The 70,856-nt window shown below is 47.1% G+C and overlaps 2 protein-coding genes across 3 annotated transcripts in view; both read left to right on the forward strand.

Moving 5' to 3' along the window:
• Nucleotides 1–23,954: 23,954 nt before the first annotated feature.
• NACC2 (NACC family member 2) lies at nt 23,955–49,050 on the forward strand. Of its 2 annotated transcripts, none has more exons than XM_063316223.1 (7): nt 23,955–24,054; nt 31,504–31,812; nt 33,202–34,116; nt 41,382–41,549; nt 45,068–45,173; nt 46,818–46,915; nt 48,439–49,050. In XM_063316223.1, the coding sequence occupies exons 3-7, from the start codon at nt 33,255–33,257 to the stop codon at nt 48,936–48,938; spliced, it is 1,734 nt and encodes a 577-aa protein (XP_063172293.1). In that variant the 5' UTR covers nt 23,955–24,054; nt 31,504–31,812; nt 33,202–33,254; the 3' UTR covers nt 48,939–49,050. The 2 variants fall into 2 exon arrangements, with proteins under 2 accessions (XP_063172293.1, XP_063172294.1); XM_063316224.1 differs by lacking the exon at nt 23,955–24,054 and adding an exon at nt 24,173–24,306 and having other exon boundaries at nt 31,564–31,812.
• A 17,159-nt stretch (nt 49,051–66,209) lies between these two features.
• UBAC1 (UBA domain containing 1) overlaps nt 66,210–70,856 on the forward strand; it is a 20,444-nt gene continuing 15,797 nt past the window's right edge. Inside the window, exons 1-2 of the mRNA XM_063316232.1 lie at nt 66,210–66,402; nt 70,536–70,656. Of these exons, the coding sequence (XP_063172302.1) occupies nt 66,265–66,402; nt 70,536–70,656 (259 nt within the window). The 5' untranslated portion in view covers nt 66,210–66,264. The remainder of the gene's footprint in view (nt 66,403–70,535; nt 70,657–70,856) is intronic.

A 70,856-nucleotide genomic window follows, 5' to 3' on the forward strand; every position in this document is an offset into this window, starting at 1 on the left:
ACCTTTTGGTAATGGCAGCTTCAGCCTAGAGTCACCGAACTCAGATTTTAGAATGGACTTTTATGACATTTACGCCTCCCCTGGGAAACCCCCACTCCATTTTCTCCCAATCATGGCCTCTGTAAATATCAACTGTATTTACCCGTCTTTATGAGAGGACTTCGGCTTAATTCATTTCTTTAATATAAAAGCACAGGCTCATAGAACTATGGAGTTGAAAAGAACCACAGTGATCCTCTAGTCCAACCCTCTGGAATGTGCATAAAAAACCATTAAATCATCCTGGATAAGTACAATACCAGTCCAACCTCCTTTTAAAACCTCCAGAGACGGAGGACCCACAGGTAGACGGTTCCACTATTATATAGATTTGCCCTTGGGAAGTTTCTCCTTACGTTTAAACAAAATCTAAGTGGCTTGCAACTTATACCTGTTATAGCTTCCTAGCTGATAAACTTATTATAGTTCCTTAGTGCCTGTGGCCATGGAAGACCAGCCATGTTCTCAGCCATGTCCCCTGTAACTAGAGTCCCTCTAGTGAGAGGAGATGGGTGGTGACAGATTTGATAAATGAATAAACTTGCCTTTATGAACCGCAGCACGGCTATGATGTCTCACCTCTACCTTCTTTTCTCCAGACTGAACATCCCCAGTTCCTTCCGTGTGTCCTCACAGGACATGTTCTCAAGTCTTCTTTCATCTGAACCATCTCTAACGTGTCAAACTCTTCCTCTTAATGGGTGCCCAGAATCATTTCTGGGATAATTCCTTCAGTGGACTGTTCTTGGCCTGAAACGGGAGTGGGCAGATCTTTGGATGAACTGAGTTGACCTGTGAGATGATTCCTTTCAATTTACCCAATTGGCCTGCCAGTCATCCCTCTGACTTGAAGGTGGTATTATCAGGACTGCAAGTGTTGGGCAGCAAACTGGATCTTGATAGATTTATCTTTATTCTGATGGTGCCTCTGCAGTGTTCAGTGGTAGAGATTGTCCTGTGGATGCAATCCTAGCCATTTCCAGGTAGGACATCTAAAATCCTGTAGAACTATATGCCTGTCTTTTCCAGCTTTCAAGATGGGTTGGCCCTTAAGTCCCAGAATTCTCTTTGGCTGCGTAGGGTGGGTGTGTTGGAAGTTAGAAGCCCAACGCTTGTGAGAAAGGTCGGTGTCAGTGGAGGCACAAACACTAATGGTGGAAGGACTTTCCAGTCTTCAGACTGACCAAACTCTCAGGAGCTGCAATATTCTTCCCAGCATTCTGAATAGTGGGGCAGAGGTTGCATGATCCTTCCATGATCTTCAGCTGAGCTCTGCACCTTTATTTTCAAACTTGTGTACTTGAGATCATGAAGAAGAGCTCTAATCAGCATAATCCTAGGAAATATGTGTTTGAGTTAAGAAGACACTGCAGGGTACAAGATGCTTTGTGAGTGCACTATCAACACCTCCTTACCTCAAATGCAGATCTATCTGGGATCACATGGCTACCATGATAGCCCAGGAAAAGAGCAGATCTTTAAGTGAGATTAAGGAACCAAAGCATCTTTTCTGCTCCAGACATGAAGCACTACACATTCTACTTTTGCATGTAATCCCCAACTGCCTTCCTAGGACAGTAGGTCTGGCCACCAAGATTGCTAAATAAAGTTGCAACACACAGCCATGTGATGAGCCACAGCTGGTCTGGGCACCAAGGTGGCATGAGAAAGTAGTTCTACACAGCCTGCAGGTCTTAAAATATTGATCAAAGCTCTTCTCCATGACCTGAGGAACACATGTGGTTTAAAAATAAAGGTACAAAGCTGAGCTGACGCCGCCTATTTCTGCAACATCTGGAGAACCATGGCTTAGCCCATCTCTGCAAGGTTCTTGTGACAGGGGCAGGTCTCCCCCAATCTAATCTGCTCTTCAGCAGAACAAGAGATTCTCAGTTTAGGGAGGATGGTTTCCTGCTTTTTTTTTTTAATCTGATATTATTTTTGGTGTAACAGCTGTTTATATAACATAGCTGATGGTGAGATGCTTTGTTAGGAGTGTCTCAGTTAAAAAGTCTATTTCTGGAGGCAATACGGTGCTTCTCGCAAACTCAGAGGAGAAGTTAGAACATTAATGGGTGCCATAAATTCTAAAGTTAAGGGAGAAACCTGTTAAATTGCTCCATTTACCCTCTTTAGCCAATTCCATAATGTTTGTGAGGAGCTTTCAATCAACTGCAGGTATTTGGGCAGGTAGGTAGAAAAGTTGGAAGCCATTCCGTGGCCATGGCAAAAAAATATCTCTCCTCCCCAGATGTTGCTTGAACATACCATGGTGGGGCACTGCTGGGAAAACAGCATGTCCTCTCCTACAGGGAGGATTCTGACCCTCTTTTTCACCCCAAATTATCTCTCCCCAAATTGTCCATGCCTGTTATGTTAGTCAGGAATGCTCCCAACACCACAAATGTATACAGTTATCTCATGCCAGACCAGATTGGTAGATTTTCATATTGTTCCTCCTGTTTCTGGATGATTATTCCTTCTCCAAATATGATACTGAAGATGACTGCAGAATAAACATGCTTTTCTGAGTTTGAATCTTCTTCCATAAACCTTCCACCTATTGGTTCTTATTCTACCCTTGGAGAATCATAGAATCATAAGTTGGAAGGGACTTTGGAGGTCTTCAACCCCCTACCCAGGGCAAGAATCCTCAGACCATCCCAGAGAAATGGCTGCCCAACCTTTGCTTGAAAACGTCTAGTGATGGGGCCCCCATGACTCCAGGAGGCAGGCTGCTCAATAGCTCTCACAGTTCCTTCTTATTTTGAGTTTGGATCTCCCTCTGGAGAGCTTCTACCCATTAGTTCTTGCCCTACTCTCAGGCATCTTGCAGAATAAATCCACACACTCTTCCCTGGAACAGCCCTTCAAGTGTTGGAAGACTGCTCTCATGTCTCCCTTTAGCCTTTTCTTCCTTACACTAAATATACCCAGTTCTTTTAACTGTTCTTCAGAGGATTTAGCCTCCAGGTCCCTCTCCATATTTGTCACTCCTTTCTGCACTCTTTCCAGTTATACAGCATCCTTCTTGAATTGTGATTGACCAGAACTAGACGCAGTATTCTGGCTGTAGTCTGGCCAGTTCAGCATAGAGCAGATATCACTTCTCAAGATCTCAACATGATGCATGCTTTGAAAAACTGAGATGTCTTCCCCCCTTCCCTTGTTTCACAAGATTAGAACTCAGTCATCTAAGACCCTCTGTCAAAGTACATGGATCCTATCATTGTCAAAACAAAAGTCTCATTTTCCAGAGCTATTTCTGCATTTAGAGTGTCTGATGATGTTTCAGTGATTTGTCCCACCTAGACTACTTCTGAGTCTCATCTCTGATACGAATTACCACCACTTGAGAACCACTGTGCTCTACTGTACTAAAAACAGAGAAATTCAGAAGTGATGAAAAGGAAAGACTTGGAACACAGTACAGGTTAAACTCCGGAACTTGCTGCCAACAGATGTGGGCATGGCCACCAATTCAGATGGTTTTAAAGGAGGACTGGTCAAATTCCTGGCGCATGAGACAATCAGAGGCTGCTAACCTCGATGACTGTTTTCTGCCTCTGGACTTCCAGGTGGCAGGCCCAGAAGAGAGCAATTCTGCTGTGCTGCAAAGCTCCCAAGAAACATCTGCTCAGCCATACTGGACACCGAATACTAGACCAGATGGGCCCTCTGGCTTCTTTTTAATTCCAAATTAATTCTGAATTAGTTGATTCCTAGATTCTGAATTAATTCTAAGAATTATATTCCTATAACTCTGGATTAATTCATTCTGGATTAATTTCTGTATTCTGATGGGCTGATAGTAGGCAAAGTCTTGAAGGACCTGCTGTTATGCTCGTGTCCATAAGGAATCAAAAGAAGCTTTTTCTTCTAGCCTGCATCTAAAATTCAGCATATCCCCTTTCTCTATCTAATATCATTGGAAGGTTTGGATTTCTTTCTTTTCTTTAAAATGTAGCTCCGTGACTCTTAACTTCTAATAATAGGTTATTAGTAGCAGGGGAGTTATAATATGCATCTCGTTATTGCCTGTTCATGAAGATTAAATCTAGGCAGCCTTATAGAACCATGAACTCTATTTGCTGAATTTGCAGTTTGTAGAGTGGCATGAACACTTTTAAGACTTGGTAACCCAAACAAATACCACGTGACTTTTTTCTCCCTCTTCGAGCCACGACTGAAGTCAAATTAACACGCTCACTTTCAGTGATTCCCAGAAGCAGCGTGTAACATAAATAGATATCTCAGAATGGTCTCTGTTTCATTAGGCCAAACCTTCCCTATTTTTTAACTTAACCCAGTGAGGTTCTTCCTCAGGTGTCTTCAAGCATGAGAACATAAGAACAGCCCTGCAGGATCAGTCCAAGGTCCATCCCAGTCCAGCATTTTGTTTCTCCCAGTGGCCAGCTGAATACCTCTGGGAAGCTCACAAGCAGGAGGTGGAGATGTTCCCCTCTCCCAGTTTTGTTTCTCTGCAACTACGACTTGCAAGCATGTTCTCCCCACCCTGGAGGTAACATGGACTTGTCAAGAGATAACCTTCAAAAAATAACCAGCTCCCATCCTAGAGGGAACATGGAGTCACAAAGAGATCATCTTCAAGAGTAACCTGTCCCCAACCTGGAGAGAACATGGAGTCACAAAGAGATCATCTTCAAGAGTAACCTGTCCCCAGCCTGAAGGGAACATGGAGTCACAAAGAGATCATCTTCAAGAGTAACCTGTCCCTGACCTGGAGGGAACATGGAATCAGAAGGAGATCATCTTCAAGAGTAACCTGTCCCCGACCTGGAGAGAACATGGAGTCACGAAGAGATCATCTTCAAGAGTAGCCTGTCCCCAATCTGAATGGAACATGGAGTCACGAAGACATCATCTTCAAGAGTAACCTGTCCCCAACCTGGAGAGAACGTGGAGTCATGAGGAGATCATCTTCAAGAGTAGCCTGTCCCCAACCTGGAGAGAACATGGAGTCACGAAGAGATCATCTTCAAGAGTAACCTGTCCCTGACCTGGAGGGAACATGGAATCACAGGGAGATCATCTTCAAGAGTAACCTGTCCCCAACCTGGAGAGAACGTGGAGTCATGAAGAGATCATCTTCAAGAGTAGCCTGTCCCCAATCTGAATGGAACATGGAGTCACGAAGAGATCATCTTCAAGAGTAGCCTGTCCCCAATCTGAATGGAACGTGGAGTCACGAAGAGATCATCTTCAAGAGTAACCTGTCCCTGACCTGGAGGGAACATGGAATCACAGGGAGATCATCTTCAAGAGTAACCTGTCCCCAACCTGGAGAGAACATGGAGTCACAAAGAGATCATCTTCAAGAGTAACCTGTCCCCAGCCTGAAGGGAACATGGAGTCACAAAGAGATCATCTTCAAGAGTAACCTGTCCCTGACCTGGAGGGAACATGGAATCAGAAGGAGATCATCTTCAAGAGTAACCTGTCCCCAACCTGGAGAGAACATGGAGTCACAAAGAGATCATCTTCAAGAGTAACCTGTCCCCAGCCTGAAGGGAACATGGAGTCACAAAGAGATCATCTTCAAGAGTAACCTGTCCCTGACCTGGAGGGAACATGGAATCAGAAGGAGATCATCTTCAAGAGTAACCTGTCCCCAACCTGGAGAGAACATGGAGTCACAAAGAGATCATCTTCAAGAGTAACCTGTCCCCAGCCTGAAGGGAACATGGAGTCACAAAGAGATCATCTTCAAGAGTAACCTGTCCCTGACCTGGAGGGAACATGGAATCAGAAGGAGATCATCTTCAAGAGTAACCTGTCCCCAACCTGGAGAGAACGTGGAGTCATGAAGAGATCATCTTCAAGAGTAGCCTGTCCCCAATCTGAATGGAACATGGAGTCACGAAGAGATCATCTTCAAGAGTAGCCTGTCCCCAATCTGAATGGAACGTGGAGTCACGAAGAGATCATCTTCAAGAGTAACCTGTCCCTGACCTGGAGGGAACATGGAATCACAAGGAGATCATCTTCAAGAGTAACTTGTCCCTGACTTGGAGTGAACGTGGAATCACAAGGAGATCATCTTCAAGAGTAACCTGTCCCCAACCTGGAGAGAACGTGGAGTCATGAAGAGATCATCTTCAAGAGTAGCCTGTCCCCAATCTGAATGGAACATGGAGTCATGAAGAGGTGACCTTCCAAAGGTAACCTATCCCTAACTTGGTCTCTTCAAGCCCTTGATAGACCTACTGCATGAGTGTATCCATTCTCCTTTTAAAGCCATCCACACGTTTTGCAGTAAAGAATTCCATGGGTTAATTAAGTGCTGTCCGAAGAAGTCTTACCGTTTGTGAAAATGGTGAAAGAAGTGGGACAGGAAACTGAAGATCCCAAAGTAGTTTTATTCTTGCTTAAAGAGCTAGAGAGCTTTGCAGCCCAAAGCGGTTGCTCTGTTCAGCTTGATGGATTGCAAAAGTTACATGTGTGTGTGCGCGCGCACACATGTGCACACAATATTCTATAAGCAGAGAGCCACACTTGGCCTTTCAGTGGCACATGGGGCAGGGTGCACTCCAAAAAATGACTGAGAGCAGCCGAAAACCATGTGGAATTCATTTAAGTTTAATTGGATTAAAATGGGATTATTTCTTACAGCAATTGCTCCTTGTGTTTTTAATCATTTTCTCCTTCTGTCACATTAAAATGTACAATTCGGTAGCACCTCTTAGAGTTAGTTTTGGGGCCTTGTAGGATTTGGGCTCCAGGTTTTGCACTTGTAGGTTACAAGGAAGTGGGGCAGAGCTGCCCCAAGATGCCTTGCTGCCTGGTAGAGAAAAATTCTCGCTCTCTCGTGCACACACACACTCTCCCTCTCTCTTCCAGATGTAAAGGAGCCGATTCCTTCTGCAGCACAGATCTCTTCTCGGCTCTTCTGTCCCCGTTTGCCCCTCTGCCTGCCCTTTGCACACAGCGCACTCCAATTTTGCAATGCAGCAGCAGTGCTGGCTGGTGTGACAGAAGCAGTGCGAAGACATGCCTGCAGAGGGTGGGCAGAAGGGCACAGTTTGTGCTTGGCTTGCAACGCTTGGCTGGGGGCTCGTGTTCCCCGACAGCCCCGGGCTTCCGAGAGGCCTCTGCGAGTCTCACGAAAGCATCACGCTTCCACTGGGGGACAGGAGGGGGTGGGAGCCCACCCTCCGAAGGAGCCACCACCCTCCGAAGGAGCCACCACCCTCAGCTTCCAAGTCCGTAATGGACGGGCCCTCTTGGCCGATGCCGCGAATGGCTCTTCTCGGCAGGAAGCATTAGCTGCAAAGCTATTTCCACCGATGTTCACTTTTTTCAGAAGGGGACGGGCACCAAGAGGAGAACTAGGTGGTTAAAAAAGCAGAAGGGGAAGGGGGGGTAGTGTCATGAGTAAGGATGGCGAGCAGGGGGCTCCCATCCAGACTGTCAAGCGCATGCGTAGCACTGATGAATTGTTCAGCCATTCAAAGAGACACAGATCGGGACCGCCTTAACCCTTGGGGGTTATATGTCTGGGTTTTTCCCACGCTTCTTCAGTTTGTTAGGATTCCTGTTAAGTACTAGCAATAAATATTAGAGACCAGTTCATTGTCTCAGTGTGTTTCCTGGTTGTTAGGACAGGTAGGACCATCAGAGCTTGCCAGACACCTCCTAAATAACGCTGCAAGATGTCCTGTGTTCTCCGTTCGAGTGGCTCGGGCCTCCCTTGGTCAAGCATGTCATTCGAGCCCAGTTGCAGCTTTTCTCCTGGCAGGGATTCTCAAGCTGCGGCATTGGCAAACCACTTCTGGGACTTTGCACACGGAGGTGCACAGGGCTGCCAGCCCTGCTTTCTGTGCCGAGCAGAAAGCTGCCGCTCCCTTCCAAACCATCCATCCTCACCCTGATGCAGTGTTTCTCAAGCCGGGTGGACTTCAACTCCCAGAATTCCCCAGCCAGCGTGATAGAGAAAAAATCTGGAGTTGAAGTCCACCCAGCTTGACTTTGCCAAGGTTGAGAAACACTGCCCTAATGGCTCCACAGGGGCCGGGCAGGACTGAATCTAGTTTTGCAGGCAAATGAATAAACTGGAGTACCAAGCAGTGCAGATCACGTTCTATCGGTACCAACTTTGGAATGATGGTTGGCATGCTCAATCTCAGCTCGGGTTGATGGACAAGGTGAGTCGGATATTCTTGCTGCTGCTTTGGTGCCATTTGACTTTCTCTTCATTTCGTGCAGCAGAGCCTCCGCAGAGACCTTGGCCGAAGGCTTCTCGTCATCTCTGGAGACCTAACAGAGTCCCTAGTTAGAGTCAGGCCTGGTCCAAGGACCAGAGCTATTTAAAAGGCGTGGCTGTTTGGGGAGAAACGGCCCAGTGTCCCTTATTTTTATCTGTTTGTTCAATCTATACCTCAGAGCATCTATACCTCTTCATCCTCTCGTTTCCCCCCAGAACAACAACCCTCTGAGGCAGACAGGGCTGATGGTGGGAGAGGGTGGCTGGTACTGCAAAGCTGGACCTGAACGGGGGTCTTTTCATTCCTAGTCCAGCCCCTTAACTGCTACGCCCCGTGCCTTGCTACGTGGGCATTGCTTGGCTCCAAGGTGGGGGCAGCTTTCACCAACTCTTTTTGCACAGCCTCTGAAGAATGCCTCTTGCCTACCCTCCCTCTAATATTAACCCATCAGCCTTTCAGATGGATTGCGGGATTGTTGCTCATGTCATAGCCGTGGTTTTCTGCTTCTCTTTCTTGGGGAAGGTAACCTCCTTTCATCCTCAAGCTACCTCTCCGTTACTCCATTTCAGGAACCCTGTTTTGCTTCTGAGACTTTCTGTTGGGCAAACGCTTGGCTCCTGTTAATTGTAATAGAGTATTTCTGATGTGGTTTAGTTGTGTGGTTCAGGAATGTACATGGGCCCACAGAGGAGTATGATTATCCTTTGAAGTGTTTTATAAATTTTACAATTTTATGGGGCGGGGGATACTAGATGTCAGAGGATCCAAGGCAGGTGTCCTGGAGAAAGAGAAATGTAAAAACAGCCAGCAATTGAATACCCATTTCATAGCTTTGGTTCAAGGTTTATTTCATCATGATCTATTTAATAAACTCTAATTGGCTCTGTTCACACAACATGCTAAGCCTGTCAGCCTTGCAGGGTAAACCAGATAGGAATCACAACCAGATGAGCTAATTCTACTTTATTGTAAAGCTGCAATACATTTCTTCCCCATCCACCCACCCCCGTCTCCTTTACAGCCCGAGAAATTAGGGAGGGTCCCTTCTGAGCCTCTTTCTCCACCCATTATGCAGCTGCAGGCTCAGCTGCCTCTTAGCTGACTGTTCCCTGGGCAGCACCTCTTGGCCCCGTCTTCCAGGGTCTTTCCCACATGCCATTACAAAGCCAAAAAAACTGGTTTGGAAAGTGCAATAGCAGGGCTTCGCGAAGCATGTTGCAAATCGCTTGGCATGTTGTGTGAACAAGCCCCGTGTGAAGATGCCATATTGAGGCTGATCCCTGACCAATCTTTGTTGGTTTGTATTTAGCCATTGAGTTTGCAACATAAGTTCTCGGGAAGTGGCACAAAGAAGAGCAGATAACTTGGCATAACAGATGTAGCATTTAAATGTTTTCACAGACAAGCGGAGGAAAAACATATTGATCCTGGGAAAGCTCCCAGGATTCTAGATTCATTAGCAAATCTTGGATCCCCCTTCCTTTTCTACATGTCTTTTTTCTTTTTGTAAAAGAAGTGTCCATGCAGATAACAACAATAGTTTGGTCTTAATCATTCTTGGGCACACCAAAAGTCATCCAGAACTGACCATGTCAACATCTGACACCAGTCAGACTGGAAAGTTAGCAGCACTACAAATATTTAGCTAGAATTTTATAGCGCACGTTTCTTGATCGGAGGCTGAGTTTTCTGCAATGATTTCCTTACCGTTTACATTCCCATCACCCTTTTATTCCTCAAATCTGTCGAGGTGAATGCAGGTGACTTCAGAGGCCGAATGAAATGGGAGTTGGGATTCCTCAACATGCTTAGCCAAACAGGATTGTTCAAACACGGGCTGCTTCAAGGCTATAAATGTTTTGCCCGTCCCTGGATTGTTGGTTTGGGGGTGGCATATTATGTGAACCCAGCAGTTCTGTTTTTCTTTTCTTTTCCACGGTTCACTGGGTTTCGAGTTTGCACAACACGACCGAGCAGGAAAACGGGTGGCAGTTTGACTCAGCTGCTTAAGGCTGCCCCTCCCCTCCCTGCTATTGATCAGGTGAGTGAATTCACACAACCAGCTGGGCTCTGAACTGATCTAGTTAAACGTCTTATGTGAATGCAGGCAGGGGAAGCCCAGCTGGGAAGAGAGTGTAGTTGTGCTGAAGACAGAAAAAAGACGTGGACGGAGGAGGCACACTTAGAGAGAGGCTGGATTTGGCATGGAGTGCCTCTGTTCTTCACAAGGATCGTTCGAACTGTTGGGGCTAAGAAATAACTTGGAAGAGGAAATCAAACACAGCAAGGAGTGTTGTGCTTGGAGACAACAAGGCAAGGATAAGTTACATGCGAATTTGGGGGCGGGGGGGGCAGAAGGAACCATTTTGTTTGTGATCACGTTATTTCTCTCGGTTTTCAAGGCTGCAGGGTTCCCACGAATGCTTATGACAGGAAGCAGACAGCTCAATATCAAGGCGGCAAGTTCATAAAAATAAAACATGGGTTTTCAGCCAAAGCACCGAGTGTGATAAAAAGTAGATCTTTCCACTGAAAGCCAAAAGGGGGAAACTCGGGGTTTTTTAGATCACTGTTTGAAGGAACAAGTCCTATACCTCTCAGGAGGGTTTTCCAGAAGTAGGAAAACATTGATTCTGGTGCCCACAGTGAGTATAGGCAAAAAAGAGAGATAAGAGTCAGGATATAAATTAATATTTAATACGTTAAATCCATGAATAAATAAAAGTTCTGCCTTGGCAGTGGCCTGCCCAATGCCTCCAAGATGTCTGGAGCCTTAGTAGGCCTTCCCACCCTTCCCTGGTGTTTTTTTCTCCTTAAAATTGAAGGGAAACTGCTCTGTCAAAGGCAAAAAGGACCCATTTTAACAGGAGAAAAAGGTGCCATTTCAAGCCAATCTATGCCCAAATAGTTCTTGAAGGTTAACTTTCTCTAAAGCTTGTCCATCTGTCTTGGATGATTGACCAACGATTTTCACTGATCAATTTGTTTTTCCCTAACCCTGGCTCTTTCGGACAACCGAAGGGCGCTGTTCGGGTGACAAATGACCAATGGGGTTCAGGGAATAGGACAGCCTCCATCCCACCCAGTGCCCCTCAAGCCATGCTCAGTGCTGCACCTGATCATCTATCTGGTGGAGACGTTTGGGAGAGGCTCACAGCCATGGACACCACCTTCTCTTCATCTAACCAGGCTTCAGCCATGGACACCACCTTCTCTTCATCTAACCAGGCTTCAGCCATGGACACCACCTTCTCTTCATCTAACCAGGCTTCAGCCATGGACACCACCTTCTCTTCATCTAACCAGGCTTCAGCCATGGACACCACCTTCTCTTCATCTAACCAGGCTTCAGCCATGGACACCACCTTCTCTTCATCTAACCAGGCTTCAGCCATGGACACCACCTTCTCTTCATCTAACCAGGCTTCAGCCATGGACACCACCTTCTCTTCATCTAACCAGGCTTCAGCCATGGACACCACCTTCTCTTCATCTAACCAGGCTTCAGCCATGGACACCACCTTCTCTTCATCTAACCAGGCTTCAGCCATGGACACCACCTTCTCTTCATCTAACCAGGCTTCAGTCATAAAAACAAGACTGGCACGTCATTCCAGAATGAGGACGTGGACTGAGCCAGTGTTCACTAGTCGCACCCACAACTTTGTGGGGATGCAGTTAAGCCTCCAAAGTCATGGAAACTATGAAGAAGGCGCTCACTTTCACCCTTCGTATTGCTGTTCTACTTCTGCTCTTGCAGCTGGATAATATGGATAATAAAGCAGCATTCTAATCAAACCTCCCCTAGATATTTACAGGAAGTTACATCGAGGAAGCAGCAATAGTCTTCTCGTTCCACTCAACGATGCAGGTGGCAGACGGCCCATTTCATCGAGCACAAGACTAGAGCAGGAGAAGCAGTGGCTGAAGGAGTCAGGTTGGTGGGAAGAAAGGGAAGAAGAAGGGAGCTGCAGCTGTGTAACAAAGGAAAGGGGGATTTGAGGACAGAGGGTGAATAAGTAATTCCAGTGCTGCTTTAGCAGGGAACAGGGGGACAGAAACACAAGCTCTGGGTCAGCAGAGTCAGACCAGGTCTCAATCTTGCCCAGAGGTGCTTCAGAACCTGTGAGCAGAGATAAATCAGTGGGGAACTTAATTCAGAGCTTTCTTGGGTGGGATAGAGAAGAGTTGAAAGGTAGGGAAGAACTAAAGAAGGAAGCTGTAACAGTGAGAGCAGCTTTCCCCATTGTGGGACCCCCTAAGTGAATCCATCTGCAGCTCCCATCATCCCACAGCCAGCATGGAGGTGCCAGGAGTGTTGGAAGCTGTAGTCCATAACATCTAGAACAGGGTTTCTCAACCATGGCAACTTGAGGATGTGTGGACTTCAACTCCCAGAATTCTGGGAGTTGAAGTCCACACATCTTCAAGTTGCCATGGTTGAGAAACACTGACCTAGAAGATGCCTGCTTCCACCCACGATCACCTCCTTTCCAGACTCCCATTTCTTTGCAGCTCCCAGCATTGCACCTGATAGCCGACCCACTTTGTCTAGTCTGGCATCTGTGGGACTTCTTAAATGCCTTCGTCCAGTCTTATCTCAGCAAACCTAACCTTTCAACGTGTTTTTGGATGGTGGACCCAGGAGCAGGCCTCTGTTGTCTTTAAAAAAATCAAATGATTTCTGCTAGAAATATAGAGGAGCTTCGTAACAGTTGTAAATGGTGATGAATCCCCCAAAACACACACTTACTCAGGGTAACACATATTCTGGGGGAATGTGGTTGTGTGTGGGGCAGACAAAAGAGATCTACCAAAAGTCCTTTTTCTTGAGCTACTAACTAGGTTTGGATTCGTACGATCTGGGTTGGGAGGGTGTCTTCCCTCCCTGCTCTGCAGAAAAGAGGAGCTGGTCTTTTTGCAAGATCCAGATGATTTGGCCCATGCAGTTCCTCCATTTTTGATTGCTAGATCCTTCACCTAGAGCTGGTGGTAGGCTTCCAACAGGGGAGACTCGGAAGGAATCTAGGGGGGCAAAGGGTGTGCCGTTGAAACTTTGAGCAATTCTTGAAAAACTTTATGTAAATGAGAAATAACAGAGTGCCTGTAAACAAAGTTGTGTTCTTTTGGGGGGAAGAAATCAAGCTGTTTGTATCTGTTGTGGTGGGACCCAGGTTCTTTGATGAAGGGGTGGATGCCACTTGCTGCCAAAAAGATCCCCGGGTGTTCAGCTCAACTCGAGGAAGACTTCATCCTTTCAGTAGGACTTAAGAACAAAAGGCTGAGCCCCTTTGTCCCCAAGCATCTTTCTTCATGGTTCCCATTGCTGGAGAATGTCCCTGTTCTTTCCAATCCAGGAACTCTAGGGCTTGGAGCTGTCTGTCTGTCTGTCTGTCCATCAGCACAGTAGCCCTCTGAAAACTATATAGAACAGGACCAAATTTGGCGTGGAGGGAGATGCCAGGAAAATAAAGATTGAGGTTTCAAACGGGTCCGGTCGGGCCAGGGCTGCGGAAAAGGGGGAAAAAAACATGAAAATCCCCACGGGAGGGGCAGAAGGCAGGGGCTCGGCATGCTGCCAGCTGCTCCATTCGTAGCCCCCTCCTGGTCACGTGACCCAGAATGGAGCCCCTATTAAGGGTTTGGAAAGAAATTCAGCAACTCTCTGCAGGTTTTTGCTCATTTTTAAAAAAGCATTGTGTGTTGGGGCTCTGCAGACCCCAGCTTCAGGGGCTCCAGGCAGTTTGCTCTCGGGGCTGCCAGTTGCCAATCCTTCTCTGCTTGGGTATCCCTTCCTTTGAAAGGGAAAGAGCAAGTGGGGATTCCCAGCTCTTCCCTTTGAACTTTCCTCATCTCTCTTCATTGTCCGAGCTGGTTTGGTTTCTCTGCCTCTTGCCCTGATTGCCTCTTTGATTTCTCTGCCTCTTGCCCTTCAGCCCCCCATAACTGTTCCTGTCTGCCCCTTTTCCTTGTAATCTTGTCATGAATCGAAGCAGCCTTTAACCAAACGAGATCCCCCTTGCTGTTGCAAAAGAGCTTTGGGGAAATCTGCCTTTTGCAGTTCGAGGCTTTGACTCAGGAGCACCAGGAAGATGATGCTGAGCTTCCACTTGGCCCAAAGGATTCTTACAACATTATCTGCATTTCCTTTAATTTGCAGGATTTCTAGTAAATGGGTTTAAAATTAGGTCTGGGCACCAAGCCAAAGTGCAACTGAATGGCGCAAAATCTAGATCAACGGGGGACCCAGAACAGTTTCTTTCCTTTGTCTCTGGATGCTGGTGAAATTCATTGGAGCAGTTAGATTCCTGTAAGCTGCTTGGGGGTAACGTCATCCTGAAATGGCCGGTAGGTAGGACGCTGGCTGTAGCTAAATCCTTCTCTTTAGGATTCCTAAACCCGTACGTTTATTGATGTTTTGCTGCATGCTTATTAATGCATCTGTTACAGGGAATCAGATAAGTTGCGTTGGGCAGAGACAGTTATAGTGTCGGGCAAAATGAAGCCACTTGCGTCAGACAGCAGCATCCCAAAGAGCTTGGTAAATAAAAGCCCTTGACCAGATAATCTTGCTAGATTTTTAGGTTAACAGTTGCTGTCAATTCATGGCTCAAACTAGGGCTAACCAAACATGCTACAAGGACCAGTGTATCATGGATTCCATGCTGACCTTTGCTGTTGGCCTGGTGCCAACTCCTGTGGTGTCCCACCATCCAAAAAGTTGTTCTTCTTGCATATATGTGTGTTTTCCATACCTCTCAGGCCCATTCAATTCAATATTGTTCACATCACCTTTTCCAAGCCTAACTGTGTCGGTTGGTATGGCTGGAAATTCTAGGAGTTGACACCCGACACATTTCCACCAATTTGGGGAAAGCTGTTGTACATGACAAGCAGGCGTCAATCTTCTTCCCAGCAAATTAGTCCAGAACAGATAAACAGGCGAACAAGGATGAAAGAACTTCCAATAGATTGTAGAAAAGCTAAGAAGAATCCCAGCAACTGCTGGGTATCAAATGCAAGCTCTATTTATATTGATATCAGTGTTCACATTCTTGCACCTCTTGCTCCCTCCCTCCTGCACTGTGTAATGGGGTTTGGGGCGAGAGACAGTTCCTTGTTTTGGTAACAATTACCTCTGGTATCAGGTTGTTTTGCCCCTGGAAAAAGTGGCTCCCACAGCAGAGGTTTTTCATGTTTTGGAGGAGGATTTTTCTGGGAACTCTTTCATACAGGAAGTGAGACCATCTGCACCGTTTATTCAAACGATGGACCTTGAGGAGTAAATGCTATCAAAAGGCCTTTAAAAGAATGAAATGCTTTATAGATGGTCTCATGCCAAGCTTCAAATGGTATAGTGGGGCTTGGCAGATATTAAAGAACCTCTCGGGTCATCCTCATTTAAGCCAGTATGTTTTCATCGTCCTCTGCAAAATGCCCTCCGTTCAAAACCAGAAGTTTGTACCCAGGCAGAAGGAGAGGGGGCCGGGCCCCTTAGGGATCCTCTGCTCACCACCAACACTGTGGTTTAATACTTAACTACCCGTAAATGTGAAAGGCGACAATTAATTAATCCCAGAGAAAGTCTTAACCAGCTTAAGAAGAAAAATAATGATGGTTGGGGGTGGGGAGGGAAAAGAAATGCATTCTTAGAGATGTTTCAGCATCACTAAGATGCAAATCTTTGGCTGTTACTTAATTCAAAAAAAGAAAAGGAAAGCTCATTTTTACCTAGAGAAACAATTGATCCATTAAATACTGTTGGCCCAAAACAACCTTCTGTGGCTTGGTATTTCCCAAACGTATTAGATTACAAGTCTACCATGAAATTTTTTCCCAAGGAAGATTTTTCTAGATCCCACAACTGGTAATGCAGATTTTCCTAAAGGGTCAGCCTCGTTTTCATGGGGTCATTTGCCACAGAAATTTTTTCCAGCACGAGCTGAACGTGTTCCTATGCAAAAGATTTCCTATTGACTTTATATGCATAGGATTCCCCCCCCCAAAAAAATCCACTTCAAAATTTTACTTTATTTTAATTTAATTTAATTTATCTTCTATCCCGCCTTTATTATTTTTATAAATAACTCAAGGCGGCAAACATACCTAATACTCTTTCCTCCTCCTCTTTTCCCCACAACAGCCCTGTGAAATGAGTTGGGCTGAGAGAGAGGGACTGGCCCAAGGTCACCCAGCTGGCTTTCATGCCCAAGGTGGGACTCGAACTCACAGCCTCCTGGTTTCTAGCCCGTTGCCTTAACCAGTAGACCAAACATTATGTGGTGGATTCTGACCTGTGCAGATCTTTCTTGCTGGGAACAATGGAGTTTGCAGATTAGTGCATTTGGGGAGTGGCGTGGGCTGGTCCATGAAGTCACGAGGAGTCGGAAGCGACTGAACGAATAAACAAAAGCATGTACTGGGGGACAGGGTTTCTGTATGTATTGGTTTCTAGCCAGATATCAGGGAAGGTCTTTCTCAAGGCTACCTGGAATTGCTCAGCTGAGATTTCCTTCTGCAACATGCTCTCAAAACAGAACGGACTTTATGGGAGTGTTGGGCGCCTTCCAGAGGAAGGGGAACAGCAAACAAGCCATGATTGAAATTCTGTTTAAAGTGTATGCACCGTATTGCGTTTAAGACCCAGCATGCAGCTCCAAAAGATCTGGGTTACACCCACTGAATTATTTTATTTTATTTACATAAATTTTTCAGAACTGCCCAACTCTGAAGCGGCTCCAGGCACTTTCTGCCGTTAAAAGCCCATGCAGTAAAGTCAAATCAATTTGTCCTGAAATGAGTTTTGAACCCTTGCTTTTTTACCCTCCATCAGCCCAAAACGAGAGCTGCTCTCCTTTCAGCCAGATCGCTCTGAAAGTGGCCTCTGCCCTTTTGCCTGTATGAGTCTCCTTTCTTATTTATTTGGTTCTTTCTTGTTTTGAATTCCAGAGTGCACTGAAGGGCAGTATTTATTTTCCTTTCTCAGCTTCCAGCAGGATCTTGTCCAGCCGGAAGACCTTGAGTTATTATCACGATTCGATTCGCAGAACACAGTTCGGATCACGGCCCTGGGGCCGTGGTCTCCATATCATCATCTAAAAAATTACATCCCAAGGAGGTTGACTGTAGGTCCTAGAGTAGCTTCTCTAACCCTTGACCCAAGATGCATTAAGGTTACACCTTCCATGATGCCAGCCTAGGTATGGTTACCCTCCTCTAGAGCGGGCACAGTGACCAGTGCCAAACAAGCAGATTGTGTCTTAATTTCTTTCCTTGCACGCCAAGTGGGGAATTTTTTTGGGAAACTGCCCAGAGTCCCCTTTTGGGGAGAGAGGGGCGGTGATAGAAATTTGAAAAATAAATAAATACATTTTATTTTGAGGGGAAATGTGCAAGTTTCCTACATATGTTTCTTTGGAATCAGGCAGCATACAATTTTCAATGATGGGCGTGGCGGTTTGGGCGGAGCTTTGATCCCACTGTCATGGCCACCATTTTGATAGTTTGACCACACTCTGTGGACCTTCCTGGGAAGGACCTTGCTGGAAAATGTGTTCTGGGTTTAGAATGCTCTCTCTCCAGGCTGTGCTGGTTGGGGATGATGGGGCTTGTAGTCTGACATACCTGGAGGCGCACCAGGTTGAGGAAAGCTGTTGTAGAGAGTTAATCCCTGGGGTTTCTGCTGCTGATTGTCAAAATGGAGATCATTTTACGTAATTTATGTAAGTTTTGTGGAACTTGTCCAAATTTGTATAATTCCCCAAATTAAACTGAGGAAAAGAATGAAATCCCAGGAACAGTGCAGTCCCTTGCAAAGATTCAGAACTGGCTCCCATCTCTCCTTTGTTTTACAGGTGATGTCCTGGCAGTGGGAAGCCTGTGTTGTAAGACAGCAAGTATAAATTAGAACACCCATCTCAGAGATAAAGAACATTTGATTTTAGGCAGAATTAGAAATGCAAGTGGGGCAATTCATATTTCACCTCGGCATTGACTATTTATGGCACAATATGCAAATCAACCCAGCTATGAATATTAAAGCTGAATGAGTTATATATCCCCTCTGCCTTTAAACAAATGCACTGATGGGCACAGCCCCCTGGCTGTTTTTAAAATACTGTTTGCGCATTGCTTTTTTTTTTTAACCTCCTGGGTTTCGAGAGGTGTGTAACCAACAGATGATCGGCAGTCTTCTTGAAGAAAGACTTCAGTTCTTCCTGAGCCCCACCAGGGATCCAAGAAAATAAAAGTCTTTCACTGATCTCCCTTCTCTGGTCCGGAAAAATCTCTGTCTTAAACATACCTTGAATAGAAACTAAGAATGTTTATATAGACTTTACACAGAGAAGGGAAAAGAGAATTTCCTGCAGAACTCCACATTGCTATAGCCTTCCAGCTCTCCGGATTCAGCTGGGAAAGTTGTATTTTCATGAGTTTGGGGAGAAAACAGTGCTAATACAAGCTTCAACCCTTCTCCCCCCACCTCCACCCCATTTTCACTTCACTGGGAAGTGGTGGTGGTGTCAAAGCCTGTTGTCGTAGATTGTGTAACTGCAGCGTCTACCTGGGAGCAAGCAAAGAGGTTTGCACAGAATGGGCCGCTGTGCGAGGCAACTGTAGGGTTTTCTTCCCGGCCGAATTTTCTTTTCTGTTCAAGAAATGCAGATTAGCAGTCTTTATTGTATTAGCCCACCAAGAACAGGGAAAATCTGGTAATGAGTGGGACTGATTAAATGCCCCATTTGCTGCAAAAGCGTGTCTTTTAAATGAAAGGGGCTGCATTCACCAATCTGTTTATGCATTTGGCCCATTAACTGTGCACGTTCACTGGTAAGCTTGATCCGAGATTCCAGGTCAAGAAAGCATTTTCCCATCACTTGCCCTTGAAATCGGAGGTGCCAAGTTTTGAATCCAGAGCTTCCTACATAGGGTGCTTTTTCTAGACAAAAAACCTCTGATCAAAATTCCTTCCCCAAAGGCATCTATGCTTGCAAACTGGCATATAGGGAGTAGGTCGAGAAAACCAGGGGGAGTTGTCTTATCTCGAATCAAATAAGGATGGCAATGTCCTTAGGAAGAACCCGTTCCTTCCAATTCTGGCTGAATTTGGAAAAATAGGCAATACTTTTCTGTGAAAGAAAAAAAGAAAAGCAAGAAAACGTAAGACTTACAACTTCCGCCCTTCTTCCCATCAAATGATTGCCATCTTAATTTCTCCCCTTCCTCTTTAACCCTTTTTAATCCCCATAAATCATCAATTCAGTCTTGTCTTCTTTCAACAAAAAGTCCATATAAGGCTTCCAGTCTTTTAAAAGCCTTTATTGTTTTTTTTCCCCTGACCAAACTGGTCAGCTTTGCCATTTCCATCACTCCGTCAATTTTATAATCCAGTCTTCTGCTGTGGGTATTTCATAATTCTTCCATCTTTGTGCATACAAAAATCTTGCTGGAGTTTCCATATAAAATATTAGTTTCCCATATTCCTTTTCTAGTTCAGCATCCATAAAAAGAACTGCTACTGCTAAGAGTCCCCTTTTCGGGAGAGATGGGCAGTGATAGAAATTTGAAATATATATATATATATGAATGAATGAATGAATGAATGATTCTAGATCTGGCCTGCTTGCGGGGTGAGGGCGCTCTGCCACAGCTCCTAGCTGCGGTTTCTCCCCATATTCCATAACAGTGCTGGTGATGGTCAGGAAAGGCAGAGTGCATCGGGCAAAGACTGCTTGAATGTAGAATAGGAGGAGGGATCTTGCTATATTTTTTAACGTTGATGGATGGGCCACAAAGCGGGGACTTGGGTGCGCCAGGAAAGAAGTTGAAGTTTTCTGATTGTAGACCAATGGCTGATTTTCTACCAGCCAGCAAAGCGTCGTTGTCCAGTCAAGCCTGAGACTTCCTTGTGTGTTCTCCCTTTCCAGCATCAATGCGTAGAATCCCTGGCACCCACCTGTGTTTTCACCTTGCTGATCACCTCATTGCTTAACCCACTTCTACTGATTTATCTTTTGACCCAGGTCACCACACTCCAGATGCATGGGGGCTGAATGCTCCAGATTCCCAGTCAGCAAAATTCCCATATTGATAAGGGGAGTTTGGGAACTTTCAGGGCCAAAGATTCTAGTGGGGAAATTTGCAGCAGGCCACACCAAGAAATCCTGCTGAAACGTTGGGGGTTGTGTTCACACACTTCTTAAAATTTCTTCATAACATTTCTGTTCTGCCCTAAATGCATTTTATTAACTTATGTAATCCCTGAGAGAGACATCTGCATTAGACAGGCAGGATAGAGTTTTATATAAAGAAAATATACCTTAGTAAATAGCCTGGGACGTTTCCTTGCATTTGTTCCTTTGTGGCATTTTTATTTCATCTTTTCTCTGAATGCTGGCCTTCAGGAAGGCCCTTAAAACATAGCTTTGTCAACTGGCCTGGGGATTCCATGACAGAGTGGAGGCTGCTAGATGGTTATATGATGGTTAAAAGGAATGTATTCTCTTGTAGGTTTTTTGCCGTTTTGTTTTTATCTTTTTAATTTATTTTGGTCGTATTTTAATGGTATTCATATATATATATATATATATATATACACATAGTTAATGCATATATACACATGTGTGTGTGTGTGTGTGTGTATCATGCTCAAGGAACCATCCATGGGGGGGGGTTCTTTTAATTTCCTCCCTCCCCGTCATCCAACATCCCCCTGTGGTATGTTTGGCTAAAGCGTAGATGTCCCACAGTCACCCCATGAATTCTGTGGTCAAGTGGAGACTTCAGCCTGAATCTTCTACAGCCCATCACCATAACTCCTGCAGTGGCACTCAGTTTTCCTTATCAGTGGCTTGGCAAAATTTTGCAAATGCTGGTGGAATTAGAGTGCCTAATATAAAAATGGAGTATCATCTTAGGAAGCACATCAGAAACTTGGTTAAAAGGGGGGGTGTCAGATTGCCTTTGCACTGTGTGACAGCTACTTCAAAATCTCAAGCATGCTTTGCCTGTGCACTGTGAAGAGATTTCCAGGCTTAAGAGTTGTTCATCCTGCCAAAACAACATTTTGGCAGGATGAAATTGGGAAGCTGATGAAATCAGGCAAACCCCCATAATATTCTTTGATTAGACAGGGGAGGGGGGGACATTTAAATTTCAACCCTTGCATAATTCCTGGGGAATTATGCCTTCAAATTATTTGCCATGAAACCCAACCAAAGATGAGGGCGTTTCATTTATCCCGAAGGACGTGGTTTAAGCTGTGGCTATTCAGAGTTCAAGGGGGTGAAAAAATCCCTTGGAAATCCCAAGTTGTTTTCAGCATGATTCCAAAGGGAGAGCTTTTAAAACAGGAAAGATGGTCGAGAAGGAACTTGGGGAAGTCCTCTGGATTTGGGAAGGTCGTGGATTGAGAGCTCGCCAACTAGAATGTGCTTTAGGTGGGACCAGGATTGGTATATTTTGCAGAAAACAGCTTCTGCAGCAAGCAGTTCTGTGCTTGGCAAGCCACGGCCTTGGTGGCCAGGTTTATCCCACCATCAGTGTCAAATCTCTTCTTCTCTCCTCAGACCTCTCTGCTGGCCACGTTTTGGAATGAAGCCAATGGGGTGTTATTTTGGGTTAACTGCCTCTACTGGCAGTATGGAGGTTTGGACATTATAGACCCAAGCCCATCCAATGGTATTAGATTGGAAAAAGCTATCTTGTGTTGTGCTCAAGCCAGACTCTTGAGGTGGTATGCTTTAGGTTTTAACCTATTTGGGCAGAGACTTGTTTTTTGCTCTGCGAAGTTACCAGTTCTGAATAAACCATAAAATCCCACCAACTGACAGAAGCTCAGAAGCTTGGTGTTTGTCTTGCACACAGACCTGTTGCCTTTCCCCATCAGATGGTCCATCTCAGAAACCACAGCAAAAACATCACTGAAGAAATCGCATGAAATTAAGGATCTGAAACCCACAATGACACATGAAAAGCACCCAGGAGGAATATGGTAGTTCTGGCCAAAGGGGCTTTTTGAAACAGCATAATGCAGTGCAGTTGCCTGCCACAATTGGCAGGATCACAGTGCTCTGGAACAGCTTTCCCCAACCTGGAGCCCTCCAGGTGTTTTCCAGCTAGCCATAGGAATCCTGGGAATTGCAATCCCCACACATCTAGAGATGGAGATTTAAGCAGAGTCCATTGTACAATATTGAACAGTTCTGCTCCTTATTCTGGATTAATGAGCATCTGAGCTGAGGTGCAAAGTTGGAAAGGTTGGGCTGAAGTACATGTTACTTGTACCAAATGGCTGTAAATAGAAGCAAAGCTGAAGGATGAAAGAAGCAACTAACTTTTTTTGGCAGATCATGGTTTGATAGATCACAACTGCCTTTATGTTAATAGTTTGGATCCATCAGAGACCACTGAGAATCTCTCAGTCTCTCGTGACTGGACCTTTGGTCCTCCTGCAGGAGCTAAAGACTTGCAGGTATGTGTTGAGGCTCCATTCCATGTTTCTAATGAAGGATCTCCCTTGAGTTTCTCCTGAAAGAAGTGGGTGATTTTCCAGTTTAGGCCATCCCCAGGATCACCTGACTGATAGGCCTTCCATCTTTGTCAGGCATTTTTGTGCATTCATACTCGTCAGCTTTCCCAGCCTGGCCTCTTCCATAGATGATAGGACTCCCAGCCCCCCAAGTCCACAGCCTTTAGTCATACTGGCTGGAAATAGAGGCCTTGTCGTCTCAAAAACATCTGGAGGGTGCTAGGCTGGAGAAAGCTGTCTCCTGGAACATCTAGAAGGTAGCAGATGAGAGACGGGGGGGGGGAGAGACGGAACATCTGGACAGCCATTGAGATCTTTCAGTAGTTGAATTTCTGTTCTGTTTCTGAAAGAAAGCATAGGAACATCTTGTTAATTCTGCCTGGGGTGATGAGGCAATGTAGGAACATACAAAACAGCAAAGGGTAACTGGTTCAAGCAAATGCTGTAGTATTGGGGTCGTGAGAACATCCATGCTCAGCGTTGGTCTCTGTTCAGTGCGTGGCTGTCAAGATCATCTTTCCTGCCCTACCCAGAGAGGGTGACAGTTGACATGTGACTTTCAGCATGCAAGGTTCAACCAAGTGCCGTGCCCCCTTCCCTCTGACTTTCCTGTTGGGTGACCTGTGCTTTCTGACACGGGGGAGATGACTGACCGCCATGCCACATCCCCCCCACCTGCCCAGATTTCTTCTTCTGAAGAGTTACAGCCACAGACCCTTGGCTGCCTTCACGGAAAATCGGCTTCAGCCTCAATGCCTCATCAAGCTGGGAGGGGCCCCAGACCTGCCCCCGACCCCAGGCCTTCCAGCCCAGAGGTTTTATGCTTTCCCTCATGCGCTTCCAAAACCCTCCTAACGCGGCCACAGCCCTGTACGAGTTTGCTAGCCCTTTGCAGCTTTCCAGAAGCAGGGGGGGACAGGATTTGTGCAGGGATCTGGACGGCCTTTGGCTTTGCAGCAGCTGCGGGCTGCTCCATGCAATCCCAGCCGAACGGAGCCCCAGGACCCCCCCCCCCCCCGTGCTGGCTGGCGTGTGCCACTTCCCCACTCTGCCTTTTAATGTGGCTTTCCTTTTCTCTCCTTTTTTTTAAACAGCCGCTGTTGCATCAGAACTAGGCAGCATTCCTAGGGTTCTCTCGTGTCTCTTTCTGCTGACTCACAGAGTAACTTGCCGAAGGGAGGGGGAAGAAGCCCCACAGCCCAGGCCATTCCACCATACCAGGCAGGGCGATGAAGCAAGAAGAAATCTCTCCCGGGTGTTGTGAGTGTGTCCGTGCTGGACTTCTCCTTGGCTTTCTTCCTTTCGCCCTGTCCTCGGACTGAGCACGTAGGGTGGGCTAAATCTTGCCCTTTGGCCCGGATCGAAGAGAATGCTGGGTGGGGGGGTGAGGTAAAACTCTTATTGTGGGCCTCTTTCTCTTGGTGATGCATCGTGAAATGGGGAGGGGTCCCTTGGCAGGAATTTGGAGGAGGGGATCTGCATCGTCTCCCGGAGCACCAAGAGGAAGAGAAAGTGAGTGGGATCTCTAGTCTGAGTTATTCTGATCGAGTTTTGGGGAGGGCAGGATGAATGGAGTGAAGCGTTTGAAGCCCACTTGAGGTGAGGCATCAGAAGGTGGAAAGTGGCTTTCTCTGTCGCTCTGCTGTCTTTCCTGCTGTCTTCAACCTGGTTTTGGGAATGTAGAGAGCCGGTTTGGGAATGTAGAGAGCTGGGTTTGCACTGGAAGAAAGCCACCAGATTTTCCCATAGAAGGAGGACTGGTTTTCATCCTTTGAGGTGGAAAGAACATGGCTGTCCAGTTATGGTCCTGTGGGTCTCCTTGCTATGATTGCCACCCCCATCCCCCACATCTCTGGAGACCTTCCTATACAGAACTTTATGAGCTTCTTTTTATGCTGTTATGTGGTTCTGTTCTTTCTCAGTGGTCTGTGGTTTTCTCTTTTTCCTGAGCCTTGAATTCAGAAGTTAGAGCCATTTTTCCCATCCTGGTGGCCTTCAAATGTTTTGGACCCTAACTCACAATCTTAGCCATGCTGGCTAGGGGATGTGACAGTTGAAGTTCCACACATCTGGAGGGCACCAAGTTGGAGAAGGTTGACCAAGCCCTCCTCAACTCTACCTTCTTCTGAGTCTCCATTCTCCCTGGGGGCACCCTCCAGATGTTTGGTTATCAGCACCCAGAATTCTTAGCAATAGCCATGCTGGCTGAGAAATTCTGAGAGTTGAGGTCCATACCTCCGAATGCATCTTTCAATTTCCAGCCTTCTTAGCAATGGCTGTCATATCTGAAGAATTCTGGGAGTTGAAGTCCACACATCTGGACTATGTTTCAGGATTGAGAAGGTTTTTTTCAATGGGTCAATGCTTGGGGTGAGGGCAGCTGGTTGTCACAACACCTGTTCCCCTTACGATTCTGTGTCCCAATTGGCCTTCACTTTTGAAATAATCCTTTTTTCCTTTTCACAGTGAAGACCAAGCCTTAAATTATACTAGCGTTTAAATTGTTCCTTGCTGTGTTGTTTTAAAGAGGCTCCAGAAGGGAGTGGCTTATGAAACACATTAGTAGAAAAAGACGATGCTGTTCTTGATGGCTTTCACTAACTTTATCCTTCCAAATGAATGGCAAATGGAACTTGCTTTTTTTCTGTTTTTAACATTGTCAGTGAATTAACATATCAACTACATATTGAGAGAGAAAAAATTGAGCAGCATAATAAAGACCAAAATATATATATGTATAAGGACATTTGAAAGAGACGAATGTCTTCCCAGGAGGACATTTAATAGGCAAAGGTAATCTGCTAGGAAGCACTTCATTGATGTCGCTAAAAAATGGAGACCACCTTTGAATGAAACTGTCTTTATTAAAGGATTCTTCAGGACTTTTTGCTCTTATATTAATTTCTCAGCCAATACTATTTCCTGTACTTTTAGATACTGTTCAGCTGAGGAGAGATGTATTTCAGTTTTCCAGTGTTTTGCTATAATAAATCTGGCAGCTCACCAATACACTGAATTAATTTCTCACTTTGCAATTTTATAAGGCTTGGGAAAGATGGACAGTAAAGCCACCCTGTCATTAATTACCAAGGACCGGTAATTTGTCAGGTTTCCTAACTTTCAACTAAAATGAATGTGTAAATGACACAGTAACTAGTAATTGTAATATGAATCAGTTTAATTACACCCTCAAACGTAATCTAGAAAGGTATTGATGAATATAATGCAGTTTTAAAAAGTTGCATCCATGACTTACGTTTATGGTCACTTCTTGATGACTCACTGAGACAGATTTAAAGGGAGCGCTGCGCTATAAATACCTTGTTTGGATCTGTTTTCCTTCCCATCATTTTTCAAGATTTTTAGGGGAGCCAATTCTGTTTGAGAGCTGGTATAATGTTGAAAATGGAACAAGTGCAAGTCCACTCTCCCATCACCCAATATTGTAGAGTTGGCATCATCTGATAGAGTAGTTTTGGCAACACCCTTCTCAACAGATCCTTCTTGAGATCTTTCTGGAGAAGACCATAGGAGGAGAGCTTCTTGGTCTATAGGAGCCAAAAATCTGGAGGAGTCTGGTAGCACCTTTTCCAATTAACAAATTTATTATAAGGCAGAGCCTTTTGTGCTACGAGATTCCTTCTGGAAAAACCAGTGCTTAAAAAGAGGGATTTTCTCTCTTTAAAGAGGTGCTTTGCCAGAGAATTACGGTGTTAAGTAGTGGCAAATTCTCATCTAGTTACCTTTTGCTATAAAAAGGGAGCAACCAAGGCAGAGGGGCTATCAAATTGCAGCATTTCAAAGCAGGCTGCAGAATTGCATTGCGTCTCTTCCCAGGGCAGAGAGATTTCTCTCTGGGGAAGCCGCAGTCGGATGCCCAAAGTTTTGGCACCCAACAAAATATAGTTACAGAAGGAGGGTCCCCTTCAGTCGGCAGAGTCCCTTCACGCAGAGCAAGGCTAGCTGCCCACTCTGGAGTTTGCATTCTGCCAAGGGGCACATCTCTGCAGTTGGCCAGGGTGGGTGGCAGCATTTCTCAGCATAACAGAGAAAGGACTGTCTTGTGGAAAGATGGCATTGGTACACAGATGCCACCTGGTGGGCACACAAAAATTAACAGCAAAGGTGGGATGCAGTTGCTGCAGAAATGTGCAAAGCGAGGAAGGGCCTTTTGCTTCTTAACACACATCTAAACCCCTCTGGGGCTTCAGAAGGCTCCCATCCCTAACTCGGTGGCCTCCAAGTGTTCTAGGTCAGAAGGTCCCACCGGCAGCATCTTGGGAGTTGTAGTTCCATCTGGAAGAGAGGCTGCTCCAGACTTTTGAACACCCAGCAAAAATTCAGCCCCCTAGCTCCCAAAACTTTGGGCACAGGAGTGCATGAAAAGGTGTGACTCTGCCCTGAAATAGGTTTCAGACTGTTTTAGGAAAAGAAAGCAAATTCAGTCACAAATGGTTGTAATAAAAGCAATGAAAATGCAGGGTAGAATCTTTTTTTTTTTAAGAAGTGATTCAGTTCTAGCCAGGATGCATCAATAACTTGCTGGGAAGGGGCTTCCCCCCAACACACACCACAAAAAAAAAAGATGCAGCCATCAAAAGTTTCCACCCATCCTCATCTGGGATTTCAGTAAATAGCCAGATGTTTGAACCCTTCCTGGATATCTGGACAGCAACTTTGAGTGGAGGTCCGAATGCAGGATATTTGGTTTTCCTTTTCAACTGACCTTATTTGATCCACCCTGGTGGATCACATCCTTCCCGTACCCAGTCTACTCTTTTCCAGCATCTTTCTTGCTGGATCCAGGACCTGCTGCCTGAATTTAGTCCTTAGGCCAGTGCCAGAGTACTTATTATGGGATGCCTATCATCTCACTCCCAAAAGACCTAGCTGTGTGGAAATCCTTCTTAAGGGACAACCAGGAATTGGATAAGAAGTTGGGCCACAGAGATTAACCTCCAAATAGAACTTCTTGAGGGAAAGGATTTAACATGCTTGTGTAAAATCTCAGTTTCCTCTTAGGATGTGGGAGTGTGACAGTTCCGGGGTCACCAGGCACACTTGGCGCCATATTCCAAAAACTAGGGTAGGCCAGGACAAAAACTACATTTAATTCAAATTTAAGTGGAGCCAGTATCTCTTGAAATCAAGTCAATATGATTACTTCCTTGGTAGCTTTTTCTTCTTGGCACGCGACTTTTGTCAGGCCCCAGAGCTCCCAGGGATCAGCGTGGCTGCTGCTTTTTAGGGAGAGAGATGCTGTTTTTGAACTTCATGGTTGCCAACCAGGGTAATGGAAAACAGATGGTAGTTCAGCAAAGCGCTCTGCAGAAGAAGCTGATGGAAAATACAAATGAGTTGTGGGCTTAGGCACCAAGCAAGGTGCACCCTGGACTGCAACCCTTTGGATAGCTCTCCAAGGCTATCATAGATTGCCTTGGAGATCCATCATCCTTGGACTACAAATTCCATCAGATGTAAGCAGCACAGCCATGCAGCCAGTGCTGTGTAGGATGCCCTGCCAGTGGGCTCTCAGGTTCTAGATTAGCTGATTAGACTGTTATGTTCTAGGTCAGACTCTACATTTCTCTCCTCAATGATTGAGCCCATCTTTGGCTAGTCCAGGTGGGTTTTAAGCCTGTAGCCAGGACCATGAACACCTGGAGCAGGCAGGAGATCACAGAAGTGGGATGGGAAGTTCTCAACCCCACCAGGTAGACCAGACAAGGAAATCAACTCCACCAGAAGGCTAAAACTACTTTGACTGAGATTGGCTAAAATAACAGCATGTTGCAAGTCTGATTGTGCTGGACCTCCTTCCCCTTCCTATACTTCAGTGAACCAGGGAGGTATCTATCTGAGCCACTTCCAAATGTTTGTTTCTCTGGATTTACAAGCATTTAACCCCCTCTACCTGGGTAATGGTTCCTGCATATTTCTGTCAAGATCGTCTTCCTTACTCTCTATGCTAGATGACCCAGGAGAAACTTTGCCACCCTCTATTAAGCTAGGCTCACACAACCCCCTAAACCAGTGTTTCTCAGCCTTGGCAGCTTTAAGGTATGCATGGCTGGCTGGGGAATCCTGGGAGTTGGAGTCCACATATCTTAAGGTCGCCACGGTTGAGAAACACTGCCCTAAACTCTAAAACTGGGTTAACCCTGACATGAGCAGAGCAGACCATTGGTTAGAGCAGTACCAGAGCCCCCTCAATTGATAATCTCTCCCCATGAATATTATATGCAATAATTTCAGTGGAATTAGGGCTGGCGGTTCTGCAAGTCATTAAGAGTGGTAATAATTACATTTCAAACTCTGCATCCCAAAGTTCTCAGTTTTGTAAATGTCCAAGTGTGTTGGGTTTGAACAGGCAAAGGGGGGGGGGGCAAAGAGCAAATGTTGGCAGGTCTTCTGATCTGCCTGCACCAGCTTGATCAGCTTATTTTTAAAAATGTGATAACCCCCGCCCCCCATCCTGCCACAGGGGTCCTGGCCTGCAATTTGAGAACCTCCAAGTTAGAGATGGAAAGAGGAAACAGTCCTTCCCTCCTGTTGCTAATTAAGCTGGGCGACCTATTTGGCTTTTTGCAAAACTGCCAAGATTGATTAACTGATTGATCGGGTTTTCATCCCACCTTCGTTTTTGGTCAGCTCAAGGCAGCATACATACCTAATGGTCCCTCCTCCTATTTTCCCCACCACAACAACCCTGTGAGGTGGGTTGGGCTGGAGAGAGATTGGTTGATTGATTGATTGATTGATTGATTGATTATGTGCCATCAAATCATTGTCAACTCTTTTGTCCAGCTTCTATGCCTAAGGGAGGATTAGAACTCAGGGCCTCCCAGTTTCCAGCCCAGCACCTTCACCACTAGACTGAAATGACCCTCTCTGATCTTAGCAGAAACAAATCCGGGCACTCTTTGAATGGGAAAATAGAGACCCCAGTAGTGTTGGCAGTCGCCTAGCACACCCACTGACGTACTTGGGCATTGTCAACGTCCCTGACTGTACCTTCCAACTTCCGTGCCTTCTGACAAAGGGGTGTTTTCTGTTTTGACTAGCTGTCTCCTCTCTTTCATTTGAAGTTACTTGGGTGATGGTGTCTGAATCCTTCCCAGGATTTCTCAAATAGGGCAGAGGGATCGCACAACACAACTAAGCTCCCAAAGAATTTGGTTTGCCTGCCAGAATTGAAGAGACCATTCTCCTGCACCACACACCATCTCTGGCTACCACACAGAAAGATTTAAGCTTTCTCCTGTAGGTGCCCAAATTCTGTGGGCAAACCCAGCCATGGCTTGAGACAATTTGGATTTAGATTTGGGTGAGAGACTACCAGGAACCTCAGGGCCATTTATTTCAGAGAAGTTGTGAAATAACCACAGCCCCTGTTACTGTTTGGCCTTCTGATCTACTGTCAGTCATTCCACAATTGAACCAGGAGCCCAGATCTGCCTTTGGCCCACCCGTGCTGGTCCCTTGTTCCGTAGCATGGAGATCAGAGAGCAGGCTAGAAGTGGCTCCTGAATTCATAACCAAGTATTAGAAGTCAAAGAAGTCTCTGCTCCCAACCAACTTTTAAGTAAAATTTCCTTTAAGTCAACTCAACATCTAGGGATTTCTGTAAGGGTACATGGGAAAGTCCTAGGGAGACGGGGCGAAGAGATGCTGCCAAGGGAATGGTCAGATAAGGGACAGCAGAGCCCACAGCTGGATAGCAGGCAGGGCAAGAGGCTCAGAAGGGACCCTCCCTAGTCTCTCGGGTGGTAAAGGAGACAGGGGGGAATGTACTTTCAGACTTGCAAAATTCTATCAATGCAGCTTTACAATGAAGTAGAATTAGCTCATCTGGTTGTGATTCCTGTCTGGTTTACCCTGCAAGGCCGACAATTTCACAGCCACGCGTGGACCATTTTCATTGCCACGTATGGATATGGGAGCTCTGAGGTTCCTGGTGGTCTCCCATCTAAATCCAAATTGTCCCAAGCCATTGCTGGCTGGGTTTGCCCGCAGAATTCGGGCATCTGCGGGAGAAAACTTCTGTTCAAGGTTGGCAAACTCTCTCTGTTGAAGGCCGGGTGACTCGGGGGTCAGGTGCGATTGGGACGATCCCGTGGACATGCACTGACCCTCATGCCTCTCCTCTGATTGCATCTGAACTCTCAGCTTTATCTGGGAGAAGGGTTTGGCTGGGACTGGGAAATCTGAACGGGCTGCCCCCTTCCAGGGAAGGCACAGCTTTTATGGAGAGGTGGGTGGGAAGGGGATGTCCCTTGCCCCCAATTCTTCCCCTGGGGGGCCGTTCCCTGCCACCCAACTTCGCTCCATCCAGGAGGGGGTTAACCGAAAGCTGCATCAGCACTGCAGATTGCTTGAAATACTTGAACTGCTTTGACACACTGAAGGTGGCAGAGGAGGCCGCTTAAGGCGCAATTCATATGCAAAACCACTCCATAAATTCCAACAAAAAAAAAGTGGAGGTGAGGGGGAGAGAAAATAAAGAAAGAACCCAGCTCAGTCGCTGGCTGGGGCATCGCTAAGCACTTCATCAGCAGAGTGCAGTATATCTGCCATCTTTGTTTGCGTTGCAGTGACTCATCAAAAGTCTGTCTTGAACCAACACTTACAGCATTTCTCTGGCATTGATCCCCCCCCTTGTTTCTTCCTTTCTCTTTCTCTCCCCCCCCCTCCCTGCTTTCTCTCAAGCTCCGCTTTGAAATTGGCATTTGTGTTGGGTGCCTCATCAAAGGGTGCTGTTCATTGCAGAGAATCGCCTGAACGTTCAGCTCCATCCAGCCTCCTCTCCTCGGGGTCCTTGCCCTGTCTCTTGCGCTGCCGCCGCCAGAGAAATCTGACTTAGCCGAAAAATCAGGAGCTCCTCATCGCCGGGGCGAAGGAGGGGACCGAGACGGGGATGCTCAGTGGTTCCTTTTCCTTCTCCTGCCCCTTCCTCTTAACGTCCGCTTAGGGGACCTTCCCTTGAAGAGCCGAGCTCCGGATTTCATCCCTGTTAAGGTACGTCCGCAGGAAAGGAGGCAGCAGATGTGGGATCTGGGCAGAGCAGAAGTTCGGTGCGCGCTGCGTCTCGGCGAGCTGGGAGATGGCTGCCCGGAATGGGAGCGTGTGCCGGGCTGGCACCCAGGGACACAGCCGTCTATTCGACAGCACCTTTCATTTTTCCTGGGCGCTCCCTCCATAGGGAAGCAGGCTCTCAATTCCAGGCACCGCTTGGGAAAATGCCTCTTACTGGCAGAGCCGCCTGGAGTTGAAAATGTGATGGACTCTGTAGGTGGATGGACTTCGTGTTTTGATGGTGGAGGGGAGCAGGGGGGGAGATTTTGTTGCAGCACCGTGCAGTCCCAATAGAAGCACGGGGGATTTCTGGACAGGGAAGGGAGGGGTGGACAGTCACTCTTCCCCCAAAGTCAAAGATGCTGAATTTCTTTCTCTGAACAAGCCCGCTTCCTTCTCCTGGTTCTTTTGGTGCATGCATGAGAAAGGCGTCCCTTGTCACAGCCGGTTTCTGGAGGTTCCTAAAAATACTTCTGCTGCAACCTTTGATGCAAAGTCGAGCGCCCTGGCAAATTTTCAGAGGGGCCACATAGAAGTGCGCGTCTCCCTCCTTCCCTCCCCCAATTTGGAAGGAGGGTCCATTGGCCGATTTCTGCCTTGGGCTCCAAGAACCTCTTTGGAAGATGCTCAGTTGAGGAGAAAAGTTGGGAGACTTGCTGGACCGCATTAGAGCCATCCCTCGCTCAACGGGTGACATAATAAGAACTGATGCGGTCCCTGGGCAGGCAGGATGGCGGCGGTCTCAGGATACCTTCCCAGCTCTTTCAGACAAAGCCTGGTTCACCTCTAATGAGTCTCAAGCCCTGTTGTTGCTGCTGCTGCTTTTAAGTGCACTTTTTTGCCTGCCGCAACAGTGCTGTGTTGCTCGGTGGCCTCCCATGTTAGTGCAATCATTTCCCTGTTCCGTATTGGGGAGATAGACTGGTTTTCCCTCTGTTTTTCTCAGATTTGGTTTCCAGTTGCATTACTGGGGTACAATGAGCCCCTTTTCCTCACGCCCTGCCTAAACAGGGCGAGTGGTTCTCTCCGGGATCCTGGCGCGTGGCACGCTGCATGCGTGAAAGGCTTTGCGGTGAAAGTGGAGTTTTTCTTCCCATTATCGTGAAAGTGCTGCTTGTCTTCTTTCAGAAACCTGTTCTGTTGGGGTTTTTTCCCCCCCAACCAAAGAGCTCTAAGAAGGGAACGGCCCGTGTTTTTCCTCCAGGGTCCCACTTCCAAATCCCCGTTTCGGGCGCTTTGATTTCTCGGTTGGCCTTTTGGTGCTGCACCCCGTGGCCGGCCCATTGCTCTGTTTTGTTTCTGAACGCTGCATTTTTCTCTCCCCACCCCCAGATGCACTCTCTTTTGGATGCTGCTGCGCTGAATGTGTAAGGACCGGGTGAGACATGTCACAGATGTTGCACATTGAGATCCCCAACTTCGGGAACACCGTCCTGGGCTCCCTGAACGAACAGAGGCTGCTGGGACTGTACTGCGATGTCTCCATCGTTGTCAAGGGACAGGCGTTCAAGGCCCACCGAGCGGTGCTGGCTGCCAGCAGTTTGTATTTCAGAGACTTGTTCAGCGGGAATAGCAAAAGCGCCTTTGAGCTGCCCAGCTCGGTCCCGGCCACTTGCTTCCAGCAAATCCTTTCCTTCTGCTACACCGGGAAGCTGACCATGGCGGCCAGCGAGCAGCTGGTGGTGATGTACACGGCGGGCTTCCTGCAGATTCAGCACATCGTGGAGAAGGGGACCGACCTCATGTTCAAAGTGAGTTCGCCCCACTGTGACTCTCAGACAGCCATGATCGAGGAGGCTGGCTCGGAGCCGCAGAGCCCGTGCAACCCCTTGCAGACGGCGTCCATGCCTTACGTCATGTCCCCCTCGGTGCCCATTCCGCTACTCACCCGGGTCAAGCACGAGACCCTGGAGCAGCAGACGCCGCTGGCAGGGCTGCCAGCCAAGAGGTCCTTAGAGGGCGGCCTGCGAGACACGGTGACGGGAGGCGCCTCGGGCACCACGGCAGTGAAGCTGTCCCGCGTCTCCTACTACGGGGTGCCCAGCCTCGCCCCCCTCGTCTCCAGCATCCCACAGGCTCCGTATGTCCAGGGAGAGCGGACAAGCCCTGGGGCCAGCAGCATTCCCACTACGGACAGCCCCACGTCCTACCACAACGAAGAGGACGAGGAGGATGACGAAGCCTACGACACCATGACGGAAGAGCAGTATGGGCAGATGTACATCAAATCTACCGGTGGCTACGCAGGTAATCAGATTTTCGTCCCCCTCCCCATACGCTTGTTGCCTGCCGCCTCCTAACTCAAAGAAATTTTATCTCCTCTGCTTTTACACTGAGATGGGTCTCAAATGTTGGCCCGTGGAGCAGCCCAGAGCTGTTGTTAAGGAGAGAGCGTTTCTGCCTTTGGGCGGAAAAAGTGTTCCGGTAGCTGAGCGGCTGAGCCTTTGCTTTGAATGCCAAAAGTCCTCGGTCGCATTCACAGCGTGTCCAGGGAAAGCCATCGGTCTGAAACCTTGGAGGTGCCAACCAGGCAGGGTCAAGTCAAGGGCAATGAACTGGATTGCCTGACGATCATTGGCAAATCTTGGTTTCTATTCCTCCTCCGCCTCCCATGGGGTTGAGTGAGATACGGATTCAATATTGTTCAATATTGTCTATAAGCAGTAATGAAGTAAAGTCTTCCTAGAGTGAAGGACTGGCTCCGCAAGAACGTAGTCCCCTTTGAGTCAAGCTCAGCCCCTGGTGACTATAAGAACACATCTCTACACTTTTCTTGATGAAAAAGTCCTTGCCTTCTTCAGGGAAATATTTCCATACCCCAACTGAGCCTACATTCCTGGGATTTCCTAGTGGTCCCCCATCCAAGTATTAAATAAGCCCAATCCTGCTCAGCCTTTTTTTTTTTTTAGATCTACCTAGCTTAGCTAGGTGCCCCCACCTCCAGGCAAAATTAATTTGCTGGCACAGGCGGTGTGTTAAATTCATCTGGTTTGTACAGGAGCCAAATAATGTTCCTGTAAAACAGTAGTAAGGCTCTGTTTATCTGCCTGAAGTTGCTTATGGAGGTAGAGGCCTGCTCGTTCAGCGGAAAGAGAGGGGCAGGTGCATCTTGATTTGCTTTTCTCAATATTTGCTAAAACAGACAATGACACCCCAATATCTGTCATTTTCTTCTGGAATGGTTCGCTCCAGCTTCTTATCTATCATCTATCACAATTTTGAAATTTCACAAAGCTTTCACCCTAGCCAGGCTGGACGCTCTGCCCTCAGCAGTCCTTTCTGGATGTTTCACGGGTACTCCTATGCACCTTTGGCTATGTCCATGTGGTGATGGCTCAATAGGAACCCTAAGCCATATGTTGTTACCTTGTTCCCTATATAAGGATTCTAGACAGATCCTTATATATCCATTATTGAAGAAATTTCCAGGCAGGGAGAGTGGCTTCTATCTAATGCTACTTCTTTTGGACAAGGACCCAAAAATATCCCCCCAGGTTGCCCAGTTTTGTGCTACCATCTGCATAATACGCCACACCATCACTTGGATTTTAAATTCCTTAACATAGTATTTTATTTCAATTCATTTTAGTATTTTCATTCTTAATTAATTTTGGGTCGTAGTATATTCATTGCTGCTGTTTTTATATATATGCATTGATGTAAGGTCGTTGCTGTTATTGTGTCTGGCCTTAGGGCTGTAATAAACGTGGTGACGACAACGCAAAGGAACAGGCTGAGTCCATCTCCCAGGAGCCGTTCAGTCTGAAAACTGGGTGCATAGCAGGATGATCGAGCCCAACTTTTGCTGGGTCAGGCCTAAGCCCTTTCAGCCAGCCACCGCTTAGCCAGGTGGATGTGCCTGTTCTTCAGGGACGGTGGGGGAAAGCCTTGAAAAGCCGGCAGGTTTGTGCTGCAGAAGGGGGAATTATAAAGGGCAGGCCACCTCGCATTGGGAAGCTTTGCAAAGGCTGTATTTTTTCCTCTACCACTTCAGTTTGGAATCCCAGCCAGCAGAATTTGGGGAGGTTCAGAGATCTCAGGTCCCTCCCCTCCCCCAAAAGAGATCTCAGGTCCCAAGTATATTCACCTGGGTCAGCCCTTCGCCAGTCCAGATGCTCTCCAGCTGTGTGGACTTCAACTCTCAGAGTTCCAAGCACATGTACCCATTGCTGGAAAATCTGGGCTTTGAAATTGTTAGCCCTGTGGGGTAGTCCGCACAAGAGGCCCAGCAAGGAGGCCCAGCTCTGTCTTTATTGTAAGGTTACATTAAGAGAATCTTGCAAGCCTGAAAGCATTTCTCCCCTCCTTTCCTTTTACTCTCCGGAAAACTAAGGAGGGTCCCTTCTGAAATGTTTCCCACGCCCCTTTTCCTGCTGTGGGCTGAGACACCTTTTACACGCCAGTTGTCCGGTCTGCAGCTCCCCTCCTGTCTCCCAAGGTCATTCCCACATACCATTACAGAAATCCACCCTCCACACGGTTCCCAGGATGCCTTCCCCAAATCGGCAAGGCGGGAACAGCAGCTTCTGAAAGTCTTCCGCCAGTTTGCGGAGTGACAATCTTATTCCCATCTGGAAGTGCCAGGCTGGGGAGTAAAATCAGTAGAAAGCTGGAAACATTCAAGTGGTGAACAAGACTGGGCAAAATCGTTCCATCTGAGACACTCTTTCCAATAACACTGCATGTAGAAAAGTCTTTGAAATGAACGACAGATTCCTAAGTAACATTTATTTGGGGTGCCAAAGTCATGAAAACCCAACGTGAAGGCACGCAGTGTTGCCTCGGATCCTGGAAGTGAGATGGACGTATCGTGCACTGTTTCAGTGGCACCCGAATAGTTTGTTCGTCGGTTTTACTTCGATTTGCAGAGTTGGAGATTCTGCCAGAGGAGCCCCAACGGAAGGTTTAGAATTTATAACTGGAGTGGATCGATTTGGATGCTGGTCTTAAGAGGGACCTTTCTCAAGAGCCTGCTTGTCCAGATTTAAAGTTTAGAACATAAAGGACATACCAGGTCTCCAGGTTCGATGTGGTCGGCCTGTATAGGAAAAGGGTTGGGGCTGAAAGATGAAAATGCTCGGAGGCCAGAGCTGCAAAGAGAAATTTGCCAGATCGAGAAGAATGTGCAGACCGCTTATACGGCATATAAGTTAAAACGGTCGTCTGATTTACAGTCTGGATGCTTTAAGACATACCTGTATATCCTCGCAGATAAGCTGAGAATTTTCGGTTCCTAAATACACACCAAAAATTGGGTTTGGCTTATCCAGGGATGGGCTGATCCATGCATATGTACGGTGATACTTCTTTCAAGTAGCTGTTATACTCACCGGCAAGCCCATCCACGGACAATTTTTAACCAAAATACCATGAAAAATGCACCACCCCCAGACAAATCAGTTGTGAACATTAAAAGATACAAAAATTTTGAGATCAGCCTATCTACAGGTGGCACATTTTTCATGGTATTTTGGTTAAAAAGTCAAGGGTCGGCCTATCCACAGACGGGCTGACCCACGAGGATATATGGTACGTGGCTTTGTAAGAATCTTACTTCTTCTCTGAAATTCATCTCGGAATATTCTTTTAAGTCTGTGTTTTTTTCAAGCCAAGTATGATTCACAACCTGCCTCACTTCGACTAGTGAGTGGATAAAATTTAACATTTGGGTGTTTCTGCTGTTCATGTGAAGGTATCTTACCTAAACCTTGACCTGTTCACAAGCTACCTTTGTTGGACCAAGAGATCTCATGTTGTTTGACTGTAAGAGATCTTGTGTCGCTGTAGCACATTGACACAACACAGCTGAAGCACAAAGGTGTTCTTCCATGAGTAGAAATCACAGCAGACATCTCCAAACCTGTTCAGAGCAGATCAGGAAGTGAGCCAAGCTACAAAATACAAACTGAAAAGTCAGCCCAATCAAAGGATTCAGCAAACAGCGAAGTTGGGTGTGTTTTCCTTCTGGGGATAACAGCAGAGGTGACTTGATAAAGCTTCCCTCTCTTGCTCATGCACCAACCAGCTTCTTTACGTTTTGGCCGGACACAGAGTTCCTTCCTGCAGACACGGTGACACTCTTCCTGCTAAAATGCAGACCCCTGCTAATCTCCCTCTCTTGCTTACAGAAACATCACACACAGGTTGATATTTCCACCCCTCTCTCGTGCATGGACAGTTATGCCTCATTCATCATTTAATCCCGTGTTGCAAACTTCGTTCATTAGCTGCTGACTGACCAGGTTTGTCCAACCCTCAAAATTCTCAACTTGAGTTGACGGAACCCAACAACCATGCTCCCTTAACTTGTAGTGCCTAAAGAAATAATCCCTTTTTTGTCTAAATTCAGTGGCCCCGTTCAGCCAACACCAAGCCAAAACGATGGTTGACTTCTTAGAAGGCAATCAAGCACAAGGACCCGTCCCCAGTCAAGTATCTTGTGAGATCTGCTGCCTGTCTGACGATCAATCAGTCAATCACTCAGTTTATAAGCCTGCCTTTTGGCCAAAACTGTCCTTGGGTGGCCACCCAAAATAAATAAATAACCCAGCTGCCTCATTTACACCATCATCCAACCCTTGTCAGAACTACAAGGAGGCCCACCAAGCCAAGGAGGGCTTCCAGGCCAATCACCCCAAATTTCCACACCACTAACAGATTGTCTGAATAACAATGTTTTTGCTTGTTGACATGAGAGGAGACACCATTCTTAAACGTCTTTTTCCCCCAACCCTTTTTATCTCCCAGTTAGCCAGGGATGTGGTAATCCAAGGCATCTGGGACAAAGCTGGGACATAGTTTTGCTCAAACTCAGCTCTTGGGGATTTCAAGGATTCACCCATGCAGTTTTCCATGGAGCAGTACAAAAGTGATATTCTACTCCTTCCTTCTGAGAGACCTTTATTTCCACCTGCCCTAAGCCCTGGGATTTTTCTCATGTTCTCGCATCCAAGTCCTAACCAGGTTTGATCCAACTTCGATCAGCCAGAGTCAGAACTTTAAAATCATCCTTGCATTTCTCCCCATCCTGTCCGAGGATAGTCTTTTCATCTTCATTTCCCAGATCCTATCATCTTCAATTCAGTTAAAAACAACCAAAGACCCAAAGAGGTTTCCTTAATGATGCCTGAAAGTTTCTTTTATACTTTATTTATTTACTTTGTGGTTCACTAAAACATTATTTCAGATGTGATTATAATAATAAATAATGACTACTCACACAGTTGGGTCAGCGGGGCAAGAGAATTTTGACCATCGTTTACCTAACCTTTTATAACCCTTCAGCTGACTTTCATGTGGGTTCTGCCTATGTGGTCAAACATCTGGTTTTGATCATGAACCTGGGGAATTCCAGCTTCTACGTCATTTCTCCATGGACCATCTCCCCCGTCTTTCTTCGTTCTTGCAAGCCGCCCGCAGTGGTACAGTTTATATTTTAGACTGAGACATCACGCCATGGCTCCTGGGACAGTTCCTGGTCTATAATTAAGCCTGAGAAAAATTCCTCCATAAATCTTAGAAAACTATTTTTTTTAGTAATGAGCAGAGTAGGCTCTAGAAATAGATACACACTCATGCATGCATAACCTGGAGTTCCCTAACTGTGCAGAAACAAGCGTCTTATTTGGGTCGCTCCGTTTCTCTTCCAACCTGATAAGCATCGTTGGCTATTTTAAGGGTAAGGAGCTGAATGCAGAATCTCTTCTACCTTCCCAACTTGCAGTTCCTGTGAGACCCCAATTTTATGGGAAATGAATGCTGCCCAGTGAAAGCGAAAGAGAAATTTGAAATGTTGCCAACAGTTGGACTGGATGCCAGTGTTGTTAGCACCCCCATTACATTCAAAGTTAGAGCAGTTATTTGAGGCAATGGGATGCATCTCTCTAGTGTGTTATATTCTTTGGCAACGTTCCATAAATCCAGGAAGATCATGAATTTTTTTCCTGTTTTGTTTAACCTGTTTACTTTATGAATTTACGTAATTCCTCTGCACTTCTCAGGAATTGTTCAGTGAAGTTTGGGTATAGTCTTCCTGGGGAAATTTAGGCACTAACTCACAAGGATTTGGTTTGTCCTAATACTGCCATATCAACGTGTCTTGGGAAAGATCACTGCTTGTCGAAGATGGCCACATTTTCTTCTTGGCTATAACCCCAATTCTTGTAATTTATCAAATTATCAAGATTAATGCGTGTTTCCTGTGGATAGCTGAAAGAATTGTTACGGAATATTGGAAAAATAAAGCTATATCTCATTTCCAGCAGAAGATTGTCTTATTTGTCAATGATCACACTAGTTATTGTTTGGGGAAGGAAAGAGCAAGCTGGCCAGAATTTCTGGAGATGTTTTCTTTGTGTTGTGGATTTCTAGGCATCCTATTTTTCTTTCTTTTCTTCTTAAATGTAGATTTTATATCGTATTTATTTCTGTGTGGACTGTTTATATTGTTAATTGTTAATTTAGGGTCTGTTTTGTGGAGCCCTGAAGGATGAGGATGAATTTGATACTTGTTGGAGCTGGTTGTGCACCATTATTTTATCATTAATATGTTCCTGTACTATCTAATAATGTATGAGGTATGTGTGTGTGTGTGTGTGTACACACACACACACCCATACATACACATACATTATTAGTACATGAACATATCTGTGTGTGTGTATGTACATTTATTAGACAGTACATGATGTATCTATAACATTACCATGAATGTATAAGAATCACTAAGCTGTTTTTGCATGTCCCTCTTTTGCTTCCAAACTTAAAAATATTTGACCACCTAAATGTCACATTTCCAGGAAGGGTAATGTCTTAATTTTGCCTACTCCCACACCCCAACCAAACTATACCCCAGTTTCCTGGAGACTCCCGCTGCCTGGAAGATGGAGGAGAAAGGGCCTGCGCGGATGCAGACTTCTACAGATGGATTCTTCCACTGGGTGGGCTTCCAAATGTTGTTGGGTTCTAGCAACCAACTGCATTGCTGGATGGGAATTATGGGAGCTGAAGTCTCTTACCTCTGCAGGTGGTCTGATTTGGGGCATGGGGTAGATTCTGAAGTAGGACACCCAGTCCTGCGATGCTCAGAGGCCAAGAAATGTGCTACCTTTTTCAAGACTGGGTAATATTTCCCATGCTTGCATGCACCTTCTGGGCCACATCACACCCTCGATCTGGGTGCTCTGCAGAAGAGGGAGGCTGATCCTGGCTCCTTCCAGGCCAGATGTGGGTGCTCCACCCTTCAGGGCCTGCCCGCATTTCCAGCTGCTGCTTCTGCTGCAGAATAAAAATAATTTGCAGCAAGGTGCAGGCAATGCTGGGTCTACCGTTCTCCCTCCCCACTTTAGGGGGAAAAAAAACAGAAGCTTATTTTCTTGAGCCAGGACACTTCTGTGTACTTTGCAACAAAAAGACTGAGTCTGAGGTTACATTTCCAACCGGAAGGGTATCTTTGCAAGAACGATCCCCCCACCCCAGTCCTCAGTGTGACTTTTCTCCTCCTCCTTCCCAAGGGCCTCCAGAGAAGCCAGAGCAAATCCCCGTGGAGAGCCGTTCCTGCGTCCTGATCCGGCGCGATTTGGTAGCTCTTCCGGCGAGTCTGATTAGCCAGATTGGGTACCGCTGCCATCCAAAGCTGTACTCGGAAGGCGATCCTGGAGAAAAACTTGAACTTGTTGCAGGTACTTGTGAACAGGACCCATATCTGGGTACAGAAAGACCATTGTCCACTTTGTGTTATGAGCCACATAAATGTCAAACAGAAGTTACTAGCCGTTCGGTTATAACAGATTAAAACCGTAAACTCACAACTGATGAGAACCCAGAAACTGCAGTGCAGGTGCAATCTTAGTGTTGAAGTCGAATCTTAGTTTAATGGATTGATTGGTGGGAAAGGAACGTCTTTTATTTCCAGGTTATTATTATTATTATTGCTGTTGTTGTTGTTGTTAATTAAGCTTGTCTGCTGCCAACTCTCAACAACTCTGGGCAGCTCACAACAACCAAACAAAGAAATTACAATCAAATCACTGAAACATAAAAGACAAAAGAAATGTCCATTAAATCACAAATTTTGCATTTATGACAAAGGACATTGTTTGTGTAATAATGTCATCACACAAATGACACAAGGGACATCTTTGGCGAGGATTTACAGCATTTGCATGGTGGCTTCTGGATGCAAATTGCGTCATTGGCCTAATGATGTCATCATGCCAGTTAACGCAAGTCAAATGCATATGCTTCGAAATAGAAATTTAAATTAATTTAAATGGATAGAAATTTAAATGCCTCGTCGGGTTTACTTTGGCTGCAGCAGACTTGACTATTATTTAGGGGGAAAGTCTAGATGAAAAGTTGGTGTGTTGCTTCCAGAGTTTGCTAAATGGAGGTCATGAAACTGAAGTTTCATTGTACAATATTGAAATACTCAAAATACTGGGTATTCTTATGCATTAAAGTCTTCGGTTTGTAAAAAGTTCCGTCTTCCTCCAGCTGGCCTCTGACTTTAAATCGTGTGTTGCCTTCAGAGGCCCGTTTTCCTCAGGAGTTGGGAACAACCAGCTTTCCACAATAAAACTTTCAAATGGTATAATCATACTATTGGGAACTATTGATTTTTTTTAAAAAAGCATATAATTGAATCCCTTCACACCGCATTCCTCCTATATCATTTCCTGCTTTTTCAAAATGTAATATAGATTTATAGAAGGTCACGTGAAACTAATGAACCCAAATCTGGGTTGGCTGATTGGTTTGCCAGATAAGCTTTGTTCAATTGGCTTAAAAATGTGGGTCATATAATTAACATGCTTTAATTGGTTTACCTCTAAATTCAACTCTTCCTTTTCCTGGATTGGCATGGTAACTCCAGGGCTAAACTGGGCCAGGGAGACCCAGCTTCTCGTCCGCCCTGAGTCACAAATCTCACTGGGTAACTTTTGGGCCAGGCCTTCTCTCTCACCTTGAAGGCTCAACCTACCTACCAAGATCGTTGTCCCAGGGACCGATCTGGAGGAGCGAGGGCTGTGTATGCTGCCCACAGGTAGGATATAAATCAGTAGAAAGAGAAGGGCTGCTCATCTGTTTTTTGAACATTCAGCTTTAAGAGGGGTGGGGATTAAGCAGCCTTAGGGGCTGTATGGACCCTCCACTTTGCGTGGTGGGCAAGAAGGAACATTAGCAGAGACTGGAGGAGTTTGGTTCCCCTTGGCGCAAAATACAGCTGTGGTGTTTGTTCACAGGGCCCGGCCCCTTCTCCAGCCAACATTCATCTCGGTTAATATAGGCTTGGTCAGAAGTTCAGCGGGTTGTTCAGCAGTGTTCAGCGGGAACACTGCTCTTGTCTTAGCCTATTGTATGAGCCAGGCCATCACATTAAGCGCTTGGCTTATCTGTGTGTGCACTGTGTGTCACTGAGCACAGAAAAAGTGTCTGTACTCCCTGGGTTTGATGTAGCTTACTACAGGTAGTCCTTGCTTAACAACCGTCTGCTTAGCAACCATCCGGAGTTACAACAGTGCTGGAAAAAGCGACTTATGACTGTTCCTTGCACTTACGACTGTCACAGCATCCCCACAACCACGTGATCGTGATTCAGGCGCTTGGCAACCATTGCACATTTACAGCAGTTGCAGCGTCCCGCAGTCATGTGTGCCATTTTCGACCTTCCCAGACAGCTTCTGATAAGCAAAATCAGTAGGGGACCACGTGATTCGCTTAACGACCATGTGGTTCGCTTCATGGCCATGTGATTCACTTAACTGCCACAGTGATTTGCTTCATGGCCACTGCAAAAATGGTCGTAAAATCGGGTCCGGATTCGCTTAACAACTGCATTGCTTAGCGGCCTAAATTTGGGTCCCAATTGTGGTAGTTAAGCAAGGACTACCTGTTGGGAACCCAGCCAGAGAGAGAGAAGAGCTGGGGGTAAAGCCAGAGTGCGAAACCTGAAGTTTGCCTACAAGAGAGCCTCCCTGTGCTGTGGGTGTCAGCCCCACTAGGTAGGACAGACCAGGAAATCAACTCCACCAGAAGGCTAAAACTGCTTTAACTGTGATTGGCTCTAATAACCGAATCTCGCAAGTCTGAATGTGCTGGACCTCCTCCTCCCCCTTCTTATACTTGACGAGTGAATCAGGGAGGTGTCTGCCTGAGCCACTTCCAGATGCTATCTCATTTCCCTGGACTTAAAAATGGTTCAGCCATTTTGCTTCGGGAACAGTTCTTGCCTGTCTCCATCAAGGTCATCTTCCTGACTCTACGGTGGGCCTCCTGAATTTAGGTGAAGCCCAGACTGGGAACAAGACTTACAGAATGCCAGGCTTCCCCCAACAAGCCAGGATGTCCAAAAACTCCTGATAAGTCATCTTCGTTGGAGAAAGCGAGGAAGGTGCAACCAGAGAATATTAGGGATTTCTGTGATCCAAGAACGAGCCCTCTGTGTAGAACCAACCAGTATTCAAACTCTTTTCCAACTCTTTCACCTTCCTGCTCCGTTTCACAGCCAGTTTTTGCAAAGGTCAGGCTTGCGATCATGTTCTTTTTCACTGACTGTATGAGAACTTCTCCCAGTGGCTGTCCCAGTCAAGCACAAAGTCTGTTTTATTTTACTTATTCGTGCTAGATTTATATCGCACCTTTTCCTTAGGAGCTCGAGACAGCATACGCAGACTGCCATCCTCCCTTTCTCCCTGCCTCAACAACGCTGTGAAGCAGGACGGGCTGAGGGACAGTGACTGGCCCAAAGCCACCCATGGGGCTGGGGACAGACTTGAACTTGTTTCTCCCTGGCTGCCAGTCCAACGCCTTCCCCTCTCCCCCACTTATTGAGGCCAGTGAGAAGTTGGGAATTGTAGTCCCCCACCCCATGGCATCCAGCCAAGTCAAGAGGATGGCCAATGCCCCATGTCCTGCTGGAGGCGGTCATCCTGTAGGAGTCCACCTTCATCCTGGGAACTCGGCTTTTTGGATGCATTTCTGTGCTGGCTTGTGTGTGTCTGTCCCAAGTTCTGGCTGCTTAGAGTTCATCTCCGATGTGGCTACTTAAGTGCCAGGTTCAAATGTGGCCAGGACAGTGGCCATAACTGCTTAGCCCACTTCAATTCCGGGAGTTGAAGTCCACACATCTTCAAGTTGCCAAGGTTGAGAAACACTGGCTTAGCCTCTCTCCCTCCCTCCCTCCTCTTCTTCCTCATAGGTTCTGGGGTTTATATCACCAGAGGACAGCTCATGAACTGTCACCTATGCGCAGGTGTGAAACACAAAGTCCTCCTTCGACGCCTCCTGGCAACATTCTTCGACAGGTATGATGACTGTCCCCTGCATTGCTGTTCATCTGCCTTTTTTCCAGGGTACAAATACTTTCCGACAGCCCGCGAGAAACAGCAAAGACATTTGTGGGATTAGAGCAGAGCCCAGAAGGAAGTCAGGAAATTGCATCCAGCTCCATCTTGAAGCTGGGAAGACGGGTTAGGATCTGCATGGAGCCCACCAGTTGCTTGCCCAGCTTTAAGCAGTGGGGGGTAAAAGCTTCCTGGAGATTTCGTTCGGGTGTCAGAGGGGTGGACTTCCAGCTGCCAGAGCTCCCCAGCCAGCATGGCCGTTGCTGAGGATTCTGGGAAATGAAGTCCACCCATCTGGCAGGTACTTGGCTCCCAAGCCACCCGTGGAGAATGGAGGTCCTTGCAGAAAATAACATCAAAAGGCTTTTTACCCCGTTGATGCTAATTTTGAAAACCCAAGTCACTTTTTAAAAGGTTATTGGGAGAGTGATCTGGGAATACCGGTTAGTGACAGAGTTTGAGAAAGTTTAGCAATTTGGGCTGATGGGAGGAGGCAAATCACAAATTAATATTTTAATGAGAGTTTACATCAGAAACCTAAATGGGATCTATTTTGGCAGAACTGTAATTCTGTACTGCAGATCCAACCCCCCCCCCCCAAGGATTATCTTAAAGGTGACTAGTATAAATTTGAACATCAATGTGTTTTGCATTGGGGAAAAAAAACTTTTTTTGCCAGAATCTACCATCAGCAATCTATATTGCTGCCAAAAGAATGACTTTGAACATTTTTGAAATTGCCCATGTTGGTAAATGTTCAGATTTGGTCCATCAGAGGAATGGGAACTATTTTAGAAAGGAGTCAGGGAAATCAAGCTTTAATTTAATAATAGCAGTGATTTATTTTATTTTATTTTATTTTATTTTATTTTATTTTATTTTATTTTATTTTATTTTATTTTATTTTATTTTATTATTACAAGTGAAGTACTTTGTTATAGTAGGTAGAACTTTTTTAAAAGTCAAAAGTCTACATTTCTTCCTTGCTGATCTCCAGATATCTTAATTCAGCCTCTGCCAATTTCATAGTCTACATATATATTGAATTTCAGCTCCCATAATCTGGCCAGGCTGGACCATCTCACAAGGGCACCAGTTGGCAAAGGGTTTTGTAACTCACCCAGTCATAGTTACATTAAGCTGCTGCTCCTTGTGATTGAAGCCTGTAAAACCCCGCACTTTGCCCATCGTTCCTGCTTATTTACTATGATAATTATCAGTCCCAAAATTGTTCCATAACAATTTATCTAAGTGGTGCATTAGTGGTTATAATTCAAGCTCTGCTTACCCCTTTGTACCATTTCCATTCTTCTTGAAGATTTACCTAGAGCCCTATAAACGCCTTTGGGACCCCATATCCCAGTGTTTCTCAACCTCAACAACTTTAAGAGGTGAAATCCACACATAATAAAGGCGGGAGAGAAAATAAATAAATAAACAAATCTTAAAGTTGCTGAGGTTGAGAAACCCTGCCCTGTCCCACCTCATGTATCGCCCCTACAATGGCTTCTCCCCCAGTTCCACACTTCGGATCACTGACTGAATAAGGAGGGACGACTCAGGGAGTTTTCCTGAGCTTGTCTTTTCTGCTTGTTCTGGAAACAGGAACACCCTGGCCAACAGCTGTGGAACAGGAATTCGGTCTTCCACCAGTGACCCCAGCCGGAAACCCCTTGAGAGCCGGGTGCTTAACGCTGTGAAATGTAAGTAGGCGGGTACAAACGGCCCTTTGGGGCAAGCAAGGTGGGAACAGGCAGCGAGTGATTATTTTAATCTTTTGTAAGGGGAAACCCACCAAGATGGGATTCTGGATTTCTCTCCAGCCTCTTCATAGAAGCTCGGCTCTCTGTCAGGTCACCAGGCTGGATCGGAAAAGTCAGCAACGTTGCCTGATTCTCCCTTCCATGGGGATGCGTGGAGGGGGACTTTTTCCTCCAGATCTGGCCCATTTTTTAAATTCAGTCCTCCTTTTGCTGAGTTCCTCTCCCCCATACTAAATTTGGCTCCATTCTGTTTTCTGGAGCCTTATCCTGCCGACAGACAGTATCCCAAAGTCCCTTTCCCTGTTCTTTTTTTCCCAAGCAATTTAAAAAACAAAATACTCATTCTGAAAAGTTACTCTCTCTTTTTGTAAGAATCTTACGTTGGGCCCACAAACCTATCATTGCTTGCCTTTTCGGAGCGCTGCCTCCATTCTGCTAATAAGTTCTATTTATCACATTTGCCACAGCTGGGGAGGCCCCCAAGAGGCGTCTTACAAATATTGACTCTGTTTTTTAAAAGTGGGAACAAACAAGAGGAAGTCTTGAAATCCTGTTTTTGAATCCTTGTCACTCCACTTGATCTCTAACTTCCAAGAAGCAGAAAGCCTCCTCAGCTTCAGGAAGCGGGGACAGTGCAGAGTTTAAACAAAATCAGGAGTCTTGCAAGAGAACCTGGGTTGCTGAGAAAGTTAGGAAATTCCAAAATAACTCAAGGCTTAAACTAAAGCAATGTAATTCCTACAGAAAATTTGCTTGGGCTTCCCTGAAAAGCTTCAGAAAAGAGGGGGTTCCATGGAGTGCAGCTTTTACTGATTATGCGGAGTGGACGTGGATGAAATTCTGTCATCCAAACAAGGCTTAAAACCTTCTGTGCTGAAGGTGTTTTCAAGATAGGGGCTTGGGAACTCTGAAAGGGATAGCAGGGCCTAAGGATAGAGCCTGGGGTAGAATTTGGCAAATGGGTAACCAGAATACTCTGCTGAGAATGAAAAGAGCAACCTTTGAACAGAGTGACTCCAGATAAATTGCTGAAGCATCCCAGCCATAAATGTGAGTGGCACATACACATTTTCTGCACAAAAAAAGTGTGTTCCTTCCATTCAAGGCCCAGGTACGTAGGTAGGTGGATGGATGGATGGATGGATGGATGGATGGACGGACAGACGGACAGACGTAGGAAGGATGGATGACAGACAGACAGGTGGGATGGATGGATAGAGGGATGGATAGACAGACAGACTTTCCAGAGCTGATTCTGGAGATATCCCCACCAAGACCGGTCTTGGCAACTACAAATCTCCCCAGAGCGCTTTTGTGCAAGTGATTTCTTAATCTCCACTTACCGGAAACCGCTTAGGAGCAGCGTGCCTCCTCCCTCTGGCCGTAACGGCACAGTTGACCCAGCACACCTCCGTCGCAGCCTCTTCCTGGCCTCAGCTAAAACTTCTCCCCCGTCTTTGCAGTGTACTGTCAGAATTTCGCCCCAAGCTTCAAGGAGAGCGAGATGAATGTCATCGCGGCCGACATGTGTACGAACGCCCGTCGGGTGCGCAAGCGCTGGCTCCCGAAGATCAAGTCCATGCTGCCCGAAGGGATGGAGATGTACCGTTCCGTCATGGGTTCGACAGCCACCAACGTCCTGCTGGACCCTGAGTTCCAGCCTTCCGCCGCTCAGATGTTCGAGCAACGCATCTATGCAGAGAGGAGGAGTGATTCTGGGACTATTGTGGCCCTGAGAACTAACACGGTGACTGTCGATCAGAGCAACGGGACCGGCCCCTTGTTCGAGCCGAGCGAGGATGGGGAAGGGGCCGGCTCGGTCATCCAGGAGTCCGCTGGCCCAGAAGCAATGGCTTCCGATGCCCAAAGCACCTCACAGCCCTTCGAAGAAGGATCGGGGTCCCCCAGCCGGCCGGAAACCCCAGCGGGGCGGCAGGAGGCGGCCTACGGGGGCACCTTATGAACAAGGCGGGAGAGTGCCGGGCGCCGCTCTCCGGAAGGATCTGTAATGCTAAAGCTGCTTGCATGTGTATTAATTGCAAAAGAAAACAAAATGTGATCAAACGATTTACCTACTGAACTGCTACGTTGCCTGAGAAAAATACGGTTTTTATTCTGCTCGCGTTTAGGATGGATGAAGGCGTTACCATGGTTTAAGGCTGCTTTGTCCCAACATTAGTACAGAAAAGAGTAGCGTTTTTGGTTGTTCCCCCCCCAAAAAAAAGAGCGAGACCATGCTTCACCACCACCACCACCACCGTCGCCATGTTTAGCAGCAGAATAACCCGCCTGGGCCGGGGAAGGGGGCCGGGCAGATGCCAGAGGCGAGCTGCGATGGTGGTTCCTTGGTTCAGTTTGGTGCCGGTCCGTGGCTCGGATCTTCCAGTTGACCCCTTGGCTGGAAAGGTGCGTTGCTGGGCGCCAAGGAGAAGTGCTCACAGGAGTCCTGTTGATGCGAACGGGGAGCAATGCTCCCCAGCACCGATTGGAATAAAAAGCCGGGATACGTTTCATTTCCACAATTTTCTCTCCTCGGACTCAGTCACCTGGGTTTCCAGCCGACTGGCAGGCTGTGCCCCTGCTTGACCCTTCCCTGTTCCTCGAGGGCCGTGGGGACCAGCCCTGGTCTGGTCTGTTGGCGGTCTGTTGCGAAAAGAATTGCAGGATCCTTTCTGTCCGTGAGGAGGCTCCAGGCGGATTTTCCAAAAGGCATCTCTGGCTGGCAGGCTGCAGTTTCAGGAATCTAGAAGGTTTTCTCCCTAGAGCAGTGTTCTTCAACCTTGACAACTTTAAGAAGTCTGGACCTTAACTCCCTGAATTCTGGGAATTGACGTCCAGACTTCTTAAAGTTGCTAAGGTTGAGGAACACTGGCCTAGAGGCTCATCAAGGCACTGTGCTGGGGAGGAGGATGGGAATTAGGACACCAGAGTGAAGAAGGCTGGATCAGGGCCTTGGATCGTACCCGGATGGCTGCATTGTATTATCGGAACGGTGAAATGTTGCAGGCCGGCAGGATTTGCCCTGGAAAACAAAGACTCAGCTAAAATTCTTTGGGGTGGGGGATTGGGAGAAGAGTCCAGAGGAACGTGGATTAGAAAGCGCTGCCTCCCTTGACTGGGCAAAGAAACGGGGGGGGGGTTCGGGCCAACCCTGTTGTGCACATTCCCTTCCCCACCACCTCCATCACTAGGCCGCTGTGCTCGTCTTCTCAGCCAGGGCACAACCGCCCTCTCTCTAAATACCCCCTCCCCAAAATGAGAAGCATGAGAGCAGGGCACAGCTGGGCTGGTTGAAGGGACGGTAGCAAGGGCTTTCTGGGTGTTGACCCCCCCCCCCATATTCCAGAAGCAGCAGCAGCTGATCAGAAAAGAAAGGGAGTGTGTGTGTAAATATAAATTGCCTTTTTTGTGATTGCAGAGTGGCTGGAGAAGGTCCTCAAAGCAGATAGACTTGGGCACCTGCCATCTAGCCTCTCTCTCACAGACACCCATGCTCATACACAAGCACACAGAGGGCATCCCACTGCTGCTGCTACCCTCACGAGCTGTGGCAGTGTTTCTCAACCTCGGCAACTTTAAGCTGTGTGGACTTCAACTCCCAGAGTTCCCCAGCCATGGGAACTCTGGGAGTTGAAGTCCACACAGCTTAAAGTTGCCAAGGTTGAGAAACACTACTCTATGGCAGTGGGAGCCAGGCTTTTACTGCGACTGAGATGCACCAATGAATGGATGGGGGGCTTCTGGAGACCCTCGCTTGGACCTGTTGAGCAAGGTGATGTAAAGAATGGGAGAGAAGAAAAGGTGGGGGGGCGGTTCAGGTCTAACTGTCTGGGCTAGGTGTAAAGCAGTGTTTCTCAACCTTGGCTGCTTTAAGACGTGTGGACTTCAACTCCCAGAATTCCCCATCCAGCATGCTGGCTGGCTGGGGAATTCTGGGAGTTGAAGTCCACATGTCTTAAAGTGGGCCAAGGTTGAGCAACACTGGTGTAAAGCGATTTGGGGCAATGCGGTTGTTTCCCCCCCCCCTCACCCGAATGGAGCAGTTACTCAGGGCAAAATGAAGCGTTGAGTGCGTTACGGGGGGGTGTATGAGGGGAAGACAGGCCTCTTTGCCCCTTCTACTGATAATGGAGGAGCTGCTTGTGGCAAAATGCACGACATTTGCCCAAGGGGATTACTGTAGCCCATGTGGATTTTTTCTGTTGTGCTGGAATCTTACCTTACGCAAGGAAGGAAGGGTCGCCTTGTGCAGGCGATTGTGCGCCCAGGTGAATAGCCAGCTTCCAATCCCCCCCAACCCATTAGAAGCGCCACCCTCCCAAGCAGCAGATTCCAGGGCCGGATGAGTCGTGGCGATTGCTCAGAGCTTTCCTAAGGGTGACCAGTGCCGGGACGGGGGCAGAGGGTGAGCAGATGTCCTCCATGGGTGGCTGGCAGGCTGGGAGTCGGGCAGCCATGGCTGCTGCGAGTTTGTCCGAGGACGACTTTCTAGCCAAGTAGAGTTGGGGTTCCTGCGTCAAGAGCCCCCCACTCGGCCGTCCAGATGTCCTCGGAGCACCACTTCCTCTCAGGCCCCAGAGGGAGGGATCGTGACAGCTCCGGGTCAGCGCCTGGAGGGCTACAGTTTCTGCCCCCCTGCTGAGAGACTGGGGGCTTAGAGAAAGGAAAGTGGGGGTACCCCTTAAGCATCGTGCATCCTCGTGGGGGGGTGGCTTCTCCAGCAGATTTCTGAACTCCCTCCCCCTCCGTCCTCTTCCTTTTGCAACTCTTGCGGCATTGTTCTGTGTACCCTGAGACAAATCCTCTCCCCCAGGGAAGAAGACCCCCACCCTTGCCCATCATCACAAATTGTCCAGGAAGAGGGCAGGTGAAGCCTCTGGTTGCTGAGCCGTTGTCGTATTTGCGGCCCAAAGGCAGGGTTTGGATCACCCTTGTTGGCTCATCCTGCTTGGCTGGAGGCATCTGTGGGGCAGAGGTTAAAGGGGGGGGTTAAAAAATCAAGATTGTGGCCCTACCTGCATGATTGTAGCCCTGCCCCTTTCACATGACATTGCATCATGTCATGACATTTCATTCATCAAACCGGTCAGGATGGCAACCTTTCATTGGTGTGTCAAATCACGCAGGCAAGGATGCCCTCTTGACATTTTTACACACACACACACACACAACCCACAGAGACCCCTGCTTAGGCCTTTTGCACAGCTGGGCCACCTTCAGAGAGTTACAGAGCTGGCAGGTGTATCAAGAGGTCATCTAGTCCACCCCTCTGCTGCATGTAAACCTTCACCAAGCACATCCGTTCGTGGTTCCGTAAAGTCAGTCTCTTAAGCCAGCTTTCAGCCGACACTCCCGAATCGCAAGTAAAACACGTGGGCGAGTTTCAACCACACGCAAGGCTAAAGTGGGTTTGGGTGGTTGGAAGTTGAGGGGCTCTGTGTGAATATGAGCCAAGATGTTCCCCAGAGCCTGCCTGGGTTCCCCCGCAGATGCAGGTAGCCAAGCAGACTGGGAATTGTCCGTTCAACGGAGGGGTGGGCAAACATCTCTGTTTTAAGGGGCCCAAGAGTCACAGTGGATGAGGGCATTTTGTAAAGTGAGGTGGACCATAGGTGGGCAAGGTGGGATTTTACGCGTATGGGCAGGAGGAAGATTTGGGGGGGGGAGCAGTTTGGAGGAGACAAGGAAGGCGGCTGTGGCCCACCCAGGCTTCTGGGACCTGGCACCAGTTTGGGAAGAGTTGGAAACGGCGCAGAGAAGCTGGTCTCCCAACCAGAAGCCTGAGGTTGCGGCGGGCAGCATCGGCCCCCAAACATGGCTGGCCGTTCTTGGCATTTTGCTTCAGGGAAGTTAAAGTGTAGCGCGACTCCTGGGGATTTCAAGGACATACTGAAGTTATTTTCCTGGCAGCAATAAGAAAGTAAAAGTTAGTTTTTTAAAAATTTCCCAGCCCAGCCTACAATGGTGGGATTTCCTAGTGGTCCCCCTTGTCACTCCCAACCAGATCTATCCGCACTTAGCTTCTTTTGAGGTCAGCCACGGCCGGCCAGACACCCCCCCCCCTTGCTGTTAACTCTGCCCCCCAAGTAGCTGTCCTACCCGCCACCCCGGTAAAAGTAGCAGGACGAAAGGAAATACTTGAACAGCTCAGAAAAGGATCCGAAGAGAGTGTCGCGTTGCACAGTTCAAATATATTTTTGTACCAAGCACAATTTTATGTACGTCTTTCTTTGCGGGGGGGAGCTGAGATTGGTTTTCTCCGTGGCTTTTGACTTTCTTGTGAGAAAGGAAAGGAAAGGAAAGGAGAGGGGAGAGGTCAACCTGAAGACAATGTGAACAGTTTCAAGGCAGGGGGGTGGGTGGGATTTCCTCGTCTTCGAGGTGGGGGCCAGCCAGTTGCACTAAATGACCCCCGGGTGTGTGGGGGTCCTCGGTGGCCCCTCTCGGAGGTTTCTCTCCTTCCAGCATGGAAAGAAAGAAGGTTACCCCGAAACCCTTGGAAATTAAGGACTGCGAAAGGAGGGGGAAGCTCATTCACAACCAAGTTTTTTCTCAGTGCCTTATCCTATTCCCCCCCCCCCAAAAAAAAAACATTTGCTTTCCTCGTGGAGAAAAAAGATTTGATTTGAATATCCTATCAAATCCCCTTCCCCGTTCCCCCCCATTCATCGACCACGCCCTTCCCCAACATGGTGCTCCCATCTTGGGTGGAATTGCGCCCCCCATCGACTCCCTGAGAAGGTCACCAGAGTCTGGAAGTTGCTCTCTGACTGTTAACAGGGCATCATGCCAACGTGGGGACGACATCCCTGTAGGTTTAATCTAGGAAAGAGAAATAAGTATTTATGGTATGTCTGCACCTTTATTCTTAATGCTTGACTGTTAGCAATATTACATGTGTATATTATATATATTATATATATATATATATTAAAAGTTGTATCAAGCACCTTTGTAAAGAAGAGAAGATGGTAAAAAGAAAACTTGGATGGACTTTAGCGATTGCCACGTTTCAGAATCCTTTTAGGATTCCTCCCCATTTCTGGAGTGGGAAACATTTCACGCGACCCGTTACCCTTCAGCCCAGTGCTTCAACGGCCACTGGGATGCCTCTCCAATCCCTGGCCTTTAATTTCACAGGGGTGGATGGGGGGGCTGTCCTCCGGAGCCCCCATTTAGAGTCAGTGACAAAGCCCCCAACAAAGCGAAACTAAGGCTCCAGAAATCCTTCCCATTCCAAAGTCAATATTAAGCCATATTCTGGACATTGTTGGTCATTTGCTTCTTGTTTTGGTTTGATTTCTCTGCTGTGATGGAAAATGCTTTTAATTCTACTCTTAAGTTGCTGTTGAAGCAATCTGGATGTAAAAGAAACCACATCACACAGCCAAGTCTCTCTTTCCCCTCCCTCCCTCCCTCCTTCCTTCCACCTGTTTCCATTGCTTCCTTGCATCCCAAAATCCCTGTGTTCAGGTCCTTTAGAGAAGTAAAGCAATTTCCAACAACTCTAAGCAGTTAATTCCTTTGGGTCTTTTTTCTGTTTTTCTCTCTCTCCTCTCTCATTTTAAATGTATGTTACAAAGCAACTTGGCTCCAAATTGACCTCAAAGTATTGGGTCCTTCCCCACTAGCACCTAACTGCAGCCAAGACTTGTTTTTTCTGCTGTACCCCCATGATGTGGCCCTCAGAAAGATGACTGTCGATCATCCTCAGCTTTACCGTGTTCGCTTTTTCCCCCTTCTTCTGATGCCATCTGAGTGCAGCTCAAGGCATGTAAAATCTTACCACTTTGGTCACCCATTGATCAGGAAGCAGTGGGCCGGGAGAAATCCTGCTGCCTGCCAGGCCCCACTCAAAGAGAGGAGGGGGCCAATCCAACTTTGCAGCGGGGAAGGGCTCATGGACGGCAGAGAGGGCTCGCTCGTAAAGACTGCAAAAAAGGGTTGTTCTTTCCCCTTGGCACTGATTTTTGCAACCTTCTTTTGCAGATTTTTTGCTGGCGTGCCCCTCTCCAAATAAATTACAACCCCCCCCCCCCCAGCTTTGGTTGCATGGAGTCCTCTGCAGGACAGATGCCATTCCCCAGTCCAGGAACTACCAAGGTGGCACCCTTCACATGGACATTTCCAAGCTGGACAAAAGGTTCAGCCCATTGCATTTCTGCTGTGGCTTCCCAAATGTTGCAGCCCACAGAGGTCATTTTTGGTCTGTTATTCTTCCAAGCTGATGAATCTCACTAAATGGCACCAGTTCACTGGTCGTAATAGTTGCAGTGAGCGTCAGGCTTCTGGGTTGGGGCGGGGTGGGATTAAAAAGAAAAAAAATCCATTTAATCTCCACATCCCTGGAGTTGCTGCTGTGAAACCCCATTTTCTAAAAGGGAGGATCTCCTGCCGAAATCCCCATCGGTGAATCCCCTTCCTCAAATTGGGGGCTGCGGCAGGAGAAGGGAAAGGACACCGACTTGCGCTTCGGAAACCCTCAAAACCCTCAGATCTGCTTCTTTCCCCATTACCTTTTTTGCACTTTTGCGACAGGAGCCGGGGGGGGGGGGGGGAGAGGCAAACCTTGCAATACTATTTTTAAGCGTTCAGAAGTTATAAAGAGAAAAGTCTATGCGTTAAGTATATAGATATTTTTAACTTGAACCTTTGGATGGCACTTGAGTCTAAAAGAAGAAAAAAGTCGATCTCCACCGTTGTCGGAGAAACGTCTTAAGTGAACAAAGATGTTCCAGGAATCTGTACTGAAGTATCCAATAGTACTGTAATTCATGACTGTTAATAATAATAATAATAATAATAATGATGATGATAATAATAATAATGATAATAATAATGATAATAATAATTCCAGTGCTTAGAGGGAAGTTTTTGCAGTGCTGCCGAATTACGTTTCAGCCGTGCTAACTCACTTCTTTTCTCTTGGTTATTTACGTGCCATTTCTCATATCTCGCTCGAGACTGTTACTTTAAGCCTTGACTGACGATCTAGAGAATCCTCGCCGCATCCAGGAACAAAGGCCAAGGTTTAAAGTCATCCCTTGGCAGGGCTCTTCTGTGAGTTCAGAGTGGTCAGACCTATTTCAAGGAAAATCCATTTAAAAAAAAATGTGATCGTTAACGAGAAAATGCTTTGTAAAATTCACATTTACAAAATAATAAAGTACAATTAAAATTGCAGCTCTCGTCCCTGTTCCCTCCAGTGTCCCCAAAACGTGAACTGAAGCACCCGGACACTACCAACTTTTAGGCCTCAACAAGGGGCCTTTGGGCAGCCTTTGTGTTGGAAACCACGGTGAAAAATACCTCTATGACTTCTTCACGTTGTGCGCGGTGCCAAAACCGCGGCTTTTGGCGGAGGAGCAATTGTTGACACAGCATTTTAACAGCTTGTGGCCTCTATTCAAGAGCCAGTTTGGTGTAGTGGCTAAGGCACTGGGCTAGAAACCAGAAGACCATGAGTCCGAGTCCCGCCTTAGGCGCAAAGCCATCTAGGTGCCCTTGGGCCAGTCACACTCTCTCAGCCCTAGGAAGGAGACAATGGCAAACCACTTCTGAAAAACCTTGCCAAGCAAACTGCAGGGACTTGTCCAAGCAGTCTCCGAGAATCGGGCATGATTGAACGGATTTAAAACAAAACAAAATCCTGTGTTCGGCATCCAGTCCAGGAACCTGGAGCTCTGGAAAAGGATGTTTTACCCTTTTGAGCTTAATTCCACAAATAATAGCAATTTTATTTATTTATTTATTTATTTATTTATCTATCTATCTATCATATTCTTATCGCCGCCCATCTCCCTCATACAGGGGACTCCGGGCGGTGATAAAAATTTTGTTTGCAGACTGGTGCAAACAAAATGACAGAAACCTCCAATTGGCCCTTCAACGTAATACAGAATTGAAAAACTAAATCAGTCCCAATTCGCCACAGCATAAGCTGTTTATACAGAAAAGGAAATTACTTTTATCAAAAAGAAGAAATGAATGGAAGTTGGTATCATAGATAGAACAGAAAAGTCCTTCCTTGGCTCCTCTGTTGCAAAGAGATTAACTCAAGTGTTGACTGAGGACTGTCTTGTACAGCCTGACCTTTTGCAGAAAACCTTGGCTACGGGGGTGGGCAAGCATCCCCTTCCTCTGAGCACTAGAAACACACTGGCAGCCTGGTTCCCCAAAACGCTGAGCCTGGAAATCCCTCCCAAAGTGAACCCTAAAATTGGCTGAATGTAGTTTTTATAAAAAATAAAAGGGAACCTCTCAAACTCCAAAACAAAGGGGGGGGGATGACACATCGCCAACTTAAGAGAAAGTTAAGTTCTCTTCTCAAACCCTGTAGGTCCTTCCTTGTTTCCTGTTTGTCCTGAGTTCCTTCAATGGACTCTTCAGCCAAGGAGGTGAGATAAGGCTCCTGTGATGGCTTTGTAAGGTAGACCATGTCCTCGTCCTTCTCCTAAAAGGAAGTTCTGTTTTCAGACAGCACCCTAATTAAGTGAACAGGCTTAGGAACCTCTGAAATCTCTTGACCTTGTGGTTCCTTGGCTAGATCCTGAAGAAAGGACCTTCAGGATGGTCTTCTGCTACAGCAACAGACAGTGATGGGAAGATGAAGACCCTCTTCCCTATAGCAGCAACTCCTTGCAGCAAGGAATTAGGTGGTTGATGCCTTCTCATTATCAGGATATCTTGGGACACATTTTTGGGGTAGGGTTTTCAAGGTTTTGAGCAGGTGATCTTGTGAACCTTTCAGCTTGTCTCAGGAGCTGTTTCAGAGAGAAGTGAAATGGGTGGCGAAGCTGGGGATGATGGCTGTTGTAGTCAAGCAGAGGATCGGGAGGACTGCAAATTGAGGGAAGCAATCTGGAGCTTTCATAGGATACCTTAAATGAGATGGGAAATGACGCTGACACTGTGCCAAACAGGAAATGCAAGGACATCTGTGGTGTAACTTCAAGATAATTCCCTGCAGATGTTGGAAAGAACATTGAGTCAATTTAAGCAAACCCTGAAATGTGGGGCTTTGGGGGAAAGAAGACCAGCCTCTTGTCAACATTGTCCAGAGTTTCATTAAAGTAACTCATATTTCTTTCCAAGATTTGCCCAGGGATCTCTTGGTTCTGCTTAAGTTTAAATCTGTAACGGTATGTGGGAAAGACAGATTTGAGGAATAAAAGGGTAATGGGAATGTAAACGGTAAGGAAATCATTGCAGAAAACTCAGCCTTCGATCAAGAAACGTGCGCTATAAAATTCTAGCTAAATATTTGTAGTGCTGCTAACTTTCCAGTCTGACTGGTGTCAGATGTTGACATGGTCAGTTCTGGATGACTTTTGGTGTGCCCAAGAATGATTAAGACCAAACTATTGTTGTCTTATCTGCATGGGCACTTCTTTTACAAAAAGAAAAAAGACATGTAGAAAAGGAAGGGGGATCCAAGATTTGCTAATGAATCTAGAATCCTGGGAGCTTTCCCAGGATCAATATGTTTTTCCTCCGCTTGTCTGTGAAAACATTTAAATGCTACGTCTGTTATGCCAAGTTATCTGCTCTTCTTTGTGCCACTTCCCGAGAACTTATGTTGCAAACTCAATGGCTAAATACAAACCAACAAAGATTGGTCAGGGATCAGCCTCAATATGGCACCTTCACACGGGGCTTGTTCACACGACGTGCCAAGCGATTTGCAACATGCTTCGCGAAGCCCTGCTATTGCACTTTCCAAACCAGTTTTTTTGGCTTTGTAATGGCATGTGGGAAAGACCCTGGAAGACGGGGCCAAGAGGTGCTGCCCAGGGAACAGTCAGCTAAGAGGCAGCTGAGCCTGCAGCTGCATAATGGGTGGAGAAAGAGGCTCAGAAGGGACCTTCCCTAGTTTTCCGGAGAGTAAAAGGAGAGGAGAGAAGAGCTTTGTAATGGTATGTGGGAAAGACCTTGGGAGACGGGACGAAGAGATGCTGCCAAGGGAATGGTCAGATAAGAGGCAGCATAGCCTGCAGCTGCATCATGGGCGGAGAAAGAGGCTCAGAAGGGACCCTCCCTAGTTTCTCGGGCTGTAAAGGAGGTGGCGGGAGAATTGTACTTTCAGACTTGCAGGATTCTGTTCATGTAGCCTTACAGTAAAGTAGAATTAGCTCATCTGGTCGTGTTTCCTGTCTGGTCTACCTGGCAGGGCTGACAAAATCACAACACGGACTTCTGCTCGTGCGTCTTCCACCCAGAAGAAACAGCAACAGGCACCTGTAGCCCCCCTCCCCCCACACACACACAATTGCTTCTTCCTTGGATAAATGTCAGGTGTTATTGAGAAGAAGAGGTTCAGCTCTGTGGAAACACCTGTTTAGCCAAAGGTTCAAACTTCCATCTACAGTCCTTCCAGGAGGTCTAAGAAATGCCAAAAAGTGACCTCCAGAGTGTGGGTGGGACCACACCTCACCCTAACCCCTACATTTGTTCATTTCGTGGGCAACAGTTTAGCGCTGTGTGTAAATCCCATCGTGGTTGCAACCAGCCCTTTTCAGGAACAGCCCTGGAACATCTCGGCTTCAGAGTCCTTGCAACCAAATTATGGAAAGCCACCTTAGATCAGGTCAGGTCAGGGTGAAGATCTAGCTAAATTACAAAGGATCAATAGGGGGCCTTCTTCTTGTTGTGGAACCTCCTTTTGCCTTTGGCCAAGATGGGTGGGGATGATGGGGCTTGGAGATCAGCAATAGCCCATGTCCTGATCTCAATTCAAGGCTAAACTTGGACAGGCTTGGAAGCCCAGTCAAAGGACAAGGTGTGTAAATCCCATCTCTTCAGGAACAGCCCTGGAACATCTGTAGATAGTTCTATAACTATAAACAGAGATAAACTATAGTTTATATTATGCAAGGACCCAGATAATGTAGGTCCTTTTGAACTTAGTGGCTCAGTTAGCTGAAATAGGTTATGGCCCCCTCCAATGCTTTTTTTTGGGGCTATTACAGGATAATAAGTTCAGTATAGAAATAATTTAGCATCTATAGATAGAAGTGGAGTGAGGGACTTCTGTTGAGACACTTGAGAAGACGTGCCCAAAGCACCCTTCCCACCTGACACCCTTCAGATGGGTTGGATTAGAATGAGTCTGGGTTACGGACCAGGTATCCAGATTGGAGAAGCGTAACATGGACAATTCTGAGCCTCTGACCAGGTACAATTGGATACCAATGGCATCATGCAGCAGACAAGGGGCTGGCATAATCTTGGCCCCATCACCTTGTCCTTTGACTGGGCTTCCAAGCCTGTCCAAGCTTAGCCTTGAATTGAGATCAGGACATGGGCTATTGCTGATCATCCCCACCCATCTTGGCCAAAGGCGAAAGGAGGTTCCACAACAAGAGGAAGGCCCCCTATTGATCCTTTGTAATTTAGCTAGATCTTCACCCTGACCTGACCTGATCTAAGGTGGCTTTCCATAATTGGGTTGCAAGGACTCTGAAGCCCAGATGTTCCAGGGCTGTTCCTGAAAAGGGCTGGTTGCGGAGACAGCTTCAGTGTGATGGATGAAGCCCAACCTTTGCGGCTGGAACTCAGTTGGAAGTTGAGCACCATTTTGTGTCAAAAGGTATTCAGATTGGTGCTTCCATCATGCAAGTGATCAGAAAACTTTGGAGTGCCTTTGGTAAAAATGCTGCCCGAAGGAAGAATAGTGATTTGGAGACCTCAGTTTTTGTTTGCGGAGGCCAAGTGGTAACCATAAAGTCCAGGTCTCCTTGTTACTGACAATTTCCTGCCTGTTCTCAGCCAAAATTACCATTCAGATGCTGCAAAGTTGCATTTTCCTCCGATCACGATAAATCAGAATCAGCAAAATCACCCCCAAACCTCTTTCATTTTACCCCCATGGATCAATGGAGAGAGAAAGGGGTCCCTGACCACTATCCTGCTGATTCTCTGCATAATAAAATGTCATCTGGGTTACGGAATCTGCCCCAAATTTGATTTATTCTAAATTTGTTGTGCCCAGAAATGTCCTTTACTTGCAGGCCCAGAAATCCATCATGCAGATGTTCCAACATTTCAGGCTGTTTATCAAAGCTTTTTCTGAAATTAGACCTCTGGTATTTTAATGCAGCCAGTTCAGTGTTATTCAGACAATCCTGGTCAGTGTGCTGTGTGAACCCTCAGGGCTTGTTTTTAATAATGGTTTAAAGCCACTGTCACCACTGCAATATGTTCCAACTTCACGCCATTTGCACGACTTGGAAATGCAGTTTCTAAACCCACATTAACATTTCGCATATATGCTGAAAATAATCCCACTTTGCCTATATATACACCCTTTTTCCCCAAGCCAGTGGAGTAGCTGGAATAATCTGCTTTCCTTGGGGAATTCTCCTGCGATGTAACACTGGAGTCCCTTTGAATGAAAAGAACTTGGCCATTACTTTTTGCTTTCACACTGGAAGTTAAATTTGGTCCCAAAGTTGAAAAGGTCTCTGCACGCTTAGAGCTCGTGCATGGAAATGTTACACATTGCTGGGAGCCAATGAAATTGCTGGTGATTTGAGTCAAAAGTTGACTTGCGTGGCAGGATGAAGTCGAGACCAGCCCAGACTTGGCAGAGAGCTGCTTCTTAATCAGCTTTCGTTTCCCCATGTGCAAAAAGGGATTTTTTTCCGCCATGGAAAGAAAATCAGAGATGGGGCAAAATAACCGGAGGCTGAAAGACAAATCATTAATCTAAGGAAGAAAATAATGATTGATGCAAAGGAGAGATACGGTGACTGAAAATAAACCACACTGAACACCCCAAAGAGTGAAAGATCAACCCTGTTGCCAAGCCTATACTGGGAATTGACCCGTCAAGAAGTAATAGAAGCATTCCAGCAATGGAGCGTAGATGCCGGGCTCCGTTCCATTTTCATCAGAAATGAAGCACTGAAATTCAGGGGGAGCTGTCTGTCATTATTCTCAGCAGATGGAATTGTTTCGGGCTCCACGTGGCTGATTGAAGAGCTTGAGGTTTGGAGAACTAAAACCAACCCACTTTTCTCTGATTTCTTGGGTGAGGTGGATAATTAGGGAGGAATATTTATTTCAAATACCCTCGTGAAAGGCAGTTCGGTGCAGCGGTTAAGGCACCAGGCTAGAAACTGGGAGATTAGATGTTCGGGTTCTGCCTTGGGCACGAAGCCAGCTGGGTTCTGAAAATCTTGCCCCTTCCGTGCTTCCCTTTGTAATCCTAGAACCTGGAGTTGGAAGGGACCTTAGAGGTCATCTAGTCTAACCCCCTGCTCCATTCAGGATCACACCTTAGCACTAGTTTGGCCTCTCCCCACATGTGCTGGAGCCCCCCCCAGTTCCTCCCCAAATATCTGGCTTGCACAATGGCTCCAGGGCTAGCCCGAGAGAGGAAGGCTGTCCATCCGTCTCTAGAGCCATCTTACAACCATCCCAATTCAGCTTGATATTGGGCACGTGAGAAATCTATCCAGGATTTATTCTGTTGGCAGCACTTGCTGACTTTGGCTGGTTGCGGGAGCAAAAAAAGCTTGGCCAAGGTTAAGCTTGGATGGGGCACCACCAGGAGACCCAAAGTCTGGATTAGACTTAAGAAATGAGTGGGGGAAAAAATCTCCAAAGATGGTCATTGCAACCAATTTCTGTAATACTGGCAGTTTGAGGGCATCTCTAGACCAAGGGTTAGAGCAGTGTTTCTGAACTTTAGCAACTTTAAGATGTCTGGACTTCAACTTCCAGAATTCCCCAGCCAGCCTTGCTGAGTTAGGAAAATGCCTCTTAAAAGACCTGGTTCCTTGAATCTCTCTCCAGAGAAATGGCTGCTCAGCAAAGATCATACTGCACTACATGTCATTAGGGAAAGTGCGTGTGTTTCTGGCGCATCTCAAAATGCACTTGCAAACAGCCTCTGAGAAAAATTAACTGCTCCATTTGCTATAAAAACAAGCCTTGAATATTTATTTCCTGTTGAATTGCTCTCCTCTGTTTGTGAGGACAAGATGATATTTAATCTCCTGAGAATGGCAATGGCTTCCACGTGATCAGGAATAAGCCAAAGACCACTTTATGTTTCTTGGATTAAAAAAAAAAATTAAATATCTTTTTTTACATCATTCCCTCAAGCTGTGTCTATTGGGTCAAAAATATAAAGCTGGAAGCCACACCCTGCAATCAAATCCTCACCCCTTTTTTACTGCATCACATATTTTAAAAATGCAGGGCTTACGCCGGTCCAGCCACCATCTTGACTCTTTTGACCCCCCTCCGGGAGGCTCTCCTGATTCCTTCCTCTCTGTTTTTTCCAGAATGAAAACACAAAACTTGGTGGTTCCCGTCAGAGATAAACCACCTTGATTTGTGGTTCATCTGTTCTGATTCACCTTTAGCACAAGAAAGGATTTTAAGGGCTAAATTTGCGTATTTGTTAGCTACTCCCCCCGTTTGAGCTGAAGGAAAACGAATTCTTTTATGAGCATGCACAGCTGCAAGAAAAGATCTTTAGGGCTGCGCATAGGCTTCTCTCAAATTGCTTTGTTTTGATGGTTTGATGGTTTGGCAATCTATGCATGACCACTACAGTAAAAGGATATTTTTAAATTTCTCTTTCCCGCACACTCTTTCCTTCTGGCGACACGGTGCCAAAATGCACCATTACCTATTGCTCACAGCTTTGCAAAGATGAGGCCGGGTGGAAGACAGACATAATGCTCAGGTTGCCAGCCTCTCACTGGAGAATTCTGCCAGGGTGTGGGCCAAGACAAAACACATCTGGACACAAGCATGCCGGGTATTGCCAAACTTCCAGGGTACAATTCCATAGGAAGGCAGGAAATACAGGCACCCAATCTATTTTCCCCAACACGTCACCCAAAAGGCTTTGAGATGCATCTATTTCTTAATATTTAAGCTAATGAAAAACTACAGCTTTTGAAAACACAACCGCAATTATGATGTCGCAGTAAAAAAAATTAAGTTGTTCTGATTATTAAACTTATAGGCCGCCTGACTCTCAACGCCTCTGGGCAGCTCACAATGAATCAAACAAAGAATTTACAATAAAATCAATAAAAAATAAAGATAAAAGACAGTAAGGGTGGTGGAACAAGGGGTCTCTCTCTTGCCGAAGGCCTGGGTGAAGAGTCTTCCCCACTCGGCTGAAGAACAGCAGAGCGGGGGCCATCCGGATCTGAGGGGGAACCTCATTTCAGAGGGCAGCCGCTGCTACAGAGAAGGCACACTTCTGGAGTCCCGATAGGTGGCGTTGCTTAATCGAAGGAACCCAGAGCGCGCCAACCCTGCAGGATCAAATCGGCCGGACAGAGGAGACCGGCAGTTCTGCAGATAACCTGGTCCCATGCCATGTAGGGCTTTAGAGCTAACAACCAACACCTTGAATTGCACCAAGGAGGAAACCAGCAACCAGTAGAGCTCACGAAGGCATACTGCGGCATGCCCATCATTGTTGCACTGCTGCATTCTGGACCTGTTGAAGCTTCCGGGCGGTCTTCAAGGGCAGCCCCATGTAGAGAGCACTGCAGTAGTCATGCCTCAAGGTGACTAGGTGTTAGCCCTTCAGGGTTAGTCCAGACAAGAAGCCCAACCGGAATGATTAGTTCTATCTTAAATATAAGTTTACATTAACAGAATCTTGCAAGTCTGAAAGGATTTCTCCCCTCCTCTCCTTTTACTCTCTGGAAAACCAGGGAGGGTCCCTTCCGAGATGCGTCCCATGCCCCATTTCCTTTTGTGGGCTCTTCTCTGCGGCTCGTCCTCCTGTCCCCCAAGGTCATTCCCACGTACCATTACACTAGGGCAGTGTTTCTCGACCTTGGCAGTTTTAAGACCTGTGGACTTCAACTCCCAGAATTCTGGGAGTTGAAGTCCACACATCTTACAGTTGAGAAACACTGCCCTAGGGCATAAAGATCAAGTTGTATCTTTGCTGAGTGATCTGGATCTAGTGACCGACCAGGAGTGGGCTGAGGGCAAACTAAATTGGAAACCACCCCAGCAATTTCCAGCCAAAGGCAGAGGAGTTAAGATAGCGCTTGGATCAAATGTGTTCCTCCATCAACTCCATGTTTGTTACGTTCTTCTTTTCAGCCCAAAAGACTGAAATTCCCAGCGGTGGGAAATCTGGCCAGAGAGGAGTCTCACCTGATTCACGGCTGGCATTTGGACCCTTTTGTGACACACTCTCTTTGAGCTTTTGTAACACACACACACACCCTTTGTGCTCTGAAATTCCTCCCTAGACAGTAGAGCTGCATCCTATTTGAACTTGAAATGCAAGGGCCACATGCAATCATAATCCCATTTTTAAGCAGCGGCTTGCCTTGTCAAACTTCCCCCAAAGGTCTGTCCCAGCCTTTTGCCCAGTCACGATCCCACCTGGAATCATCCATCCCATGCTGGGACACGGCGGTGCGTAGAGGCCTCGAAGGCCCCCAGTACAGTCCAGCTGCCCCTCGGCTCTGGGCCTGCCATTCCCAGACTGGTACCTGCCCGTTGCAAAAAGCAAAAACCAGTGAGAATGCCAGGACCAGCAGAAAGGGCTGTGGTGGTGGCTTTCCATGATTGTCAAGTTGAAAACCAGGACTGGTTGCCAAGAAAGATATTCTCCATTGGGGTTCCTTTCTTGGCCCAACTCCTGGGACGGGCACCGGGCCTGGCAAGGTTGGCAACCCTCCTTTGGTTTCTTGCATTAGGCCCGGCAAGCCTTTGCTCGCTGCTGCAGTGAGCGACGGGGCACCTGCCGTGCAAAAGCCACATCCGCAGGGCCGTGCGCTTTCCCAGCGGACTTAACCTGGTTACTCAACCAACCCAGTTTCTGAGCTTGCACATGGATCGCGCCGGGAAAAGGAAGCGCAGCGCGCAAGGGGCAAAGCTCCTGCCTTGCAAGACCTTCCCTAACTGGAGAATAAAAGCCGGAGGAAGTTGCACGGGAAGGCCCCGGGCGGGGGGCTTTCGGGGCAAGCAAAGGCTGGGCTCCGCCTTTGGGGTCCGGCGACCCGAGGCTTGATCCGCGAGCACTACGAGGCTGCAGCCCCCGCGGTGGGCGCTGGAGGGCAGCAAAGGGCCGACGGGATCGCTCGCTCTCCTCCTTCCCCCCCCGCGAAGAGCAGCGGCAGGCAGAGCGGAAGGGGCGGGGCGCCGCCGGCCTCCGCGACCAGGACTGCAACTCCCGGCGCGCCGCGCGGCCCGCCCACTTCCGGCGCGGCGGCCAGTCGGTGGGGCCGGGCCGGGCCGGGCCGCGGGCCCTGAGGCGGCGCCGAGGCGGGCGGGCGGCGGCGGCGGCGGCGATGTTCGTGCAGGAGGAGAAGATCTTCGCGGCGAAGGTGCTGCGGCTGCGCATCTGCGCCCTGGACGGCGCCGAGTGGCTGGAGGAGGTGCCCGAGGACACGGCGATCGAGCGCCTCAAGGAGCGCTGCCTCAAGCACGTAAGGCCGCCGCGGCCCTGGGGGTGGGCTACAGCGGCCCTCAGCCGGCGCCGCCAGGCCCGCCGCACTCGGGGCCCCTGGCTGAGGGGGCGGACTACATCGCCCATCGCGCTGGGCCGCCCTTCAGAAGGGGTTGGCTGCCGTACCCATCATCCTCAGCCACGACTACTAAGTCGCCCCCCGTGGGGCTCCTGGCAGAGGTGATGGACTACATAGCCCATCGCACTTGGCCAGCGTGGCCCCCTGAGCCGCCCAAAGCCTTTCGGAGGGGGTTGATTCCAGTGCCCATCATCCTCAACCAGTACCACCAAGAATCCCTGCCTGAAGTGATGGACTCCTTTGGCCGCCGTGTTCCCCTGAGTTGCCTAAGGTTGTTCAGGGGATTGACTACAGTGCCCATCATCCTCAGCCAGCACAATGGTCCACCCCCAAGTGGGGCTCCTGACAGGTGATGGATTACATAGCTCATCATAATTGGCCAGTGTGGCTCCCTAAGCCACCTAATGCCCTTCCAGCGGGGTTGACTACAGTACCCATTGTTCCCAGTGAGCACAGCTTATCTCCAGATCCACTGGTCCTCTGGATGTCAGGGGCTTCAGCTCCCATCATCCCCAGCCAGGCAGCAGGTAGCACTCAGGCTGTGCTGGAGGATGATGTCCATAATCCTCTGCTGGCATGGCCAGACACCCTCGTGCCCTTGTCCTACCCATCATGCTTTGCCTGAACAGCCAACCAGTCCAGACTCCTCCTGGACGGGCTGGACTACAATTCCCACTCGCTCTAGGCCACCTCCTGGTTTGCAAAGACCCAGGACCCTCACTGAGGGCCATATACTTGAGCATAGGAGTGTTTTGATGCTTAAGCTGATCATTTAAAAAATTGGGCAGGGCAGGGAGCTTATCAGTTGGACTTTGATGCCAAGGGTGGGGGGAATAACCTTGAAAGCAGCTTGTCTCCCCAGCTGCCACTTGCACCCAAGATGCTGTTCGCAGTGACCAAGTTTTAAAGACAGTATCATCTGCGGCCCCTGCTTATGGGGAGACCAGCAGAAACCACTCTTGGGGACTGGTGGGAATCTCCCGTGTGTATCCAGACAACCGTGTGCACATGCAGGTCAATTTTCCCTTCCCTTGTGAGAAAAAAAAAAGCTGTCTTGTTTGACAGACACCCAGATGCGTCCTGAGCCAACCCTGACTTTGCATTTCATAGTTAGTTATTTTTGGAAACAAATTGAAGCCTGGGAGAAGAACAATTCAAGAGTGAAACACACAAAAACAGATGCTTTCCATAAAGGGAGTGATATGCAAAAATACAAATGTTTTAAGAACAAGCCCATCCTCTTTAATATTTCTGGTGATTTTGCCAAAGGGAATTTGCAGCCAAGTTTCCTTTTGTGGCTCGAAACAGAAAAATACCACACCTGAAATGGGCAAATATGGGTATTAGTGAATTTGAGGGATACAAAATGAATATTTATTTTCATTTTGGGGGAACTGTCCACTTTATTTTAAGAAGGGGGGTCTTTACATTTCCATTTTAATTTTTTTCTTTTTTAAACAGGCACAGATTTCCAAATGAACAATATTTTAGCAAATAATTATTGCATATCTTGTTTTTAAAAAAAGCCAATCCAGTTGTGGAAAGGGATATTAACTCAGGCGTTTGTTTAGAGAGTGTGCTTACTCAGTGGCAAGCATTCTGTTCAGGATCAGTTGATAAAAATCTCCTGTTGCCTCCAAAAGGTCACCACAGGGGAATACAAAAATAAACCAGCCCTGATACAGAAGAAACTAAAATAAACCAGATACAGAAGAAACTCATGTTTACGGAGCCCTGCGTGAACCCCATATGTGTCTACAAATTCCCATTATTTGTGGGGGAGGCAGGAACAGGTGGTCTGGACTCAGACCAAGTTCATGGAGGAATAAACCTGTGTCTCTTTTGAAAAGGGGGAGAGCAGACTGTCGCTTGCTTTTTGCTTTAAAATCTCACTTCAAATCCTGAACCGTGGCGGCTTGTACAATCTTGCTTTCCCTTAGGGTGTGTTGATTTCTGTTGTGTGATATACACAACCAGTATTGGCTGCTGAGCCTGTTGTGTTTCTGCCAACTGGGTGGCTGCAGAAAACGGCTGTGTGTTTGGGTGGGTGGGTGTCTTTAAAGTGATTTCTAGCATGGATCCTGAAAGAACTTTTATCTTTGTTTTATCAGGCTTGTTAAAGGTGGGTAGCAAGCGTGTTTTAGAAGTGGGATTCTGGACTCTGAATGGGTGGGGACGTACCCAAGCCCCACTTAGCCTTCCAGGACTAATCCTCTGAAAGTAATTTTCTCAGCATTGTTTGAGAAAGAGTAGCTCCTGCTGTTTCTTTATACAGGTAGTCCTCGATTTACGACCATTATTTTAACAAGGGTCTGAAGTTACGACGGCCTCAGAATGGGTGCTTTACTGCCTGTAAAGTACTTTGGAACGTTGCAAAACATCACATCACACACCGCTGCGGTCACATGATCGTTTTTCGGGCGCTTGGCAACCAGCTTGCATTTATGACCAGTTGCAGCGTGCTACAGTCCTGTAATCACGTTTTGTGACTTTTTTTGCCGTTTTCTGGCAAAAACGCCCATCAGGGAAGCAGGGGTCACTTAACGACTACAGTGATTTGCTTAATGACCTGTGATTTGCTTAACAGCTGCCATAAAAATGGTCATGAAATCGGGTCCAGTCACGTGGTGACTCAACTTATGACCACAGTGACTTATGATGGAAATTCCAGTGCCAGTTGTGGTTGTAAGTCGAGGACTACCTGTAAACAAAACCAACACAAGGCAGGAGATGACTTGGCAGCAAATGATGAAATGCTATTTAGAGATATTTCTCTTTTCTGGGATCCTCTTTCCTTATCTCGGCCTAGACCATGGTTCTCCTCCCTTGTCCTGTTGACTGGATGCTGATAGCAAACTCCCCAAGGGGTGCAAGATTGGGGTGAGCTCACAGTGAACCCTGATAGTGCATAACCTACGTGCTCTTCTACGGCATAAGCTTGGGACTGGCATCTGCTCGTAATGGGAACTTGGGAGAGCTGGCGTGCGTCCCCTCGCCCCTCCCGTATTGATTTGTATTTCAGGCTGCACCCAAACATTCCGTTTTCAAAAGCATCAGCTGTTTTTGGAAGCAGGACAGGTGGAAGCCTGTTAAATCAGGGGTCCCCAACCCCCAGGCCGTGGACCAGTACCGGTCCGTGGCCTGTTAGGAACTGGGCCACACAGCAGGAGGTGAGCGGTGGGCGAGCAAGTGAATTTACAGCCTGAGTGTTTACAGCCGCTCCCCATTGCTCACATGACCTGTCAGAGAAAGCAAGCCCATTGGCTGCTATCTCCAAACGGCACGAAGAAAAAACAATAAAAGGTCGGGAAAAAGAAGCGCTTGAATCATCCCAAAACCATCCCGCGCCCCCCCCCCCGCCCCCCGCCCGGTCCATAGAAAAATTGTCTTCCACAAAACTGGTCCCTGGTGCAAAAAGGTTGGGAACCTCTGTGTTAGATACTGCCCACCAGAGCCAGGGCAGAGAGAAAAATAAGGGGCTGGAATTGACTGCTGGGTTGCTATTGAGAAAATGGACCCTGACGGGAGGAGAGCAGTACTCCTGTCAAGGAAATGTGTGATAACAAGGAGCAATGTTGGCATGTCAGTATGGCTAACTTTTTAATTTATTTTTTTTAATCAGTTCAGTCTAGTCTGATTCTTGGAGACTGCCTGGACAAGCCCCTGCAGTCTTCTTGGCAAGGTTTTTCTAACGTGGTTTGCCCTTGCCTCCTTCCTGGGGCTGAGAGAAAGTGACTGGCCCAAGGTCCCTCAGCTGGCTATCGTGTCTCCCTTCCGTCTCCTTTTCTCCAGAATGGATTAGTTCCATTGGCCTTTCCTCCGAGTATCGTGTAATCTTCATTGTCCTTCTGAACCCTCCTGAGCCTGTTTTTCCATCCAGTCCTTTATGTTCCGCTCCTTTCCCATCCTGGGAGAGGCTGCTTTGCCCAGAAAGGGTATGGTGTTGATGAGGACAGCACTGTTTTAAAAGGTTCGCCCCCTTCATTGCATTCTCGTTCACTGCTCTCCCTTTCCCCCCCATCCCCTCCCTCCAGTGCATGCCGGGGAGCCTTGAAGACCCAAAATGCATAACGCACCACAAGCTCATACACGCTGCTTCAGAGAAGGTGCTGAATGACACCAAGACGGTCTCGGAGGAAAACATTCAGGATCGAGGTAAGGGAGCGGCGGGCGGTTAAATGACATTCAGAAAACCAGACTCTGAAATCCAGAGAAGAGGAGGCAGTATTTAACTTGACATAGAGGCACTCCTTTGAGACCCCTCTCCAGTGTTTGGAAAGATGGGTTTTGGCATCTTGCTAACTCCTGTACGATATGCATTAACGGCAGGCTAGACTCAGTGAATTGTAATATGT

This window comes from Candoia aspera, chromosome 16, assembly GCF_035149785.1.
Source record: "Candoia aspera isolate rCanAsp1 chromosome 16, rCanAsp1.hap2, whole genome shotgun sequence".
Classification (NCBI taxonomy): domain Eukaryota; kingdom Metazoa; phylum Chordata; class Lepidosauria; order Squamata; family Boidae; genus Candoia; species Candoia aspera.

Coding starts and splice junctions, on each gene's coding strand:
- NACC2 (XM_063316223.1), top strand. CDS start 33,255: ATGTCACAGATGTTGCACATTGAGATCCCCAACTTCGGGAACACCGTC. Junction 34,117..41,381: donor ATCTACCGGTGGCTACGCAG/GTAATCAGATTT, acceptor CTCCTTCCCAAG/GGCCTCCAGAGAAGCCAGAG. Junction 45,174..46,817: donor CTGGCAACATTCTTCGACAG/GTATGATGACTG, acceptor TTCTGGAAACAG/GAACACCCTGGCCAACAGCT.